The sequence below is a fragment of the Dreissena polymorpha genome, chromosome 16 (genome assembly GCF_020536995.1).
Source record: "Dreissena polymorpha isolate Duluth1 chromosome 16, UMN_Dpol_1.0, whole genome shotgun sequence".
NCBI classification, from domain to species: domain Eukaryota; kingdom Metazoa; phylum Mollusca; class Bivalvia; order Myida; family Dreissenidae; genus Dreissena; species Dreissena polymorpha.
The window spans coordinates 39,356,808-39,428,000 of record NC_068370.1 but is presented as its reverse complement, the minus strand read 5'-3'; the positions used below and the strand labels follow the sequence as shown (position 1 = coordinate 39,428,000).

General features: G+C 35.5%; 1 protein-coding gene and 2 long non-coding RNA genes across 4 annotated transcripts in view; 2 read left to right on the top strand and 1 right to left on the bottom strand.

The window, feature by feature from the left end:
- Positions 1-5,051, bottom strand: part of LOC127862368 (FAS-associated factor 1-like) — a 32,377-nt gene extending 27,326 nt beyond the window's left edge. The window contains exon 1 of the mRNA XM_052401458.1: positions 4,961-5,051. Coding sequence (XP_052257418.1) covers positions 4,961-4,996 — 36 coding nt within the window. The 5' untranslated portion in view covers positions 4,997-5,051. The remainder of the gene's footprint in view (positions 1-4,960) is intronic.
- A 20,787-nt stretch (positions 5,052-25,838) lies between these two features.
- Positions 25,839-44,870, top strand: LOC127862310 (uncharacterized). 2 transcript variants are annotated; one of them, XR_008040546.1, is made up of 2 exons: positions 25,839-26,422; positions 43,342-44,870. It is a non-coding gene; the product is annotated as an uncharacterized LOC127862310 (long non-coding RNA). The 2 variants fall into 2 exon arrangements; XR_008040545.1 differs by lacking the exon at positions 25,839-26,422 and adding an exon at positions 28,575-28,594.
- Positions 44,871-54,687: 9,817 nt separating this feature from the next.
- LOC127862309 (uncharacterized) lies at positions 54,688-63,931 on the top strand. Its single transcript, XR_008040544.1, has 2 exons — positions 54,688-54,966; positions 63,065-63,931. It is a non-coding gene; the product is annotated as an uncharacterized LOC127862309 (long non-coding RNA).
- The last annotated feature ends 7,262 nt before the right edge of the window (positions 63,932-71,193 follow it).

The window sequence follows — 71,193 nt, the reverse complement described above, 5'->3', positions numbered from 1 at the left end:
AACAATAAAATTATATAAAAGTATATTAATGAAATTAAACCCCTAAATTGCATTAAAGTGAAAGTAGCTGAGAAAAATAGTACCATGGTGCTCATGGGCAGCTACATATATTGTGACATACATGAAGCAGCTAAAATAACTTAAATTGTTCATTTTGTTTCTTGTATATTGTTTGTACAGGGTTCATGAATTGTTACTGTATATTACTTGACTTGCTTGTATTTTGTTACTTTGAATACATGTTGTGAAGGTTGCATTATACTTTTTAACTTTTAAAGTAGCGCCTGTTCTGTTATGTAAGGGCCTGATTTATGATAATGGACCTAGAGGCTTTGTAAGCATGTATTAAACAACACTTGTTTGATCTGAATAATTTGTTAAATAAATGTAACACAATTTGTAATCTGATGTTATATTTTGATGAATTGTGAACAAAATAATACATCGAAAAAACTAAGGCATTATGTTGATTTTTTGTTTTGTTTTAATCTTACCTTAAATTATGATTTATTTAAGCTGTGAGTATTGTATTCATTTAATACATGAATATTGTTTTTAGACCAGAAATTTCTTTTTCTATTCAGTGACCATGGTAAACGCTGGACAATTTTCCATGTTATACCAGGCATCCATGGAATATTAAACATGGAAAAACCCTGGAACATTTTCCAGGGTTTTCCAGCCAGCATGGAAAAAATACCGTCCGAATACTCCATGTAATCTGGAAAACCCTGGAAAAAAATCCATGGTTTTCCAGATTACATGGAGTATTCGGACGGTATTTATTCCATGCTGGCTGGAAAACCCTGGAAATTGTTCCATGGTAATTATTCCAGGGAGCCTGGAAACCATGGAAACTATTCCAGGCTATTTCCACATACCATGGACAATTTTCCACCCTTTTTTTTTTAAATATTGACGCTGGAAAAGGCTGGAAACTTAGTCCGAATACTCCAGCCTCATATTTTCCATGGATTTCCATGGAAAACCCTGGACAAAGTACACCCGGGCAATTTCATTTTGTCCCATATATTGTGACATTACAAAACAAGAGATTGTCAAGCAATATGGTCCCCTACCGGTGAAACTCCACCATTGTCAGTAAAAGAAAAATATTATTTTTTAGTTTTGTTGCCATAGCAACCAGAATTTTTGAAGTAGGAACAAAATGAAATGATGTGTATAATCTCCATATTGCCATCCACATGTATCCATATTTCAAGTTGCATGAAAAAAATATGAAGAACATTTTAAGTTATCGCAGGATCCAGAAAAGTGTGACAGACTGAGTGAAAACCATAAGTCCCCTCTGGTTTCACCGGTAGGGGACAATAAATAACATGCACTGTTTTTGTTTCACAATTTTGAGAATGGGGTTGGAGCCCTTTGGATTGGAGAAAACTTTGTTTTTATCATGAATATTCATTGGGAAATTGGTGTATTTCTATTTTTGCTAATTAATTATTTGACCATATTGTTTTTCTATTTGCTCGATAAGAAATTAAGTTAAATGTTGAAATATTTTTTGTAAACCTTCAGTAAGGTAATTTGTGTGCAGTCATTTGGGAAAAAATATAATTTAAAAAAAATACTTTCTGACATGTTAGTTACACAAAGATAATATAACACTTCCCTAGTATGGTCAAATTGATATGTTTATGTAAATCAAAAAGTTACAAAACTGTTTGTAAATCTGTGTAAATATACCATGAATGCTTTCAACAGACCTAAACGGTTTATTTATATTGTACAATAAATAGTATTTTTGTTCTCTTCCTGTATAGTAGAGCACCTGTCATGAATATATTTACATTAAATCACTTAAGATATTGAGTTTTTGTAGTATTTTTTTCTAGTAAATAAATAAATGTAGATGTACTACCTAGTGCTGCAACAATACGCTAAAACACGTATTGCAATATACAATGTATTGTCAGTTCAAAAAACCCGTATTGCAATATTTTGCTACATGTAACTTGTACCAGAATTATAACTCACCATGCAGCTTTGTATTGTATGTTTAGGTTCTTGTTATATCCAATTGGCAATTCTAGCCTTTTTTAAAAAAATCCTTTATAAACACAATTACCGGTAACTCTTTTTTGGCTTTACAAGGCATTTTTTTATGAAAGATTAGTATTGTCATTTTGTGTTGTTCATGTAACTTGCGTCATGATGCTACATTGTGTACTTCCGCATGTTTGTTTACCTTTTCCCTGAGATTTAGGGAGGAAAATTTTGTGGTGCTGCTCTAAGTAAAGAAGGTTTTCCAGCCATTTTGGGAAAAGGAGTCTGGTTAAATTGGGATTTGTTTAATCAATAAAAGTGGCAAATTTGCAAATTTGAGAATTTTGTATCGACACAAATGACAAAATTGGGACTTTTTTTATATGAACAAATATTGACACAACAGGTCTTTTAATGGCACTTTGGGAAAAAATCATATAAGTTATAGTTATATATTTTGTAGGTTGTTTAAAAAAAATTATTGAGATATCGAGTCTAATAATCATAAGTCATAAGACACATCTTGCTAAAAAAATTAAATAATAATTTTTTTTGGAAATTGGGATTTTGTTAATATAATTTTGGTTTGGGATCGGGTCCGTTTACTTTGTGATCGGGTCCGTTTTACGGCCTTTTTTACATACCGGTAGCAGAAAAACCCCTGAAGTGTGAGAACATATTAGAGGTTCGGCCACTACATTTGACACTATCCTTACAACGCTTACAATATCCTCCCCTTCCTCGATCTCATTCGTTTGTCTCTCCCTTTTAGACTAAAATATGCCCAAACAACACTTTTTCCCTTGGAATTGTCTATGAAGGCGGCGTTCGTTTCGTCTGCCATTTTTAGAACTATTATAAAAGGAGACTTTTTATCATAATTACTTCTGTTGATAATAAAATCAATTTACATTTTAATTATGTAATAAAAATTTTTTTTCTCCGTATTTTCACAAGCTTCATCTTAAATTTACCAGTATGACATGCAAAAGCAGATCTTGCGTACTCACATGTAACAACCCTACTCCGTATAATAGACATTTTAGAAGCTATTTTTACGTAACAATTAATTTTTTACTAAACACTGATTCGTTTTGTTTAACTTGATATCATTATTTCGGATGGCTTTTCTGGACGAAATGTGGATTATTATTTGTAGAATTTTCGTACCGGTATGATGAAAATCGTATCGCAATACAATATGCGGATTGCGATATACACCAATATATTGTTGCAGCACTAATTTTGGATGGCTTTTTTGGATGAAATGTGGATTAATTTTTTTTGAATTTTTGTACCAGCATGATGAAAATTGTATCGCAATACAATATGCGGATTGCATATTGCAATATCGGTATATTGTTGCAACACTACAAATTATGTAATTTAAATTTAGTATGTTGTGTTGACACTAATAAATTATATGTTAGGCACTAACCCAACATGTATACAGTTGAATCCGGTAATCTTGCGCGTCCGGTAATCAGCAGTTGTGAATTTTGCAGATGATGAATGGATTTCTTTAGTGATGAAAGATGGAATTTCACATTTTAAAGAATTAACGGATTTAAAAGGTACGTATTCCATGCAAAATAAAATTCGATCATAACATTTTAACACGGATTGCGTCATCCCTATAAATTGTACATGTGATAACGTAAACACTGACCTACTTATGATAAACTCGAAATGAATCACAAATTCCATGCAGTCTTTAATGATTTCATAGTTTAAATTAAGAATTCATAAATCCAACGTGTAATTTAGCATTCCATTTTACAATATCCAATCAGTTATGGTATTTTTTGGCCATTGAAAACATAGCGCATCAGACGACATGGTCATCATATCCCGCCATTCTGTCAAACCACATTGGTATTATATCCGCATGCTCAATGGCCTTGTTTTGATATTTTTCTGTAAACTATGTAAGCATTATCGTGGTAAAATTAAACCTGTTATGCATAAACATGTTTTAAACGCTAAAAATCAATCATTTTACATTTTAATTGTTTTGTTTGCTACAGTCAACAGAATGCCACCACCATCATCAAAGAAACCGAAAAATCCACATTAAATTTTAATGGTTTTACAGACTTATTTTTTTAATAATTTCCTGGAATGTTTTTTGTCCCAAATTGGACGCCATATGTCTACATTTTTGCCTAAATGAGGTCACTTCACCAAGTGCGCAAGATTACCGGACACTGTGATAGTTTGAAAATGAGGTGAGTCATGTTTGTTTTGAAATCAAATCGGACAGTTCTTCACTTAATTTATCAGATATTTTTGTGTTAATAAGCACATGAACTTCTTATTTTCATAATAAATTTAGATATTATGTTGTCAATTTATAAAATAACAGATTTTTAAACCAATTGACCCTTAACTGCGCAAGATTACTGGACAGCATTGTAAACAGTAATAGAATGTTAAATGATCTAAAAGTATGTTTACATTTACAAATCTGTTATCATGGTTTCAATTATAAGAAATCAATGAAAACAACACAGGTGTAGTTTTACATCACTTCATTGGTTGGAATTATTGATGGCCCTTTGAGTTGCTTAACAAAAATTATGTCAAAACAACTCAAGTTGTAATTAAATTTTAATCCAAAAATGAAAAATCAAAGATGTCTACACTTGTAAAGACGGAAATGCTCATTTTAGTTTGGGTATCATGAACATAACTGATAAACAATATTTAAAATACGAAAATCCAATAATGAAGGGTCATTTCTAAGACGTAGTAAGACAGTAAATGTGTCATGACAAGAACAGCTGATTCACTTGTTTGTGTAGTAAGACACCGCGTGCGAATCACGTAAATTTTATAAAAATACGAAAATAATCTTTGAGGCCGACTATACAAATGGGTTAATAGATAGTTCATAAGTTGGTATTTTAGTTGTTTTCACTTTTAATGAACCAGTACATTACTAAAACATTACCTGAAAATCAGCTAAAATTTGCTCTCTTTCTGCCATTGTTGACGTCTTTTCCGTATTCGGAACACTTCGAAATTAAAAAGGCTACACACCAATAAGTTAACTTTTGCTATTTTCGTTTTGAATCCCAACAAACTGCTTCATCACAAACTCCATTCAAGTGGGCAGTGAAAGTACTCGTGGTTTGAGTCACACCCTCATACCGTACACTTTGTTTGCAAGAAGATTTAACGTCATTGTAATCGGATAAGATTTTCGATTCTGAGGGTCGTCTCATTAACGTATAGATAAGTATAATGTGACCATACATTAATAAATCTGTATACATTAAATACCGCTATACACACATGTAGACCCTGTGGAAGTTCTAATAACATCAATCGAACGCATTTTGTCGGAAATTAAATTTCTTTATTGAAGGTCTTAATAATCAACTTGAATGTACGTTTGATACATTAGTTTTGTTTTGACAAGATTCTAATTAGTGAAACCACTTCAGATACGTATGAATATAACGGTACCGAGAGCAGCAAACGACATCTATGATACGATAGGCATTTTACTAATCAGACACATGTTTGGTATGTTCGTTAGCGGATATTTACAATTATACGATTTTATTGTTTTCAAATATTTGTGCTATTATAAATTCGAGCGACAAATGTCAATCACGGCTTTTTATTGATAACATTATGTACTCGTATTCGCACATAATTCGTTAGTACACAACTATCAAAATTAAGTTCATTTTAAGGGGCATTTTCACGTTTGGGCAAATTAAAAAAAGTTTTTTTCAGATTCGCAAATGTTCGTTTCAGTTATGATATTTGTGAGTAAACAGTTATACTGAACATTTACCATGCTCTAAAATAGCCATAAGATGCATCTTTTGACGATTTAAAAACCTGAAAATTTTAAAGCGTTGCAACGCGAAACGAATGAATAATTTGGAGAGTTCTGATGTTGTTGTTATATTTTGTGAAACTACGAGGATTGCTTATATAAAGTATAAAGTACATCTAACTTTGTAGCCGGAAGAATGGTCGAATAGTCTAAATAGTAGACTTTACTACAGGATTCCAGGGGTCAGTGGTTCGAGCCCTGCTGAGGGTTACCTTTTTTTATTTTTTAACTTTTATTCTTGATTTTTTATCTGTAGCTTTTAAGATCCATTGTTTAATTTTATCAATATAAAGAATTTAATGACAAACTTCAAAACATGCCAAAATCTGTGAAAAGGCCCCTTTAATAAAGTTCCAAACCAAAGTGCCTTTACGACCCCGGGTTAGTTAGTAAGATATATTTTTAATAGCGAGTAAATGATACATAATTTTCTTACTATCAAATAAATAAACACCAGCAAAGCTGGTATATGGCTCAAATCTGGGTTTTGCAAATGAGAATCATATAGACTTTTATGGGCAAGTGTTCTAGACGCGTTTTAGGATGACAATTGATTAGAGCCTCGATCTAACACAGGTGCGAAAAATAAATAGTTTTATACAAAATAAGTAAATTTCAATTCATTTTCCTTAAGATACTGCAATGTGGGATCCATAAGGGTGGTATCTGGGCACGCACATATGGGCTGGCCCATGTGCGTCAACTTTTTGCTAATCAATATTGGCATGCCCACGTACACCCCATATGCTATCAATAAGGGCTAGCACATACGAACTAGAGAATTTGTGGTCCATGTGCGAAAATATTTTCCGAGTAAGTCATTTTAAAATTTGTTATCGCCAACAATGTTCTTCAACTGTATAATGGTGTCCGCCATCACTTTTTTTATTAAACTAACTTGTTCTTCTTATTCTCTTTTACATTTGTCCTGAACAGAAATTGTATGTGGGTGACGTGGGTGATCTCTTTTCTGTTCAACTCCTGTTGAAATTAGTCACATAAGCTAAAACAGATCTTGAAAGTGAACATTATAACAATCTGATGATCCTTTTAACCTAATATAAGATGCAAAGTGGCTTGTGAATGTAGAAATTTATGATAATATGATGAATTTTAGCGAACGGAGATAGCGTGTTACTTGGGTTACGAAAAGCATCACATATGAGTAGCTGATAACTCTATTTTTATAAAGTAGCCAGATTTATATCTGACAAACTAACGTTTAAAATGACACGAAAATACACGCGATATCTTTACTACATATGTGAAAGAAGTGCGAGAATTATGATACGGAATTAATGAACATCCCTCTTACTTCGTTAATACGAAAAGCGGTCGACTACATAGGATGCTCAAATTATGTTATTGAAATAAAAACAAATTACTACGCCATTTTGTGTTACATTACTTTAGTCATGGACACAACCCATAATTGTATATGTGATTCTGTGATTGTACTTTGCATAGACAAAATCATTAACAAAAAAGAACATGTGTGTTGTAGGTTTATAGTTTATGCTTTTCTACAAAATGCTAAACCTATCGCTGCTTTAACCGACAATTAAATAGTGCAGGTGATAACTATTTTCTTTTGTTTATTAGTAAACGTCCTGCAGGTGATGCTCAAACAACACATACTATTCTCAATATATATATATATATATATATATATATATATATATATATATATATATATATATAAACATACATTCATGCTGTGTCTCTTACTAATTATAATACGTAACTATAGCATTTCTGTCTTATACTGCTTTATAGTGACTGAAAGATGTAATCTCCTAAAAAAACATATCTTTGAGCCAAATCAAAGGAATGTTACTCGATTTCGTGGATTAAATCAAGCCTGCTCTGTAGATAGCCTTCCTGTCAAGTTAATTGATCCATATATTTATCAGAAAAAGGATATATGTCGACTCTCGCGTTTTTAAAACTGTGTTACATTAATGTTTAACCATTTATTATCAATATGGCTGCCCTCGACACACTAATGCTTGATGCACATGCTTGGTGACGAAAAAATATCCCCTTTTTGTCTCCCCTGATTTTTTATAAAACGCGAGAGTCGACAGGCGATATCATTGTACACCGATGTTTGAACAGTACAAATATCGCGTGTCGCTTCGTGTATCGCGCAAAATATCGAGTATCGCTTCGTGTGTTAGGGTCTGAAATTAGACCGCGTTACACGAGATTAGGATAATATGGGCGATATTTGAATAATAAAATATCGTGTATCGCTTCGTGTGTCGCGCAAAAGTGTATCGCTTCGTGTTTCGTGTGTCACCCTTTGAACGCGAGACACGATATTTTACGCGATACTCAAAGCGACACACGATATATTGCGCGATACACGAAGCGACACACGATATTTTGCGCGATACACGAAGCGACACGCGATATTTAGGGCGATATTTCATCTTTTGGGCTACCTACACAAGGGCAATATTTCGTGGTACATTCTCCCGCGTCGCTTCGTGTAAAATAGCATGTGTCGATTCGTGTGTCGCGCAAAATATCGTGTATCGCTTCGTGTGTTGTGTGTCACCCTTGATGAAAGAAGTGCCTGAATATAGATGGCACTATCCAGATTCCATAGTTAAAACCGTATAAAATTATGTATTTCCGTGACTGATAGAAAAAGGTGGTTATTGAAAAACGGTAGTGGGGAATACATGTTTGTTACATCATATTCGTGTCGATCAGTCACTGAGTATGGTCCATAAAAGTGAAATTTCATTTTAAAATGCTCTATAACTTCAGTCTCTAAATACAGATAAAAAGTCACCAGTATGCAGGATTTTACGTGTCATTTTCATTTTTTTAGGGGTAGGACCTTTAGTCCCCACCCCCGATTTCAGGAGGGGGACAATCCCTCACGAAAATACCCCCTTCGCCACTTCGTTGCTCAATAACAAGCGTTGATGGGAAAATTCGCACCCCCTTTTGAAAACCGTAGCTACGGGCCTGCAGATGTCAAAATAACGTAGGGACCGTTGTCCTGGCTGTCAAAATAACGTAAGAACCATTGTCCGGTTGTCAAAATAATGTTGGAACAATTGTGCAAGCTGTTAAAATATTGTATGAACCATTGCCCTGGCTTTATACAAATAACGTATAAACAATTTTCCGGGATGTCAAAAATTTGATATACCATTGTCCTTGTTGTCAACATAACATAGTTATTAACAGGTCAACGTGGTGTAATAGATATGGTGTCCGCCTAGCGACCGGGAGGTCACGGGTTCGATCCCCACCGTGGGAGCGTTCTTTAGATCTCCCCCAAAGACACCAAGTACTGGTTCTAGGCCCAAGAAACGGACTCGAGAGCGTTAATATAAGCTTAAGGCTTTCGATGCAATCGAGCTAAAATAAATAGGTTTAAACTAACATAACATAGTGACAATTGTCCGGGTTGTAAAAGTAATGTAGAAGCAGTTGTCCGTAAGCACCGCTATCCCGATACCTGTATACAAAGAGCCCATAGTAATGAGTAAGCACATTAACTTAAAGATAACGTTTCGGTAACCAAAAAAAGTAAACATACAATAAAATAGTTTATTCCAATTGATAACAAATAACACTGTTGGTATCTATCTATCTATCTATCTATCTATCTATCTATCTATCTATCTATCTATCTATCTATCTATCTATCTATCTATCTATCTATCTATCTATCTATCTATCTATCTATCTATCTATCTATCTATCTATCTATCTATCTATCTATCTATCTATCTATCTATCTATCTATCTATCTATCTATCTATCTATCTATCTATCTATCTATCTATCTATCTATCTATCTATCTATCTATCTATCTATCTATCTATCTATCTATCTTATCTATCTATCTATCTATCTATCTATCTATCTATCTATCTATCTATCTATCTATCTATCTATCTATCTATCTATCTATCTATCTATCTATCTATCTATCTATCTATCTATCTAGCTATCTATCTAGCTATCTATCTAGCTATCTAGCTAGCTAGCTAGCTAGCTAGCTAGCTAGCTAGCTAGCTAGCTAGCTAGCTAGCTATTTAGCTAGCTAGTAATCTATCTATCTATCTATCTATCTATCTATCTATCTATCTATCTATCTATCTATCTATCTATCTATCTATCTATCTATCTATCTATCTATCTATCTATCTATCTATCTATCTATCTATCTATCTATCTATCTATCTATCTATCTATCTATCTATCTATCTATCTATCTATCTATCTATCTATCTATCTAACTCCCCTTGCGAATATTATTGACAGGTGCCCTATTTATGACGCTGATCTAAAACCGATTAATGAATTGAGACCATTTGAACTGAGGCCGTTACATGTATAAGTAGTGACCATTTCAGCTTGTCCTTTGTCATCACGTGATCATCTAACGCCCGACCTGCTCGAGCACTCTGGATCCAACCGGCTTTTTATTGCATAAGGAATCTACTCTTTACGGAGAATCCGGAGATGGACGAAGTGTTACGATTGCTGCTCGAGATGGTAAAACGCGGGAAAGAAAAACATGGCATTTAAAGATCAATGTAAACATTGTTCTTGTAACAGTAAGTAAAGCTTATCGGCATTACTTGATGGATTGTGATCACACCGGCGTTTTCCTCCAAATTTGGAAAATTATTATTATGCTGAAAACTTTATAAAACATGTAGATGTACAATTTAAAAGTTGCATATTAAAGGGATCTTTTCACGTTTTGGTAAATTGACCAAATTAAAAAAAAAGTTTTTTTTTCAGATTAGCATATTTTCGTTGTAGTTCTGATAAGCGTGAGGGAACAGTAATACATAACATTGACCATGCTATAAAATATTCATTATATGCATCTTTTTAGGACCTGACAATTATAAAGCATTGCAACACGAAACGATTAAATAATTTCTAAAAGAGTTGTTTGTGGTTAAATTTTGTGACATTGCATATAAAGTATAAAAAACATCATAGTATGAGTACAGCTAGATGGCCTATAGTGGTCAGCAATAGACTTTTAATCCAGGGGTTAGTGGTTCGAGCCCAGTTGAGGGTTACTTTTTTATATACTTTTTTCACTAGACTTAAGTTCCAATGTTTACATTTATCAATATAAAGCATTTGATGACAAACTTCAATACATGCCAAAATCTGTGTAAAGGCCTCTTAAACATCAAAGTGGTAAATGATTTCCTTCAAAACCCTGTTTCTATCAACATTAAACAATTAGTTTATTAAACCAATCACTCTAAAATTTAACTTACACTGTGCTTGAAAGTATGAACTGTCTTAATCAGGACTCTGAGCCTCATGTCCGGCAGGATAATCTGCCTCTAAATGAACCAGGTTTACGTTAGTAGACTCGACCGTCAATGAAACTTTGCTGTAATCAACATCTCACAACGATGCACAGAACTCAATATTTGATACACAATCCTCAATTAAAAAAATCAGAGTTTTATAAATGCGCAAATGATAGTCAGTACTGGTAATTTGTTTGGCTGTTTTCATTCTACACCTAAATTGTTTACATACTCAAGGTTGGCGCTAAGGAAAAAAATTAGTAGCCAAATTTCAGCGTTATGATGGCGACCCACATCATAACCTTATTTGCTCTACACATAAGTGTACCTGAAACTGTGAGTTTGAGACTAACAAAGAATGAAAATCATAATAGTTTTTAGCCTTAATGTATTAGTATCGACAAACATTGTTTTTAATTATCAATAAAACCACATTTAAATAAAATATTTTTCACATGACATTTAAATGCTTCATTTTATTTAGTTTTATTTAATATTTTTTCATTTTAAGGTATTTCCCTCTATTAACAAGAACTGTATATAATGCCAGAGCCTTACCCAAGATTGTTTTCAGACGCTCTGGTCTTTAACGGGCCAGTCTTGTGATGGGTAGCTCCTACCGCCCCCTCTCACCAATATTTGTTATTGTACTTGTCAAAACAACATAGTTTGATGCTTGAATTGGGTCTCATTATGGTAAAGAACTTCTCAAATTGGTCCAATAACTGACAAGCAATTAATTGAAAACAAAATGCTTTATTCATGACAGTACAGGCACACAATAATTGGTCAAACATCAAGGGCTGTTATATGTACAGAAGCCAAATGCTGGTCATTGTCATTGCATTTTCAGTGGCGTAGTTGGGTAGATTTTCAGTGTACGCAAACGGCATGGTAGGGGGGTCCGGAAATTTTTTATCTCTTCGTAGCCGTACGTGCATTCTAGAGAGTTTTCAGACAATATTATAGTAGAAAGATCCTACCACAGGCATACAGGTATATATTTTTAATAAAGGAAAATCACGTTTTAAAATCGAAGATAAATGGTTTTATATCCGAGTTTATCACAGCATATATTTTGAACTCGCATCGCTAGATTACTAGTTTTCCACTCTATAGCCATAGAAGCAATTGCGTAAGACGAAAAATTAAATCAATATATAATCAAATGCTTGATATAATTTCAAAAAAACAGCTTTTCCATATTTTGATTTAATGATTAAAATATAATAGACTAGTTTTAATTCAACATTGTAATAATTTTTTTTTATAATAGATCTACAATATAATAGACTAGTTTTAATTCAACATTGTAATAATTTTTTTTTATAATAGATCTACAATTACTTTTATGCTACAGTAAATTAAACATTCCATGGACAGGTGGATCTTGTGATAAAATTGGGGTTTAAGGCGTAAGTTTGGCAACAATTAATTGTTGCATTTACTTTTTCAGTTATTTAAAATAGAAATCTACCTTGTAGGAAATGTGAAATGTAGCACGTCAGTCCATTCTTTCGTCAAAAGACCTATCTTTATTAATTTTTCATTTATATGGAAATCTGCGAAAACATCACAATACGGCAGGCTATGTTTATGTTCATCCGCCATTTTGAAGACTGCCGTGTAGTGTTTAAGCCTAAATCATTAATATCAGCTAATAAGTAGTCAGTTCAAGCATTTAGCCTTAAACACTACATGCCACATGAAAAACTTTTTTTGGATACAAGGGGCGTAACTAAGATAGATCTACCAGCATCTAAAATAATTACATATTAATTAACACAGTTTGTGCCCCTTTAATCGCATACGATTACAGTAGGTTAGTGTTTGGGGTTTTTAAGTGAATGCAGCAAATCGTAAATAATGAATTAATACCTGATCTTTAAAACATGTGACTTTTGTCGAATATTACTGACTTTATTGAATGCCTTGGACCTGACCCTCTTAGGTTTATGTTTTTAACCAGGTTTTCCGAAGGAAAAAACTGGTTATTAGATTGGCGAATGCGGGCGGGCTGGCTGGCTGGCGGGCTGGCTGGCTGGCTGGCGGGCTGGCGGAATAAGCTTGTCCGGGCCATAACTATGTCGTTCATTGTCAGATTTTAAAATCATTTGGCACATTTGTTCACCATCATTGGACGGTGTGTCGCGCGAAATAATTATGTCGATATCTCCAAGGTCAAGGTCACACTTTGAGTTCAAAGGTCAAAAATGGCCATAAATGAGCTTGTCCGAGCCATAACTATGTCGTTCATCGTCAGATTTTAAAATCATTTGGCACATTTGTTCACCATCATTGGACGGTGTGTCGCGCGAAATAATTACGTCGATATCTCCAAGGTCAAGGTCACACTTTGAGTTCAAAGGTCAAAAATGGCCATAAATGAGCTTGTCCTGGCCATAACTATGTCATTCATTGTGAGATTATAAAATCATTTGGCACATTTGTTCACCATCATGGGACGGTGTGTCCCACGAAAGAATCACGTCAATATCTCCAATGTCAAGGTCGCCACGACTAAAAATAGATTTAAAAAAAAAAAAAACTTACAAAGGGGGTTAATTTTTTTTGGTCATTTCAAAAGTTCAGTTTGAGTTTTCTCCCTTTATCAGATTTTTTTTTCACAATGAAAACCTGGTTTTGTGACAATTTTGTCCCTTGTTATTGCATTTTTTGACCACTTTATTTTTCCATTTATGCCAAAGAATTGTACTCAAATGAGTACTTGAGTACGCCTGTCTATGCCGCTGATTTTGCACACATTCATGTAGTTAATTTTGTTAATTACATTTTCTGTACTTTGTTAGTAGTTTGGAAAGCAGTTGTAGATGAATTGATGCACTGTGTGACAATCTATATCAACTTTCATAAATATATTGGACCCACCCACTTATGTTAGTAGGTCACATTGGGTGCAAGGTTTGTGGAGCAAACTTCTTCCACATTTCTCAAGCCATGTTAATTGCAACATAAAATATGTCATTGACATGAAGTTTAAATGTCAAAGAGATCCTCAATGATCCGCACTCTTATCTAAGGGCATTTGAAGACAATGGTGACAAAGCAGAGCAGGAGATATTTATTAAATTGCATTTTTGACAAAACTCTGTTTGTCATGAGAATAAAGCTATCAATTTAACCCATTTATGCCTAGCGTCGAGGAAAAAGGCCTTTGCAAACAGCGTAGACCCAGATGAAACACTGCATGATGCGGCGTCTCATCTGGGTCTGCGCTGTTTGCTTAAAGGAATTTATGTAAAAAATATCTTAAATTATAGAAATAAATATAAACACTGTATTATGTGAATTGGGAGTAAGACATCAAACTGGGAATGGGCATCAATTTGGTGATTTTTTCAAACAAAACTATTCATTTCATGATCTAAATGTATTTTTGTACTATTTTATCTATACTTCAAGCTTAATAAGCAATTTTCTATGACTTTTTCATTAACAGTGCCCTTCTCGAAAAAGTGCACTAAATGCGCATTAAATGCACATTTAATGCGCATTAAATGCACATTTAATGCGCATTAAATGCACATTTAATGCGCATTAAATGCGCATGTTATTGGCACCGTATTTTTTGCTTAACAAGTGCATTTTATTCTGTTAAAAAAAACACTTGTTACTAGTGTGTTTATACATATAAGTGTATTTTTTCCACAAAATAATACACTCAAGTGCGTTTATTATGATAATAAGTGCGCTTAAGTTTATTTTTAAGCGCATTTATACACTTTAGTGTATTTTAAGACATACAAATAATACACTTCATGGTCAAAGTAAATTTTTTAATGCGCATTAATACACTCATAGAAATAATACACTTCATTGAGTATTCAAAGTGAATTCTTTAAGCGCATTAATACACTTGAGTGCATTTCCAGACATACAAATAAAACACTTCATTGAGTTTTCAAAGTGAATTTTTGTAAGGGCATTAATACACTTGAGTGCATTTCCACTGATACAAATAATACACATTACAAAATTGAAAGTGAATTTTTTTAAGCGCATTAATACACTTGAGTGCATACCCGGTCATACAAATAATACACCTTACAGTATTAAAAGTGAATTTTTAAGCGCATTAATACACTTGAGTGCATTTTCAGTCATACAAATGATACACTTAATGAAGTGTTGGAAGTGAATTTTTTATCACTTCAAATTAATATGCTTATAAATTTACCAAATTAAAAAAAATCCCAGCATTTTGAAGCCAGCATTCATTCTTTAAATGAAAGGTTTGTGTAAACACATACATAAAAAACAAAAAGTACAATTCAATAGATAAGTACACACTTTTATTAGAATGTAAAACCTAAAAAACTAAAACAAATGATACATATCTACATAAAAGAGAAGATTCAAACGGGCTATTGCCTATCTGGAATTAACAACTGAAAATATCAAGCTCATACCAGTGATTTTTCTCCCCTCTGATTACCGGTAACTGATCAACAGCCAAATACAGGTGGTTTCCGCTTCAAAAAATATTAAAGTTTTCCCCTCCTTAAGCTGAAATGTTTTCCCTATCATTTACTAGATTTTTATATATTACATTAATTCCAAATCCCTTTTTAATATGGACAAAAGCAGCACATTCAATTCAATCATATTCTGGATCCTAATATATGATAAATGAACCGTATTTATGAAATTTATACCTTATTTTTAAGATCTTCCTTTTTGTTAGCCGGATTTTTTTCGAAAAAATCTCGGCTTATAGATTGATGTTGTCGGGCGGGCGGGCGGGCGGGGTGGCGGGGTGGCGGGGTGGCGGCGTGCTCGAAAATGTTAAAGTTCTTATTTCATGGTATAACTTTGGTATGCTTGGACCTAGAGTCTTCAAACTTGACATGAAGGTTGGCCAGGATTAACAGATGACCACTGGTCATTTCAAGGTCATTCATTTGAAGGTCAAGGTCACTGTGACCTTCAATATAAAAAATGTTAAAGTTGTTATAACTTTGGTATGCTTGGACCTAGAGTCTTGAAACTTGACAAGAAGGTTGGCCATAACTAGTTAGTAACCACTGGTCATTTCAAGGTCATTCATTTGAAGGTCAAGGTCACTGTGACCTTGAATGTAAAAATGTTAAAGTTCTTATTTCATGGTATAACTTTGGTATGCTTGGACCTAGAGTCTTCAAACTTGACATGAAGGTTGGCCAGGATAAACAGATGACCACTGGTCATTTCAAGGTCATTCATTTGAAGGTGAAGGTCACTGTGACCTTCAATATAAAAATGTTAAAGTTGTTATAACTTTGGTATGCTTGGACCTAGAGTCTTGAAACTTGACATGAAGGTTGGCCAGAACTAGTAAGTAACCACTGGACATTTCAAGGTCATTCATTTGAAGGTCAAGGTCACTGTGACCTTGAATGTAAAAATGTTAAAGTTGTTATAACTTTGGTATGCTTGGACCTAGAGTCTTGAAACTTGACATGAAGGTTGGCCAGAACTAGTAAGTAACCACTGGACATTTCAAGGTCATTCATTTGAAGGTCAAGGTCACTGTGACCTTGAATGTAAAAATGTTAAAGTTCTTATTTCATGTTATAACTTTGGTATGCTTGTACCTAGAGTCTTCAAACTTGAAATAAAGATTGGCCAGTACTAGAAGATGACCACTGGTCATTTCAATGTCATTCATTTGAAGGTCAAGGTCACTGTGACCTTAAATGTTAAAATGTTAAAATTGTTATAACTTTGGTATGCTTGGACATAGAGTCTTAAAACTTGACATGAAGGTTTGCAAGCACACTTAGATGACCACTGGTCATTTCAAGGTCATTCATTCTAAGGTCAAGGTCACTGTGACCTTGAATGTAAAAATGTTAAAGTTCTTATAACTTTGGTAGGTAAAAATGTCAAAACATAACACAAGGTTTGCTCATGCCTTGAAAAGTACTTACATTTCATTTTGACCTTTGAACAATATTTCAGTAATTTAAGTATTGCATTGACAAAAACACGAAAGGTACTTTCCTGTCATTTAAATCAAAAATCCGGCTTCAATGCGGTCATCTCCGACCGCGGAACTCTTGTTCATTACTGCGCTAAAATATGCCCTTCTGAGAGCCAGTATATACAGGTTGTTTTGAATTTCCAAAGAAAATCACTGCATACATGCTGACAATATTTAGCAGCTTAGCCCCTGTCACCATATTTGTTGTTATACACTGTTCCTTACAAAGAATGCATTCATAAACCACTCTTTATAGAGCAGTTCACCAGCTGATCAGGTCTGAATACTACTGTCATGGTCTGCGAGGCGCTTCTCGTGCATGATCTCATTTGAGATAAGGTCCTGAAAGATATTTTATAATGTAAGTGTTAAATATTGCTGTTATGGTAATCTTGTTCAACTGTTGCTATAAATATCATAAATTTAAATCAAAACAAGTTTTTTGGCTTGTTTTTGTTTGTTTATTTTTGCAATTTTAATCTCGTGACCATATGTGACTAACCGCTTTTCATAAATAATTTAAAGAAATTAGTTTACGTTTGGTAGAAAATACTGTTTATAAATGTACTAATATATGTGGTCTCCTTTGGCTGTGTGAACTGGTCGGAAGTGTGACGTCTTTAAAATGCAAAAACCTTTATTATATAGTTTTACCTCTCAACAAATCCATCTTTTCTTGGTCAAGGACAAGCTAGAGGGCGCGGTTTCCCACTCCAGTGCCCCTCAAGTTGGCCTGCTTGTGCAGGGTAAAACCTGGTATAAATGTCCATACATCAGGTAGTCCCCCTTTTGCTCCCTTTTTTGGCAGGCGATGATGCACATTCTGTCCAATGGATCTTCCGATAAATGTAAATTTCACCTTGGGGTTTAACCTTCAAATATAAAATATATAAGTTCTTATTAAATATGGGGGAAAGAAATCTGTTCATTAATGACAAGAAATAGGTATAAATAAATTTTAAGATAACAATAACCATAAAATACAGCCATAATAATTCAAATGGTGTTTTTTTCCTTAAAATTGCATTACATTTACTTATCCATTTACATTTCCCAGTGACAATACATAAATATGATAATGATTATAATTAATTAAATTAAAAAGAGATGCAGAAATGAAAATACAAACCTGTTACAGCTGTTCTTCAGTATTCCAAAAAAACGGCAGTTGTTGAACTATGAGACCACATCTCTTTAACCACCCACTTTGAATCTTTTTTGCAACAAACTTATTGTTGAATTACACATTGTTTACAAAAAATAATTTCCTGTGCTCCAAATAACTTGCTGTGCTCCAACCAATCAAAAGTGGTTTGTTTTAAATAGATGGTTCCAGAACCAATCAAAAGTCTATAAACACCCCTTTGTTTGGGCTAGATGGAGCACTGATAGGGATTAGTGTTTATGATGCTAATGGATCTCTTATCTGATCCTGATCTTATCTGATATTTATTGAATAATACACAGCACACTTAGCACAATATATTTAATTGTGAATATTTCAATATAACATACTGAATGGTGTTAGCAAATAATAATAATATTATAAAAATTATTTAAATTGTCTTTTAAAATGTATGTTAATAGTCAATGTGGTAGACATTAATTGAATTGGGGTTAAATATCAGTGTAAGAAAGTTCAAATACTTATTGTTTATGTTGTGGAGATATAATTGATTCTGGCACGCCCACATAATATTTTTGACACTTTCAATATTTTTAATTAGTTACCCACAGCCTGATTTAGTTGTACTTTTCCCTTTAAAAGCTGCTCTACTGATTCACATATTTTATGAGCTGATAAATTGCAACAGTAAGACCATAAACATTATGTGAAGATAAAAAAGAATTCAGTACAATCCTCCTATTAAACACTATATCTCTGTCCTTAAACTTCAGTTAGTTGCTATAGTGTTGCTCTTTTTTATGAAGATGCACTAAAACTACACTTGTACAGAAAGATTTTTTTTTTTCAAATCAGAAGATACACTAATATGCACAAAAAATGCACTTCATTAAAAAAAATGTACTTATTGCATAAAAAGATGCACTTTGTCTACAGAAGATACACTAAAAGTACAGTAAAATACACTTAAAGATGATGAAAATACAGAAAAAATGCACTTTTGTGCACTTAATTATGAAAAAAATGCAGAAAAAAATACACTTTTCGGTAAAAATGCAGAAAAAATACACTTTTTAAAGCGTATTTTGTTAAAAAGTGTATTTTATTTTGAGAAGGGTGATTGTTTTTATGACCCCCACCACTATTGTGGGGGACATATTGTTTTTGCCCTGTCTGTTGCTTTGTTTGTTTGTTTGCTCCATCTTTAACATTTTGTAATAACTTTTGCAATATTGAAGATAGCAACTTCATACTTGGCATGCATGTGTATCTTATGGAGCTGCACATTTTGAATGGTGAAAGGTCAAGGTTTGGGTTATCATTCAAGGTCAAAGGTCAAATGTATGGGTCAAAATTGCTCATTTAATGTACACTTTTGCAATATTGAAGATAGCAACTTGATATTTGGCATGCATGTGTATCTCATGGAGCTGCACATTTTGAGTGGTGAAAGGTCAAGGTCAAGATCATCCTTCAAGGTCAAAGGTCCAATATATGGGGACATAGTGTTTCACAAACACATTTCTTGTTTTAAAATTTGAACTGTATTTTTTAACTGTGGTCATGCGCCACATGGACACAGTTTCATTTTATAAGGATTTAAAAAAAAAAAAAAAAAATCCAGTTTTGTAGTAAAATCAGTTAAAATGATGTTATCATATATGCAAGTTTATATTTTAATTATAATTTGTAAAACAAAATAAATACAACTGTTGAAAAAAACTCAATTTATTCCCAAATTGATGTCTTATTCCAACTTCACATAATACTGTGTTATATACTAGACATCCCTAATTTTGGAAATAAAATGATCAAATTTAGAAGGATGGGAGAGTCCACTTGGCGAAAATGGGTTAAGCAGGAAAAATACTAATTGACCTGCCTTATGCCTAGGATGTGGCTCAGAGAGTGGTGGTGCTGCTGATTATGGCAGCCAAATTCTGTTGCTGCAGTTGGTGCCTGGTGATGCTGCTGCTGATGATAACAGCCAAATGCTGCTGCAGTTTGTGCCTGGTGATGATGCTGCTGATGATGACATACACGCTGCTGCTGCAGTTGGAGCCTGGTGGTGGTGCTGATGATGATGACAGTCAAATTCTGCTGCTGCAGTTGGTGCCTGGTGATGCTGCTGCTGATGATAACAGCCAAATGCTGCTGCAGTTTGTGCCTGGTGATGATGTTGCTGATGGTGACATACACGCTGCTGCTGCAGTTGGTGTCAGGTGGTGATGCTGCTGATGATGACAGTCAAATTCTGCTGCTGCAGTTGATGCATGATGATGGTGCTGTATTATACATGTTCATACCTGATGGTGCTGTATTATACATGTTCATACCTACTCAAATGCAAACTTCATATTTGACCATAAAATAACTTGAATTGGAGTATCATTCAATGTCTGATAAATAATGCAAGAAAGATTTTTAGACTTTAAACATTTCTTTAGACTTTAATTCTGTTATTTAATAGGAAATTGTTTAATTTTGTTCACGATACATAGGCAATTGCCATAACAGTCTGAGTGTTGAAAAGAATTGCAGTAAAAGAATTGTTGACATTTGTAATGTTGTTTAAGAGACTTTAAATGATTAGTTTAAACATATTTATTTTAGCTCGATTGCATTGAAAGCCTCAGGCTTATTGAAAGGCTCTAAGAGTCCGTTTCCTGGGCCTAGAACCAGTACTTGGTGTCTTGGGGGAGATCTAAAGAATGCACCCACAGTGGGGATTGAACCCATGACCTCCCGGTCGCTAGGAGGACACTATATCTATTACACCACGGCGACTGCTTTATTTGCTGTTTTAGGGACATAATGTTTGACCTATTATTTTAGGTGTCGTTTTGTCATATCCATGTTCACATGTTCACATGTTTGATTCAGAAATGCAGCTGACAAGTTGGATTGATTGAACATGATCCTGTCTCACCAAGACTGAGCTGCGCCTGATCATCTTGTGCACGTTCTCATGAAGAAAGAAAGCTACCACAAGATTGCTGATTCGGATTATTTGAGATAATTCATTAGGATTGAAGCTCTCTTTGATGTCATGGGAGTCATGTTTGTGTTTTGCTCATCTGAGCAGAAAGTGCTCATGTTGAGCTATTGTGGCTTCTCGGATTCTACTACACACATCTACTACTACATACAACTGACTACTAAATACAATTGACTACTGCATGTTAAGTTCTCTCAATGATGGCGTCTTAATTTCTCTCAATGATGGCGTCTTATTTTCTCTCAGTAATCGCCTATAAGTTCTCTCTGTTCTCTCAGTGTTAAGTTCTCTCAGTGGTCGCGTCTTTAATTCTCTCAATGATCGCGTTTTAAGTTCTAACAGTGATCGTGTATAAGTTCTCTCAGTGTTAAGTTCTCTCAATGATGGCGTCTTAATTTCTCTCAGTGATTGCGTCTTAATTTCTCTCAGTGATCGCGTCTTATTTTCTATCAGTGATCGCGTATAAGTTCTCTATGTTCTCTTGCTGTTAAGTTCTCTAAGTGATTGCATGTCAAGTTCTCCCAATAATCGCGTCTTAAGTTCTCTCAGTAATCGCGTACAAGTTCTTTAAGTTCTATCAGTGTTAAGTTCTCTCATTGACCGCGTGTTAATTTCTCTCTGTGATCGAGTGTCTCTCAATGATCGCATCTTAATTTGTCTCAGTAATCGCGCATAAGTTCTCTATGTTATCTCATTAGTACGGTCTCTCAGTGATCGTGTCTAAATTTCATTTAGTGATTAGTTCTCTTTATTCTCACATTTTTAAGTTCTCTCAATGATCGCGTCTTATTTTCTATCAGTGATCGCGTATAAGTTCTCTATGTTCTCTTGCTGTTAAGGTCTCTCAGTGATCGCATCTTAATTTGTCTCAGTAATGGCGCATAAGTTCTCTATGTTATCTCATTGTTACGTTCTCTCAGTGATCGTGTCTAAATTTCATTTAGTGATTATGTTTAAGTTCTCTTTATTCTCACATTATTAAGTTCTCTCAATGATCGTGTCTGAAGTTCTCTCAGTGATCGTGTATAAGTTCTCTATGTTCTCTCATTGTTAAGTTCTCTCAGTGATCGCGTCTTAAGTTCTCTCAGTGATCGCGTATAAGTTCTCTATGTTCTCTCATTGTTAAGTTCTCTCAGTGATCGCGTCTCAATTTTCTCACTGATTGTGTATATGTTCTCTTTGTTCTCTCAGTATTAAGTTCTCTCAGTGATTGCATATAAGTTCTCTAAGTACTCTCAGTGTTAAGTTCTCTCAATGATTGCGTCTTAAGTTCTCTCAGTTATCGCGTATAAGTGCTATAAGTTCTAACAGTGTTAAGTTCTCTTAATGATAAAATCTTTATTTCTCTCAGTGATCATGTCTTATTTTATCTCAGTAATGGCGTATAAGTTCTCTATGTTCTCTCAGTGTCAAGTTCTCTCAGTGATCACGTGTTAAGTTCTCTCAATGATCGCGTAAGTTCTCTCATTGACCGCATGTTAATTTCTCTCTGTGATCGCGTCTTAATTTCTCTCGGTAATCGCGTATAAGTTTTCTAGGTTCTCTCATTGTTAAGTTCTGTCAGTGATCGCGTCTAAGTTTCTCTCAGTGACCGCGTTTAAGTTCTCTTTGTTCTCTCAGTGTTAAGTTCTCTCAGTGACTGCGTCTTTAGTTCTCTCAGTGGTCGCTTCATATTTTCTCTCAGTAATCGCGTATAAGTTCTCTATGTTCTCTCAGTGTTAAGTTCTCTCTGTCATCACGTCTTATTTTCTCTCAGTGTTAAGTTCTCTCATTGACCACATGTTAATTTCTCTCTGTGATTGCGTGTTAAGTTCTCTCAGTGATGGCGTCTTAATTTCTCTCAGTAATCGTGTATAGGTTTTCTATGTTCTCTCATTGTTAAGTTTTCTCAGTGATCGCGTCTAAATTTCTCTCAGTGACCGCGTATAAGTTCCTTTTGTTCTCTCAGTGATAAGTTCTCTCAATGATCGGGTCTTTAGTTCTCTCAGTGTTCGCGTCTTATTTTCTCTCAGAAATCGCGTATAAGTTCTCTATGTTCTCTCAGTGTAAGTTCTCGCAGTGATCGCGTCTTAAGTTCTCTCGGTTATCAGGTATAAGTGCTCTTATGTTCTCTCATTGTAAAGTTCTCTCACTGATCGCATCTTATTTTCTCTTAGTGATCTCGTCTTATTTTCTCTCAGTAATTGCCTATAAGTTCTCTATGTTCTCTCAGTATTAAATTCTCTCAGTGATCGCGTGTTAAAATCTCTCAATGATCGCGTCTTAAGTTCTCTCAGTGATCGTTTATAAGTTTTTAAGTTCTCGCAGTGTTAAGTTCTCTAATTGACCGTATGTTAATTTCTCTTTGTGATCGCGTCTTAATTTCTCAGTAATCGCGTATAGAATCTCTATGTTCTCTCATTGTTAAGTTCTCTCAGTGATCGCGTCTAAATTTCTCTCAGTGACTGATTATGAGTTCTCTGTGTTCTCTCAGTGTTAAGTTCTCTCAATGATTGTGTCTTTAGTTCTCTCAGTGGTCGCGTATTATTTTCTCTCAGAAATTGCATATAAGTTCTCTATGTTCTCTCAGTGTTAAGTTCTCTCAATGATCGCGTCTTTAGTTCTCTCAGTTATCGCATTTTAAGTGCTCTTATGTTCTCTCATTGTTCAGTTCTCTCAGTGGTTGCGTTTTATTTTTTCTCAGTGATCGCATCTTAAGTTCTCTGATTTTTGTTCTCTCAGTGTTAAGTTCTCTCAGTGATAGTTTATAAGTTCTCTAAGTTTTCTCAGTGTTTAGTTCTCTGAAAGATTGCGTCTTAAGTTCTCTCAGTTATCCCGTATAAGTGCGCTAAGTTCTCTCTTTGACTGCGTGTTAACTTGTCTTTCTGATTGCGTGTTCAGTTCTAACCTAATTTCTCTCAATAATCGCGTATAAGTTCTCTATGTTCTCTCATTTTTTGCGTATTTGTGTTCTCTCATTGTTCATTTCTCTCAGTGGTTGCGTAAAAGTTTTCTTTGTTCTCTCAGTGACCGCGTATAAGTTCTCTAAGTTCTCTCAGTGTTTAGTTCTCTCAATGATCCCGTCTTAAGTTCTCTCAGTTATCGCGTATAAGTGCGCTAAGTTCTCTCAGTGTTAAGTTCTCTCATTGACCGCGTGTTAATTTGTCTCTGTGATTGCGTGTTAAATTCTAACTAAGTTGTAACCTAATTTCTCTCAATAATCGCGTTTAAGTTCATTATGTTCTCTCATGGTCATCAGTTATCTCAGTGGTCGCGTATAAGTTTTCTTTGTTCTCTCAGTGTAAAGTTCTCTCAGTGATCGCGTATAAGTTCTCTAAGTTCTCTCAGGGTTTAGTTCTCTCAATGATCGCATCTTAAGTTCTCTCAGTTATCACGTATAAGTAAGCTAAGTTCTCTCAGTGTTAGGTTTTCTCATTGACTGCGTGTTAATTTTTTCTTTGTGATCGCGTGTTAAGTTCTAACTAAGTTGTAACCTAATTTTTCTCAATTATCGCGTATAAGTTGTCTATGTTCTCTCATTGTTAAGCTCTCTCAGTGGTCGCCTATAAGTTTTCTTTGTTCTCTCAGTGTTAAGTTCTCTCATTGACCGCATGTTAATTTGTCTCTGTTATTTCGTGTTAAGTTGTAACTAAGTTTTAACCTAATTTCTCTCAATAATTGCGTATAAGTTCATTATGTTCTCTCATTGTTCAGTTCTCTCAGTGGTCGCGTATAAGTTTTCTTTGTTCTCTCAGTGTTAAGTTCCCTCAGTGTTTAGTTCTCTCAATGATCGCGTCTTAGGTTCTCTCAGTTATCGCGTATAAGTAAGCTTAGTTCTCTCAGTGTTAAGTTCTCTCATTGACTGCGTGTTAATTTGTCTCTGTGATTGCGTGTTAAATTCTAACTAAGTTGTAACCTAATTTCTCTCAATAATCGCCAATAAGTTCATTATGCTGTCTCATTGTTCAGTTCTCTCAGTGGTCGCGTATAAGTTTTCTTTGTTCTCTCAGTGATTAGTTCTCTCAATGATCGCGTATAAGTTCTCTAAGTTCTCTCAATGTTTAGTTCTCTCAATTGCGTCTTAAGTTCTCTCAATTATTGCATATAAGTAAGCTAAGTTCTCTCAGTGTTAATTTCTGTTATTGACCGCGTGTTTATTTGTCTCTGTGATCGCGTGTTAAGTTCTAACTAAGTTGTAGCCTAATTTCTCTCAATAATCGCGTACAAGTTCATTATGTTCTCTCATTGTTCAGTTCTCTCAGTGGTCGTGTTTAAGTTTTCTTTGTTCTGTCACTGTTAAGTTCTCTCAATGATCGCGTATAAGTTCTCTAAGTTCTCTCAGTGTTTAGTTCTCTCAATGATCGCGTCTTAAGTTCTCTCAGTTATTGCGTATAAGTAAGTTAAGTTCTCTCAGTGTTAGGTCTTTCATTGACCGTGTGTTAATTTGCCTCTGTGATCGCGTGTTAAATTCTAACTAAGTTGTAACCTAATTTCTCTCGATAATCGCGTATAAGTTCATTATGTTCTCTCATTGTTCAGTTCTCTCAGTGATCGTGTATAAGTTCTCGAAGTTCTCTCAGTGTTAAGTTCTCTCATTGACCGCGTGTTAATTTGTCTCTGTGATCGCGTGTTAAGTTCTAATTAAGTTGTAACCTTATTTCTCTCTATAATCGCGTATAAGTTCATTATGTTCTCTTATTGTTCAGTTCTCTCAGTGGTGGCGTATAAGTTTTCTTTATTCTCTCAGTGTTAAGTTCTCTCAGTGATCGCGTATAAGTTCTCTAAGTTCTCTCAGTGTTTAGTTCTCTCAATGATCGCGTCTTAAGTTCTCTCAGTTATCGCGTATGAGTAAGCTAAGTTCTCTCAGTGTTAAGTTCTGTCATTGACCGCGTGTTAATTTGTCTCTGTGATCGCGTGTTAAGTTCTAACTATGTTGTAACCTAATTTCTCTCAATAATCGCGTATAAGTTCATTATGTTCTCTCATTGTTCAGTTCTCTCAGTGGTCGTGTATAAGGTTTCTTTGTTCTCTCAGTGTTAAGTTCTCTCAGTGATCGCGTATAAGTTCTCTAAGTTCTCTCAGTGTTTAATTCTCTCAATGATCGCGTCTTAAGTTCTCTCAGTTATTCCGTATAAGTAAGTTAAGTTCTCTCAGTGTTAGGTTTTTCATTGATGGCGTGTTAATTTTTCTTTGTGATCGTGTGTCAAGTTCTAACTAAGTTGTTACCTAATTTCTCTCAATAATTGCGTATAAGTTCATTATGTTCTCTCATTGTTCAGTTCTCTCAGTGGTCGCGTGTAAGTTTTCTTTGTTCTCTCAGTGTTAAGTTCTCTCAGTGATCGCGTATAAGTTCTCAAAGTTCTCTCAGTGTTAAGTTCTCTCAATGATCGCGTCTTAAGTTCTCTCAGTTATTGCGTATAAGTAAGCTAAGTTCTCTTAGTGTTAAGTTCTCTCCTTGACCGCGTGTTAATTTGTTTCTGTGATCGCATGTTAAGTTCTAACTAAGTTGTAACCTAATTTCTCTCAATAATCTTGTATAAGTTCATTATGTTTTCTTATTGTTCAGTTCTCTCAGTGGTCGCGTATAAGTTTTCTTTATTCTCTCAGTGTTAAGTTCTCTCAGTGATTGCGTATAAGTTCTCTAAGTTCTTTCTCTCAGTGTTAAGTTCTGTCATTGACCGCGTGTTAATTTGTCTGTGTGATCGTGTGTTAAGTTCTAACTAAGTTGTAACCTAATTTCATTCAATAATCGCGTATAAGTTCATTATGTTCTCTTATTGTTCAGTTCTCTCAATGGTCGCGTTTAAGTTTTCTTTGTTCTCTCAGTGTTAAGTTCTCTCAGTGATGGTGTATAAGTTCTCTAAGTTCTCTCAGTGTTTAATTCTCTCAATGATCGCGCCTTAAGATCTCTCAGTTATGGCGTATAAGTAAGCTAAGTTCTCTCGGTGTTAAGTTCTCTCATTGACCGCGTGTTAATTTGTCTCTGTGATTGCTTGTTAAATTCTAACTAAGTTGTTACCTAATTTCTCTCCATAATCGCGTATAAGTTCATTATGTTCTTTAATTGTTCAGTTCTCTCAGTGGTCGCATATAACTTTTCTTTGTTCTCTCAGTGTTAAGTTCTCTCAATGATCGCGTATATGTTCTCAAAAATCTCTCAGTGTTTAGTTCTCTAAATGATCGCGTCTTAAGTTCTCTCAGTTATCGCATATAAGTAAGTTAAGTTCTCTCAGTATTAGGTTTTTCATTGACCGCCTGTTAATTTGTCTCTTTGATCGCGTGTTAAATTCTAACTAAGTTGTAACCTAATTTCTCTTAATAATCGCGTATAAGTTCATTATGTTCCCTCATTGTTCAGTTCTCTCAGTGGTCACGTATAAGTTTTCTTTGTTCTCTCGGTGTTAAGTTCTCTCAGTGATCGCGTATAAGTTCTCTAAGTTCTCTCAGTGTTTAGTTCTCTCAATGATCGCGTCTTAAGTTCTTTCAGTTATCGCGTATAAGTAAGCTAAGTTCTCTCAGTGTTAAATTCTCTCATTGACCCCGTGTTAATTTGTCTCTGTGATCGCGTGTTAAATTCTAACTAAGTTGTAACCTTATTTCTCTCAATAATCGGGTATAAGTTCATTATGTTCTCTAATTGTTCAGTTCTCTCAGTGGTCGCATATAAGTTTTCTTTGTTCTCTCAGTGTTAAGTTCTCTCAATGATCACGTATAAGTTGTCTAAAATCTCTTAGTGTTTAGTTCTCTCAATTATCGCGTCTTAAGTTCTCTCAGTTATCGCGTATAAGTAAGTTAAGTTCTCTTAGTGTTAGGTTTTTCATTGAATGCTTGTTAATTTTTCTTTATGATCACGTATTAAGTTCTAAGTTGTAACCTAATTTGTCTCAATAATCGCGTATAAGTTCATTATGTTCTCTCATTGTTCAGTTCTCTCAGTGGTCGTGTATAAGTTTTCTTTGTTCTCTCGTTGTTAAGTTCTTTCAGGGATCGCGTAGAAGTTCTCTAAGTTCTCTCCGTGTTTTGTTCTCTCAATGATCGCGTCTTAAGTTCTCTCAGTTATTGCATATAAGTAAGCTAAGTTCTCTCAATGTTAAGTTCTCTTATTGACCGCGTTTTAATTTGTCTTGTGATCACGTGTTAAATTCTAACTAAGTTGTAACCTAATTTCTCTCGATAATCGCGTATAAGTTCATTATGTTCTCTCATTGTTCAGTTCTCTCAGTGATCGCGTATAAGTTCTCTAAGTTCTCTCAGTGTTTAATTCTCTCAATGATCGCGTCTTAAGTTCTCTCAGTTATTGCGTATAAGTAAGTTAAGTTCTCTCAGTGTTAGGTTTTTCATTGATGGCGTGTTAATTTTTCTTTGTGATCGCGTGTTAAGTTCTAACTAAGTTGTTACCTAATTTCTCTCAATAATTGCGTATAAGTTCATAATGTTCTCTCATTGTTTAGTTCTCTCAGTGGTCGCGTGTAAGTTTTCTTTGTTCTCTCAGTGTTAAGTTCTCTCAGTGATCGCGTATAAGTTCTCAAAGTTCTCTCAGTGTTAAGTTCTCTCAATGATCGCGTCTTAAGTTCTCTCAGTTATTGCGTATAAGTAAGCTAAGTTCTCTTAGTGTTAAGTTCTCTCCTTGACCGCGTGTTAATTTGTCTCTGTGATTGCTTGTTTAATTCTAACTAAGTTGTAACCTAATTTCTCTTAATAATCGCGTATAAGTTCATTATGTTCCCTCATTGTTCAGTTCTCTCAGTGGTCACGTATAAGTTTTCTTTGTTCTCTCTGTGTTAAGTTGTCTCAGTGATCGCGTATAAGTTCTCCAAGTTCTCTCAGTGTTTAGTTCTCTCAATGATCGCGTCTTAAGTTCTTTCAGTTATCGCGTATAAGTAAGCTAAGTTCTCTCAGTGTTAAATTCTCTCATTGACCGCGTGTTAATTTGTCTCTGTGATCGCGTGTTAAATTCTAACTAAGTTGTAACCTAATTTCTCTCAATAATCGGGTATAACTTCATTATGTTCTCTAATTGTTCAGTTATCTCAGTGGTTGCATATAATATTTTCTTTGTTCTCTCAGTGTTAAGTTCTCTCAATGATCGCGTATAAGTTCTCTAAAATCTCTCAGTGTGTAGTTCTCTCAATGATCGCGTCTTAAGTTCTCTCAGTTATCGCGTATAAGTAAGTTAAGTTCTCTTAGTGTTAGGTTTTTCATTGACTGCTTGTTAATTTTTCTTTATGATCGCGTATTAAGTTCTAACTAAGTTGTAACCTAATTTGTCTCAATAATCGCGTATAAGTTCATTATGTTCTCTCATTGTTCAGTTCTCTCAGTGGTCGCGTATAAGTTTTCTTTGTTCTCTCATTGTTAAGTTCTTTCAGGGATCGCGTAGAAGTTCTCTCAGTTCTCTCCGTGTTTTGTTCTCTCAATGATCGCGTCTTAAGTTCTCTCAATAATCGCGTATAAGTAAGCTAATTTCTCTAAGTGTTAAGTTCTCTTATTGACCGCGTGTTAACTTGTCTCTGTGATCGCGTGTTAAATTCTAACTAAGTTGTAACCTAATTTCTCTCAATAATCGCGTAGAAGTTCATTATGTTCTCTCATTGTTCAGTTCTCTCAGTGGTCGTGTATAAGGTTTCTTTGTTCTCTCAGTGTTTAGTTCTCTCAGTGATCGCGTATAAGTTCTCTAAGTTCTCTCAGTGTTTAATTCTCTCAATGATCGTGTCTTAAGTTCTCTCGGTTATCGCGTATAAGTAAGTTAAGTTCTCTCAGTGTTAAGTTCTCTCATTGACCGCGTGTTAATTTGTCTCTGTGATCGCGTGTTAAGTTCTAACTAAGTTGTAACCTCATTTCTCTCAATAATAGTGTATAAGTTCATTATGTTCTCTTATTGTTCAGTTCTCTCAGTGGTCGCGTATAAGTTTTCTTTGTTCTCTCAGTGTTAAGTTCTCTCAGTGATCGCGTATAAGTTCTCTAAGTTCTCTCAGTGTTTAATTCTCTCATTGATCACTTCTTAAGTTCTCTCAGTTATTGCGTATAAGTTTTCTTTGTTCTCTCAGTGTTAAGTTCTCTCAGTTATCGCGTATAAGTTCTCAAAGTTTTCTCAGTGTTAAGTTCTGTCAATGATCGCGTCTTAAGTTTTCTCAGTTATCGCGTATAAGTAAGCTAAGTTCTCTCAGTGTTAAGTTCTCTCATTGACTGCGTGTTATTTTGTCTCTGTGATCGCGTGTTAAATTCTAACTAAGTTGTAACCTAATTTCTCTCAATAATCACGTGTAAGTTCATTATGTTCTCTTATTGTTCAGTTCTCTCAGTGGTCGCGTATAAGTTTTCTTTATTCTCTCAGTGTTAAGTTCTCTCAGTGATCGCGTATAAGTTCTCTAAGTTCTCTCAGTGTTTAGTTCTCTCAATGATCGCGTCTTAAGTTCTCTCAGTAATCGCGTATAAGTAAGCTAAGTTCTCTCAGTGTTAAGTTCTCTTATTGACCGCGTGTTAATTTGTCTCTGTGATCGCGTGTTAAATTCTAACTAAGTTGTAACCTAATTTCTCTCAATAATGGCGTATAAGTTCATTATATTCTCTCATTGTTGAGTTTTCTCAGTGGTCGCGTATAAGTTTTCTTTGTTCTCTCAGTGTTTAGTTCTCTCAGTGATCGCGTATAAGTTCTCTAAGTTCTCTCAGTGTTTAATTCTCTCAATGATCGCGTCTTAAGTTCTCTCAGTTATCGCGTATAAGTTTTCTTTGTTCTCTCAGTGTTAAGTTCTCTCAGTTATCGCGCATAAGTTCTCAAAGTTCTCTCAGTGTTAAGTTCTGTCAATGATCGCGTCTTAAGTTCTCTCAGTTATCGCGTATAAGTAAGCTAAGTTCACTCAGTGTTAAGTTCTCTCATTGACCGCGTGTTAATTTGTCTCTGTGATCGCGTGTTAAATTCTAACTAAGTTGTAACCTAATTTCTCTCAATAATCGCGTATAAGTTCATTATGTTCTCTCATTGTTCAGTTCTCTCAGTGGTTGCGTATAAGTTTTCTTTGTTTCTCAGTGTTTAGTTCTCTCAGTGATCGCGTATAAGTTATCTAAGTTCTCTTAAGTTCTCTCAGTGTTTAGTTCTCTCAATGATCGCGTCTTAAGTTCTCTCAGTTATCGCGTATAAGTAAGCTTAGTTCTCTCAGTGTTAAGTTCTCTCATTGACCGCGTGTTAATTTGTCTCTGTGATCGCGTGTTAAATTCTAACTAAGTTGTAACCTAATTTCTCTCAATAATCGCGTATAAAGTCATTATGTTCTCTAATTGTTCAGTTCTTTTAGTGGTCGCGTAAAAGTTTTCTTTGTTCTCTCAGTGTTTAGTTCTCTCAGTGATCGCGTATAAGTTCTCTAAGTTCTCTCAGTGTTGAATTCTCTCAATGATCGCGTCTTAAGTTCTCTCAGTTATCGCGTATAAGTTTTCTTTGTTCTCTCAGTGTTAAGTTCTGTCAGTTATCGCGTATAAGTTCTCAAAGTTCTCTCAGTGTTAAGTTCTGTCAATGATCGCGTCTTAAGTTCTCTCAGTTATCGCGTATAAGTAAGCTAACTTCTCTCAGTGTTAAGTTCTCTCATTTACTGCATGTTAATTTGTCTCTGTGATCGCGTGTTAAATTCTAAGTTGTAACCTAATTTCTCTCAATTATCACTTGTAAGTTTATTATGTTCTCTTATTGTTCAGTTCTCTCAGTGGTCGCGTATAAGTTTTCTTTATTCTCTCAGTGTTAAGTTCTCTCAGTGATCGCGTATAAGTTCATGAAGTTCTCTCAGTGTTTAGTTCTCTCAATGATCGCGTCTTAAGTTCTCTCAGTAATCGCGTATAAGTAAGCTAAGTTCTCTCAGTGTTAAGTTCTCTTATTGACCGCGTGTTAATTTGTCTCTGTGATCGCGTGTTAAATTCTAACTAAGTTGTAACCTAATTTCTCTCAATAATCGCGTATAAGTTCATTATGTTCTCTCATTGTTCAGTTCTCTCAGTGGTCGCATATAAGTTTTCTTTGTTCTTTCAGTGTTTAGTTCTCTCAGTGATCGCGTATAAGTTCTCTAAGTTCTCTCAGTGTTTAATTCTCTCAATGATCGTGTCTTAAGTTCTCTCAGTTATCGCGTATAAGTAAGCTAAGTTCTCTCAGTGTTAAGTTCTCTCATTGACCACGTGTTAATTTGTCTCTGTGATCGCGTGTTAAATTCTAACTAAGTTGTAACCTAATTTCTCTCAATAATCGCGTATAAGTTCATTATGTTCTCTCATTGTTCAGTTCTCTCAGTGGTCGCGTATAAGTTTTCTTTGTTCTCTCAGTTTTAAGTTCTCTCAGTGATCGCGTATAAGTTCTCTAAGTTCTCTCAGTGTTTAAATCTCTCACTGATCGCGTCTTAAGTTCTCTCAGTTATCGTGTATAAGTTTTCTTTGTTCTCTCAGTGTTAAGTTCTCTCAGTTATCGCGTATAAGTTCTCAAAGTTCTCTCAGTGTTAAGTTCTGTCAATGATCGCGTCTTAAGTTCTCTCAATAATCACGTATAAGTAAGCTAAGTTCTCTCAGTGTTAAGTTCTCTCATTGACCGCGTGTTAATTTGTCTCTGTGATCGCGTGTTAAATTCTAACTAAGTTGTAACCTAATTTCTTTCAATAATCACGTGTAAGTTCATTATGTTCTCTTATTGTTCAGTTCTCTCAGTGGTCGCGTATAAGTTTTCTTTGTTCTCTCAGTGTTAAGTTTTCTCAGTGATCGCGTATAAGTTCTCTAAGTTCTCTCAGTGTTTAGTTCTCTCAATGATCGCGACTTAAGTTCTCTCAGTAATCGCGTATAAGTAAGCTAAGTTCTCTCAGTGTTAAGTTCTCTTATTGACCGCGTGTTAATTTGTCTCTGTGATCGCGTGTTAAATTCTAACTAAGTTGTAACCTAATTTCTCTCAATAATCGCGTATAAGTTCATTATGTTCTCTGATTGTTCAGTTCTCTCATTGGTCGCGTATAAGTTTTCTTTGTTCTCTTAGTGTTAAGTTCTCTCAGTGATCGCGTATAAGTTCTCTAAGTTCTCTCAGTGTTTTATTCTCTCAATGATCGCGTCTTAAGTTCTCTCAGTTATCGTGTATAAGTAAGCTAAGTTCTCTCAATGTTAAGTTCTCTCATTGACCGCGTGTTAATTTGTCTCTGTGATTGCGTGTTAAGTTCCAACTAAGTTGTAACCTAATTTCTCTCAATAATCGTGTATAAGTTCATTATGTTCTCTTATTGTTCTGTTCTCTCAGTGGTCGCGTATAAGTTTTCTTTATTCTCTCAGTGTTAAGTTCTCTCAGTGATGGCGTATAAGTTCTCTAAGTTCTTTCAGTGTTTAGTTCTCTCAATGATCGCGTCATAAGTTCCCCCATTATCGCGTATAAGTAAGTTAAGTTCTTTTAGTGTTAGGTTTTTCATTGACCGCGTGTTAATTTTTCTTTGTGATCGCGTGTTAAGTTCTAACTAAGTTGTTACCTAATTTCTCTCAATAATCGTGTATTAGTTCATTATGTTCTCTCATTGTTCAGTTCTCTCGGTGGTTGCGTATAAGTTTTCTTTGTTTCTCAGTGTTAAGTTCTCTCAGTGATCGCGTATAAGTTATCTAAGTTCTCTCAGTGTTTAGTTCTCTCAATGATCGCTTCTTAAGTTCTCTCAGTTATCGCGTATATGTAAGCTAAGTTCACTCAGTGTTAAGTTCTCTCATTGACCGCGTGTTAATTCGTCTCTGTGATCGCATGTTAAATTCTAACTAAGTTGTAACCTAATTTCTCTCAATAATCACGTGTAAGTTCATTATGTTCTCTTATTGTTCAGTTCTCTCAGTGGTCGCGTATAAGTTTTCTTTATTCTCTCAGTGTTAAGTTCTCTCAGTGATCGCGTATAAGTTCTCTAAGTTCTCTCAGTGTTTAATTCTCTCAATGATTGCGTCTTAAGTTCTCTCAGTTATCGCGTATAAGTTTTCTTTGTTCTCTCAGTGTTAAGTTCTCTCAGTTATCGCGTATAAGTTCTCAAAGTTCTCTCAGTGTTAAGTTCTGTCACTGATCGCGTCTTAAGTTCTCTCAGTTATCGCGTATAAGTAAGCTAAGTTCTCTCAGTGTTAAGTTCTCTCATTGACCACGTGTTAATTTGTCTCTGTGATTGCGTGTTAAGTTCTAACTAAGTTGTAACTTAATTTCTCTCAATAATCGTGTATAAGTTCATTATGTTCTCTTATTGTTCTGTTCTCTCCGTGGTCACGTATAAGTTTTCTTTATTCTCTCAGTGTTAAGTTCTCTCAGTGATCGCGTATAAGTTCTCTAAGTTCTTTCAGTGTTTAGTTCTCTCAATGATCGCGTCATAAGTTCCTCCATTATCGCGTATAAGTTAGTTAAGTTCTCTAAGTGTTAGGTTTTTCATTGACCGCGTGTTAATTTTTCTTTGTGATCGCGTGTTAAGTTCTAACTAAGTTGTTACCTAATTTCTCTCTATAATTGCGTATAAGTTCATTATGTTCTCTCATTGTTCAGTTTTCTCAGTGGTTGCGTATAAGTTTTCTTTGTTTCTCAGTGTTAAGTTCTCTCAGTGATCGCGTATAAGATCTAAGTTCTCTCAGTGTTTAGTTCTCTCAATGATCGCGTCTTAAGTTCTCTCAGTTATCGCGTATAAGTAAGCTTAGTTCTCTCAGTGTTAAGTTCTCTCATTGACCGCGTGTTAATTTGTCTCTGTGATCGCGTGTTAAGTTCTAACTAAGTTGTAACCTCATTTCTCTCAATAATCGTGTATAAGTTCATTATGTTCGCTTATTGTTCAGTTCTCTCAGTGGTCGCGTATAAGTTTTCTTTGTTCTCTCAGTGTTAAGTTCTCTCAGTGATCGCGTATAAGTTCTCTAAGTTCGCTCAGTGTTTAATTCTCTCAATGATCGCGTCTTAAGTTCTCTCAGTTATCGCGTATAAGTTTTCTTTGTTCTCTCAGTGTTAAGTTCTCTCAGTTATCGCGTATAAGTTCTCAAAGTTCTCTCAGTGTTAAGTTCTGTCAATGATCGCGTCTTAAGTTCTCTCAGTTATCGCGTATAAGTAAGCTAAGTTCTCTCAGTGTTAAGTTCTCTTATTGACCGCGTGTTAATTTGTCTCTGTGATCGCGTGTTAAATTCTAACTAAGTTGTAACCTAATTTCTCTCAATAATCACGTGTAAGTTTATTATGTTCTCTCAATGTTTAGTTCTCTCAATGATCATGTCATAAGTTCTCTCAGATATCGCGTATAAGTGCTCTATGTTCTCTCAGTGTTAAGTTCTCTCAGTGTTTGTGTCTTAATTTCTCTTAGTGATCGCGTATATGTTTTTTTTTCTCTCAGTGTTAAGTGCGCAACATGATTTACCCCCAAACACCCAAAAAAATCTGAAATGCACCCAAATACACCCAAATTCGCTCAAAATACCCAAATACTTATAATTTTGGCAGGTTAGGGTTAGGTTAGGGTTAGGTTAGAGTATTATGGGTATTTTGGGTCTTTTTGGGGGTATTTGGGGGGTCTTAGGTTCTCCCAGTTATCGCGTATAAGTGCTCTAAGTTCTCTGAGTGTTAAGTTCTCTCAATAATAGCGTTTTAATTTTTCTCACTGATCGCGTCTTATTTTCTCTCAGTAATCGCGTATAAGTTCTTTCTGTTCTGTCAGTGTTAAGTTCTGTCAATGATGGCATTTTAATTTTCTCTCAGTGATCGCGTATAAGTTCTCTATGTTCTCTCAGTGTTTGTTTTCGCAGTGATTGTTTGTTATTTTCTCTCAATGATCGCGTCTTAATTTCTCTCAGTTATCGCGTATAAGTTCTTTAATTTCTCTCAGTGTTAAGTTCTCTAATTGACAGCGTGTTAATTTCTCTCTGCGATTGCGTGTTAAGTTCTCTCAATGATCGTGTCTTAATTTCTCTCAGTAATTACGTACAAGTTCTCTAATTTCTCTCAGTGTTAAGTTCTCTCAATGATCGCGTCTTAAGTTCTCTCAGTTATCACGTATAAGTGCGCTAAGTTCTCTCAGTGTTAAGTTCTCTCATTGACCGCGTGTTAATTTGTCTCTGTGATCGCGTGTTAAATTCTAATTAAGTTATTACCTAATTTTTCTCAATTATCGCATATAAGTTCTCTATGTTCTCTCATTGTTAAGCTCTCTCAGTGGTCGCGTATAAGTTTTCTTTGTTCTCTCAGTGTTAAGTTCTCTCATTGACCGCGTTTTAATTTGTCTCTGTGATTGCGTGTTAAGTTCTAACTAAGTTGTAACCTAATTTCTCTCAATAATCGCGTATAAGCTCATTATGTTTTCTCATTGTTCAGTTCTCTCAGTGGTCGCGTATAAGTTTTCTTTATTCTCTCAGTGTTAAGTTCTCTCAGTGATCGCGTATAAGTTCTCTCAGTGTTTAGTTCTCTCAATGATCGCGTCTTAAGTTCTCTCAGTTATCGCGTATAAGTAAGCTAAGTTCTCTCAGTTATAAGTTCTCTCATTGACCGCGTGTTAATTTGTCTCTGTGATCGCGTGTTAAGTTCTAACTAAGTTGTAACCTAATTTCTCTCAATAATCAGCGTATAAGTTCATTATGTTTCTCTTATTGTTCAGTTCTCTCAGTGGTCGGGTATAAGTTTTCTTTATTCTCTCAGTGTTAAGTTCTCTCAGTGATCGCGTATAAGTTCTCTAAGTTCTCTCAGTGTTTAGTTCTCTCAATGATCGCGTCTTAAGTTCTCTCAGTAATCGCTGTATAAGTAAGCTAAGTTCTCTCAGTGTTAAGTTCTCTTATTGACCGCGTGTTAATTTGTCTCTGTGATCGCGTGTTAAATTCTAACTAAGTTGTAACATAATTTCTCTCAATAATCGCGTATAAGTTCATTATGTTCTCTCATTGTTCAGTTCTCTCAGTGGTCGCGTATAAGTTTTCTTTGTTCTCTCAGTGTTAAGTTCTCTCAGTGATCGCGTATAAGTTCTCTAAGTTCTCTCAGTGTTTAGTTCTCTCAATGATCGTGTCTTAAGTTCTCTCAGTTATCGCGTATAAGTAAGCTAAGTTCTCTCAATGTTAAGTTCTCTCATTGACCGCGTGTTAATTTGTCTCTGTGATCACGTGTTAAGTTCTAACTAAGTTGTAACCTAATTTCTCTCAATAATCGTGTATAAGTTCATTATGTTCTCTTATTGTTTAGTTCTCTCAGTGGTCGCGTATAAGTTTTCTTTGTTCTCTCAGTGTTAAGTTCTCTCAGTGATCGCGTATAAGTTCTCTAAGTTCTCTCAGTGTTTAATTCTCTCAATGATCGCGTCTTAAGTTCTCTCAGTTATCGCGTATAAGTTTTCTTTGTTCTCTCAGTGTTAAGTTCTCTCAGTTATCGCGCATAAGTTCTCAAAGTTCTCTCAGTGTTAAGTTCTGTCAATGATCGCGTCTTAAGTTCTCTCAGTTATCGCGTATACGTAAGCTAAGTTCACTCAGTGTTAAGTTCTCTCATTGACTGCGTGTTTATTTGTCTCTGTAATCGCGTGTTAAATTCTAACTAAGTTGTAACCTAATTTCTCTCAATAATCACGTGTAAATTCATTATGTTCTCTTATTGTTCAGTTCTCTCAGTGGTTGCGTATAAGTTTTCTTTATTCTCTCAGTGTTAAGTTCTCTCAGTGATCGCGTATAAGCTCTCTAAGTTCTCTCAGTGTTTAGTTCTCTCAATGATCGCGTCTTAAGTTCTCTCAGTAATCGCGTATAAGTAAGCTAAGTTCTCTCAGTGTTAAGTTCTCTTATTGACCGCGTGTTAATTTGTCTCTGTGATTGCGTGTTAAGTTCTAACTAAGTTGTAACCTAATTTCTCTCAATAATCGCGTATAAGTTCATTATGTTCTCTCATTGTTCAGTTCTCTCAGTGGTCGCCTATAAGTTTTCTTTGTTCTCTCAGTGTTAAGTTCTCTCAGTGATAGCGTATAAGTTCTCTAAGTTCTCTCAGTGTTAAGTTCTCTCAATGATCACGTCTTAAGTTCTCTCAGTTATCGCGTATAAGTAAGCTTAGTTCTCTCAATGTTAAGTTCTCTCATTGACCGCGTGTTAATTTGTCTCTGTGATCGCGTGTTAAGTTCTAACTAAGCTGTAACCTAATTTCTCTCAATAATCGTGTATAAGTTCATTATGTTCTCTTATTGTTCTGTTCTCTCAGTGGTCGCGTATAAGTTTTCTTTATTCTCTCAGTGTTAAGTTCTCTCAGTGATCACGTATAAGTTGTCTAAGTTCTTTCAGTGTTTAGTTCTCTCAATGATCGCGTCATAAGTTTCCCCATTATCGCGTATAAGTAAGTTAAGTTCTCTTAGTGTTAGGTTTTTCATTGACCGCGTTTTAATTTTTCTTTGTGATCGCGTGATAAGTTCTAACTAAGTTGTAACCTCATTTCTCTCAATAATCGTGTATAAGTTCATTATGTTCTCTTATTGTTCAGTTCTCTCAGTGGTCGCGTATAAGTTTTCTTTGTTCTCTCAATGTTCAGTTCTCTCAGTGATCGCATATAAGTTCTCTAAGTTCTCTCAGTGTTTAATTCTCTCAATGATCGCGTCTTAAGTTCTCTCAGTTATCGCGTATAAGTTTTCTTTGTTCTCTCAGTGTTAAGTTCTCTCAGTTATCGCGTATAAGTTCTCAAAGTTCTCTCAGTGTTAAGTTCTGTCAATGATCGCGTCTTAAGTTCCCTCAGTTATTGCGTATAAGTAAGCTTAGTTCTCTCAGTGTTAAGTTCTCTCATTGACCGTGTGTTAATTTGTCTCTGTGATCGCGTGTTAAATTCTAACTAAGTTGTAACCTAATTTCTCTCAATAATCGCGTATAAGTTCATTATGTTCTCTCATTGTTCAGTTCTCTCAGTGGTCGCGTATAAGTTTTCTTTGTTCTCTCAGTGTTTAGTTCTCTCAGTGATCGCGTATAAGTTCTCTAAGTTCTCTCAGTGTTTAATTCTCTCAATGATCGCGTCTTAAGTTCTCTCAGTTATCGCGTATAAGTTTTCTTTGTTCTCTCAGTGTTAAGTTCTCTCAGTTATCGCGTATAAGTTCTCAAAGTTCTCTCAGTGTTAAGTTCTGTCAATGATCGCGTCTTAAGTTCTCTCAGTTATCGCGTATAAGTAAGCTAAGTTCTCTCAGTTATAAGTTCTCTCATTGACCGCGTGTTAATTTGTCTCTGTGATTGCGTGTTAAGTTCTAACTAAGTTGTAACCTAATTTCTCTCAATAATCGCGTATAAGCTCATTATGTTTTCTCATTGTTCAGTTCTCTCAGTGGTCGCGTATAAGTTTTCTTTATTCTCTCAGTGTTAAGTTCTCTCAGTGATCGCGTATAAGTTCTCTCAGTGTTTAGTTCTCTCAATGATCGCGTCTTAAGTTCTCTCAGTAATCGTGTATAAGTAAGCTAAGTTCTCTCAGTGTTAAGTTCTCTTATTGACCGCGTGTTAATTTGTCTCTGTGATCGCGTGTTAAATTCTAACTAAGTTGTAACCTAATTTCTCTCAATAATCGCGTATAAGTTCATTATGTTCTCTCATTGTTCAGTTCTCTCAGTGGTCGCGTATAAGTTTTCTTTGTTCTCTCAGTGTTAAGTTCTCTCAGTGATAGCGTATAAGTTCTCTAAGTTCTCTCAGTGTTAAGTTCTCTCAATGACCGCGTCTTAAGTTCTCTCAGTTATCGCGTATAAGTAAGCTAAGTTCTCTCAATGTTAAGTTCTCTCATTGACCGCGTGTTATTTTGTCTCTGTGATCACGTGTTAAGATCTAACTAAGTTGTAACCTAATTTCTCTCAATAATCGTGTATAAGTTCATTATGTTCTCTTATTGTTTAGTTCTCTCAGTGGTCGCGTATAAGTTTTCTTTGTTCTCTCAGTGTTAAGTTCTCTCAGTTATCGCGCATAAGTTCTCAAAGTTCTCTCAGTGTTAAGTTCTGTCAATGATCGCGTCTTAAGTTCTCTCAGTTATCGCGTATAAGTAAGCTAAGTTCACTCAGTGTTAAGTTCTCTCATTGACCGCGTGTTTATTTGTCTCTGTAATCGCGTGTTAAATTCTAACTAAGTTGTAACCTAATTTCTCTCAATAATCACGTGTAAGTTCATTATGTTCTCTTATTGTTCAGTTCTCTCAGTGGTTGCGTATAAGTTTTCTTTATTCTCTCAGTGTTAAGTTCTCTCAGTGATCGCGTATAAGCTCTCTAAGTTCTCTCAGTGTTTAGTTCTCTCAATGATCGCGTCTTAAGTTCTCTCAGTAATCGCGTATAAGTAAGCTAAGTTCTCTCAGTGTTAAGTTCTCTTATTGACCGCGTGTTAATTTGTGTCTGTGATCGCGTGTTAAATTCTAACTAAGTTGTAACCTAATTTCTCTCAATAATCACGTATAAAGTCATTATGTTCTCTCATTGTTCAGTTCTCTCAGTGGTCGCGTATAAATTTCTTTGTTCTCTCAGTGTTTAGTTCTCTCAGTGATCGCGTATAAGTTCTCTAAGTTCTTTCAGTGTTTAATTCTCTCAATGATCGTGTCTTAAGTTCTCTCAGTGATCGCGTATAAGTAAGCTAAGTTCTCTCTATGTTAAGTTCTCTCATTGACCGCGTGTTAATTTGTCTCTGTGATCGCGTGTTAAGTTCTAACTAAGTTGTAACCTAATTTCTCTCAATAATCGTGTATAAGTTCATTATGTTTTCTCATTGTTCAGTTCTCTCAGTGGTCGCGTATAAGTTTTCTTTATTCTCTCAGTGTTAAGTTCTCTCAGTGATCGCGTATAAGTTCTCTCAGTGTTTAGTTCTCTCAATGATCGCGTCTTAAGTTCTCTCAGTTATCGCGTATAAGTAAGCTTAGTTCTCTCAGTGTTAAGTTCTCTTATTGACCGCGTGTTAATTTGTCTCTGTGATCGCGTGTTAAGTTCTAACTAAGTTGTAACCTAATTTCTCTCAATAATTGCGTATAAGTTCATTATGTTCTCTTATTGTTCAGTTCTCTCAGTGGTCGCGTATAAGTTTTCTTTGTTCTCTCAGTGTTAAGTTCTCTCAGTGATAGCGTATAAGTTCTCTAAGTTCTCTCAGTGTTAAGTTCTCTCAATGATCGCGTCTTAAGTTCTCTCAGTTATCGCGTATAAGTAAGCTAAGTTCTCTCAATGTTAAGTTCTCTCATTGACCGCGTGTTAATTTGTCTCTGTGATCGCGTGTTAAGTTCTAACTAAGTTGTAACCTAATTTCTCTCAATAATCGTGTATAAGTTCATTATGTTTTCTCATTGTTCAGTTCTCTCAGTGGTCGCCTATAAGTTTTCTTTGTTCTCTCAGTGTTAAGTTCTCTCAGTGATCGCGTATAAGTTCTCTAAGTTCTCTCAGTGTTTAATTATCTCAATGATCGTGTCTTAAGTTCTCTCAGTTATCGCTTATAAGTAAGCTAAGTTCCCTCAGTGTTAAGTTCTCTCATTGACTGCGTGTTAATTTGTCTCTGTGATCGCGTGTTAAATTCTAACTAAGTTGTATCCTAATTTCTCTCAATAATCGCGTATAAGTTCATTATGTTCTCTCAATGTTTAGTTCTCTCAATGATCATGTCATAAGTTCTCTCAGATATCGCGTATAAGTGCTCTATGTTCTCTCAGTGTTAAGTTCTCTCAGTGTTCGTGTCTTAATTTCTCCTAGAGATCGCGTATATGTTCTTTTTTTTCTCTCAGTGTTAAGTGCGCAACATGATTTACCCCAAAACACCCAAAAAAATCTGAAATGCACCCAAATACACCCAAATTCGCTCAAAATACCCAAATACTCATATTTTTGGCAGATTAGGGTTAGGTTAGGGTTAGGTTAGAGTATTATGGGTATTTTGGGTCTTTTTGGGGGTATTTGGGGGGTCTTAGGTTCTCCCAGTTATTGCGTATAAGTGCTCTAAGTTCTCTCAGTGTTAAGTTCTCTCAATAATAGCGTTTTAATTTTTCTCACTGATCGCGTCTTATTTTCTCTCAGTAATTGCGTATAAGTTCTTTCTGTTCTGTCAGTGTTAAGTTCTGTCAATGATGGCATTTTAATTTTTCTCAGTGATCGCGTATAAGTTCTCTTTGTTCTCTCAGTGTTTGTTTTTGCAGTGATTGTTTGTTATTTTCTCTCAATGATCGCGTCTTAATTTCTCTCAGTTATCGCGTATAAGTTCTTTAATTTCTCTCAATGTTAAGTTCTCTAATTGACAGCGTGTTAATTTCTCTCTGCGATTGCGTGTTAAGTTCTCTCAATGATCGTGTCTTAATTTCTCTCAGTAATTACGTACAAGTTCTCTAATTTCTCTCAGTGTTAAGTTCTCTCAATGATCGCATCTTAAGTTCTCTCAGTTATCACGTATAAGTGCGCTAAGTTCTCTCAGTGTTAAGTTCTCTCATTGACCGCGTGTTAATTTGTCTCTGTGATCGCGTGTTAAATTCTTATTAAGTTATTACCTAATTTTTCTCAATTATCGCATATAAGTTCTCTATGTTCTCTCATTGTTAAGCTCTCTCAGTGGTCGTGTATAAGTTTTGTTTGTTCTCTCAGTGTTAAGTTCTCTCATTGACCGCGTGTTAATTTGTCTCTGTGATTGCGTGTTAAGTTCTAACTAAGTTGTAACCTAATTTCTCTCAATAATCGCGTATAAGTTCATTATGTTCTCTCATTGTTCAGTTCTCTCAGTGGTCGCGTATAAGTTTTCTTTGTTCTCTCAGTGTTAAGTTCTCTCAGTGATAGCGTATAAGTTCTCTAAGTTCTCTCAATGTTAAGTTCTCTCAATGATCGCGTCTTAAGTTCTCTCAGTTATCGCGTATAAGTAAGCTAAGTTCTCTCAATGTTAAGTTCTCTCATTGACCGCGTGTTAATTTGTCTCTGTGATCGCGTGTTAAGTTCTAACTAAGCTTTAACCTAATTTCTCTCAATAATCGTGTATAAGTTCATTATGTTCTCTTATTGTTCTGTTCTCTCAGTGGTCACGTATAAGTTTTCTTTATTCTCTCAGCGTTAAGTTCTCTCAGTGATCGCGTATAAGTTCTCTAAGTTCTTTCAGTGTTTAGTTCTCTCAAAGATCGCGTCATAAGTTCCCCCATTATCGCGTATAAGTAAGTTAAGTTCTCTTAGTGTTAGGTTTTTCATTGACCGCGTGTTAATTTTTCTTTGTGATCGCGTGTTAAGTTCTAACTAAGTTGTAACCTCATTTCTCTCAATAATCGTGTATAAGTTCATTATGTTCTCTTATTGTTCAGTTCTCTCAGTGGTTGCGTATAAGTTTTCTTTGTTCTCTCAGTGTTAAGTTCTCTCAGTGATCGCGTATAAGTTCTCTAAGTTCTCTCAGTGTTTAAATCTCTCAATAATCGCGTCTTAAGTTCTCTCAGTTATCGCGTATAAGTTTTCTTTGTTCTCTCAGTGTTAAGTTCTCTCAGTTATCGCGTATAAGTTCTCAAAGTTCTCTCAGTGTTAAGTTCTGTCAATGATCGCGTAGTAAGTTCTCTCAGTTATCGCGTATAAGTAAGCTAAGTTCTCTCAGTGTTAAGTTCTCTTATTGACCGCGTGTTAATTTGTCTCTGTGATTGCGTGTTAAATTCTAACTAAGTTGTAACATAATTTCTCTCAATAATCGCGTATAAGTTCATTATGTTCTCTCATTGTTCAGTTCTCTCAGTGGTCGCGTATAAGTTTTCTTTGTTCTCTCAGTGTTTAGTTCTCTCAGTGATCGCGTATAAGTTCTCTAAGTTCTCTCAGTGTTTAATTCTCTCAATGATCATGTCTTAAGTTCTCTCAGTTATCGCGTATAAGTAAGCTAAGTTCTCTCAGTGTTAAGTTCTCTCATTGACCGCGTGTTAATTTGTCTCTGTGATCGCGTGTTAAATTCTAACTAAGTTGTAACCTAATTTCTCTCAATAATTGCGTATAAGTTCATTATGTTCTCTCATTGTTCAGTTCTCTCAGTGGTTGCGTATAAGTTTTCTTTGTTTCTCAGTGTTAAGTTCTCTCAGTGATCGCGTATAAGTTCTCTAAGTTCTCTCAGTGTTTAATTCTCTCAATGATCGTGTCTTAAGTTCTCTCAGTTATTGCGTATAAGTTTTCTTTGTTCTCTCAGTGTTAAGTTCTCTCAGTTATCGCGTATAAGTTCTCAAAGTTCTCTCAGTGTTAAGTTCTGTCAATGATCGCGTCTTAAGTTCTCTCAGTTATCGCGTATAAGTAAGCTAAGTTCTCTCATTGTTAAGTTCTCTCATTGACCGCGTGTTAATTTGTCTCTGTGATTGCGTGTTAAATTCTAACTAAGTTGTAACCTAATTTCTCTCAATAATCACGTGTAAGTTCATTATGTTCTCTTATTGTTCAATTCTCTCAGTGGTCGCGTATAAGTTTTCTTTATTCTCTCAGTGTTAAGTTCTCTCAGTGATCGCGTATAAGTTCTCTAAGTTCTCTCAGTGTTTAGTTCTCTCAATGATCGCGTCTTAAGTTCTCTCAGTAATCGCGTATAAGTAAGCTAAGTTCTCTCAGTGTTAAGTTCTCTTATTGACCGCGTGTTAATTTGTCTCTGTGATCGCGTGTTAAATTCTAACTAAGTTGTAACCTAATTTCTCTCAATAATCGCGTATAAGTTCATTATGTTCTCTCATTGTTCAGTTCTCTCAGTGGTCGCGTATAAGTTTTCTTTGTTCTCTCAGTGTTTAGTTCTCTCAGTGATCGGGTATAAGTTCTCTAAGTTCTCTCAGTGTTTAATTCTCTCAATGATCGTGTCTTAAGTTCTCTCAGTTATCGCTTATAAGTATGCTAAGTTCCCTCAGTGTTAAGTTCTCTCATTGACTGCGTGTTAATTTGTCTCTGTGATCGCGTGTTAAATTCTAACTAAGTTGTAACCTAATTTCTTTCAATAATCGCGTATAAGTTCATTATGTTCTCTCAATGTTTAGTTCTCTCAATGATCATGTCATAAGTTCTCTCAGATATCGCGTATAAGTGCTCTATGTTCTCTCAGTGTTAAGTTCTCTCAGTGTTCGTGTCTTAATTTCTCCTAGTGATCGCGTATATGTTCTTTTTTTTCTCTCAGTGTTAAGTGCGCAACATGATTTACCCCAAAACACCCAAAAAAATCTGAAATGCACCCAAATACACCCAAATTCGCTCAAAATACCCAAATACTCATATTTTTGGCAGATTAGGGTTAGGTTAGGGTTAGGTTAGAGTATTATGGGTATTTTGGGTGTTTTTGGGGGTATTTGGGGGGTCTTAGGTTCTCCCAGTTATTGCGTATAAGTGCTCTAAGTTCTCTCAGTGTTAAGTTCTCTCAATAATAGCGTTTTAATTTTTCTCACTGATCGCGTCTTATTTTCTCTCAGTAATCGCATATAAGTTCTTTCTGTTTTGTCAGTGTTAAGTTCTGTCAATGATGGCATTTTAATTTTTCTCAGTGATCGCGTATAAGTTCTCTATGTTCTCTCAGTGTTTGTTTTTGCAGTGATTGTTTGTTATTTTCTCTCAATGATCGCGTCTTAATTTCTCTCAGTTATCGCGTATAAGTTCTTTAATTTCTCTCAGTGTTAAGTTCTCTAATTGACAGCGTGTTAATTTCTCTCTGCGATTGCGTGTTAAGTTCTCTCAATGATCGTGTTTTAATTTCTCTCTGTAATTACGTACAAGTTCTCTAATTTCTCTCAGTGTTAAGTTCTCTCAATGATCGCGTCTTAAGTTCTCTCAGTTATCACGTATAAGTGCGCTAAGTTCTCTCAGTGTTAAGTTCTCTCATTGACCGCGTGTTAATTTGTCTCTGTGATCGCGTGTTAAATTCTAATTAAGTTATTACCTAATTTTTCTCAATTATCGCATATAAGTTCTCTCATTGTTAAGCTCTCTCAGTGGTCGCGTATAAGTTTTCTTTGTTCTCTCAGTGTTAAGTTCTCTCATTGACCGCGTGTTAATTTGTCTCTGTGATTGCGTGTTAAGTTCTAACTAAGTTGTAACCTAATTTCTCTTAATAATCGCGTATAAGTTCATTATGTTCTCTCATTGTTCAGTTCTCTCAGTGGTCGCGTATAAGTTTTCTTTGTTCTCTCAGTGTTAAGTTCTCTCAGTGATAGCGTATAAGTTCTCTAAGTTCTCTCAGTGTTAAGTTCTCTCAATGATCGCGTCTTAAGTTCTCTCAGTTATCGCGTATAAGTAAGCTAAGTTCTCTCAATGTTAAGTTCTCTCATTGACCGCGTGTTAATTTGTCTCTGTGATCGCGTGTTAAGTTCTAACTAAGCTGTAACCTAATTTCTCTCAATAATCGTGTATAAGTTCATTATGTTCTCTTATTATTCTGTTCTCTCAGTGGTTGCGTATAAGTTTTCTTTATTCTCTCAGTGTTAAGTTCTCTCAGTGATCGCGTATAAGTTCTCTAAGTTCTTTCAGTGTTTAGTTCTCTCAATGATCGCGTCATAAGTTCCCCCATTATCGCGTATAAGTAAGTTAAGTTCTCTTAGTGTTAGGTTTTTCATTGACCGCGTTTTAATTTTTCTTTGTGATCGCGTGTTAAGTTCTAACTAAGTTGTAACCTCATTTCTCTCAATAATCGTGTATAAGTTCATTATGTTCTCTTATTGTTCAGTTCTCTCAGTGGTCGCGTATAAGTTTTCTTTGTTCTCTCAATGTTAAGTTCTCTCAGTGATCGCATATAAGTTCTCTAAGTTCTCTCAGTGTTTAATTCTCTCAATGATCGCGTCTTAAGTTCTCTCAGTTATCGCGTATAAGTTCTCAAAGTTCTCTCAGTGTTAAGTTCTGTCAATGATCGCGTCTTAAGTTCTCTCAGTTATTGCGTATAAGTAAGCTTAGTTCGCTCAGTGTTAAGTTCTCTCATTGACCGTGTGTTAATTTGTCTCTGTGATCGCGTGTTAAATTCTAACTAAGTTGTAACCTAATTTCTCTCAATAATCGCGTATAAGTTCATTATGTTCTCTCATTGTTCAGTTCTCTCAGTGGTCGCGTATAAGTTTTCTTTGTTCTCTCAGTGTTTAGATCTCTCAGTGATCGCGTATAAGTTCTCTAAGTTCTCTCAGTGTTTAATTCTCTCAATGATCGCGTCTTAAGTTCTCTCAGTTATCGCGTATAAGTTTTCTTTGTTCTCTCAGTGTTAAGTTCTCTCAGTTATCGCGTATAAGTTCTCAAAGTTCTCTCAGTGTTAAGTTCTTTCAATGATCGCGTCTTAAGTTCTCTCAGTTATCGCGTATAAGTAAGCTAAGTTCTCTCAGTGTTAAGTTCTCTCATTGACCGCGTGTTAATTTGTCTCTGTGATTGCGTGTTAAGTTCTAACTAAGTTGTAACCTCATTTCTCTCAATAATCGTGTATAAGTTCATTATGTTCTCTTATTGTTCAGTTCTCTCAGTGGTCGCGTATAAGTTTTCTTTGTTCTCTCAATGTTAAGTTCTCTCAGTGATCGCATATAAGTTCTCTAAGTTCTCTCAGTGTTTAATTCTCTCAATGATCGCGTCTTAAGTTCTCTCAGTTATCGCGTATAAGTTTTCTTTGTTCTCTCAGTGTTAAGTTCTCTCAGTTATCGCGCATAAGTTCTCAAAGTTCTCTCAGTGTTAAATTCTGTCAATGATCGTGTCTTAAGTTCTCTCAGTTATCACGTATAAGTAAGCTAAGTTCACTCAGTGTTAAGTTCTCTCATTGACCGCGTGTTTATTTGTCTCTGTGATCGCGTGTTAAATTCTAACTAAGTTGTAACCTAATTTCTCTCAATAATCACGTGTAAGTTCATTATGTTCTCTTATTGTTCAGTTCTCTCAGTGGTTGCGGATAAGTTTTCTTTATTCTCTCAGTGTTAAGTTCTCTCAGTGATCGCGTATAAGCTCTCTAAGTTCTCTCAGTGTTTAGTTCTCTCAATGATCGCGTCTTAAGTTCTCTCAGTAATCGCGTATAAGTAAGCTAAGTTCTCTCAGTGTTAAGTTCTCTTATTGACCGTGTGTTAATTTGTCTCTGTGATCGCGTGTTAAATTCTAACTAAGTTGAAACCTAATTTCTCTCAATAATCGCGTATAAGTTCATTATGTTCTCTCATTGTTCAGTTCTCTCAGTGGTCGCGTATAAGTTTTCTTTGTTCTCTCAGTGTTTAGTTCTCTCAGTGATCGCGTATAAGTGCTCTAAGTTCTCTCAGTGTTTAATTCTCTCAATGATTGTGTCTTAAGTTCTCTCAGTTATCGCGTATAAGTAAGCTAAGTTCTCTCAATGTTAAGTTCTCTCATTGACCGCGTGTTAATTTGTCTCTGTGATCGCGTGTTAAGTTCTAACTAAGTTGTAACTTAATTTCTCTCAATAATCATGTATAAGTTCATTATGTTCTCTTATTGTTCTGTTCTCTCCGTGGTCACGTATAAGTTTTCTTTATTCTCTCAGTGTTAAGTTCTCTCAGTGATCGCGTATAAGTTCTCTAAGTTCTTTCAGTGTTTAGTTCTCTCAATGATCGCGTCATAAGTTCCTCCATTATCGCGTATAAGTTAGTTAAGTTCTCTAAGTGTTAGGTTTTTCATTGACCGCGTGTTAATTTTTCTTTGTGATCGCGTGTTAAGTTCTAACTAAGTTGTTACCTAATTTCTCTCTATAATTGCGTATAAGTTCATTATGTTCTCTCATTGTTCAGTTCTCTCAGTGGTTGCGTATAAGTTTTCTTTGTTTCTCAGTGTTAAGTTCTCTCAGTGATCGCGTATAAGATCTAAGTTCTCTCAGTGTTTAGTTCTCTCAATGATCGCGTCTTAAGTTCTCTCAGTTATCGCGTATAAGTAAGCTTAGTTCTCTCAGTGTTAAGTTCTCTCATTGACCGCGTGTTAATTTGTCTCTGTGATCGCGTGTTAAGTTCTAACTAAGTTGTAACCTCATTTCTCTCAATAATCGTGTATAAGTTCATTATGTTCGCTTATTGTTCAGTTCTCTCAGTGGTCGCGTATAAGTTTTCTTTGTTCTCTCAGTGTTAAGTTCTCTCAGTGATCGCGTATAAGTTCTCTAAGTTCTCTCAGTGTTTAATTCTCTCAATGATCGCGTCTTAAGTTCTCTCAGTTATCGCGTATTAGTTTTCTTTGTTCTCTCAGTGTTAAGTTCTCTCAGTTATCGCGTATAAGTTCTCTATGTTCTCTCAGTGTTTGTTTTCGCAGTGATTGTTTGTTATTTTCTCTCAATGATCGCGTCTTAATTTCTCTCAGTTATCGCGTATAAGTTCTTTAATTTCTCTCAGTGTTAAGTTCTCTAATTGACAGCGTGTTAATTTCTCTCTGCGATTGCGTGTTAAATTCTCTCAATGATCGTGTCTTAATTTCTCTCAGTAATTACGTACAAGTTCTCTAATTTCTCTCAGTGTTAAGTTCTCTCAATGATCGCGTCTTAAGTTCTCTCAGTTATCACGTATAAGTGCGCTAAGTTCTCTCAGTGTTAAGTTCTCTCATTGACCGCGTGTTAATTTGTCTCTGTGATCGCGTGTTAAATTCTAATTAAGTTATTACCTAATTTTTCTCAATTATCGCATATAAGTTCTCTATGTTCTCTCATTGTTAAGCTCTCTCAGTGGTCGCGTATAAGTTTTCTTTGTTCTCTCAGTGTTAAGTTCTCTCATTGACCGTGTGTTAATTTGTCTCTGTGATTGCGTGTTAAGTTCTAACTAAGTTGTAACCTAATTTCTCTCAATAATCGCGTATAAGTTCATTATGTTCTCTCAGTGTTTAGTTCTCTCAGTGATCGCGTATAAGTTCTCTAAGTTCTCTCAGTGTTGAATTCTCTCAATGATCGCGTCTTAAGTTATCTCAGTTATCGCGTATAAGTTTTCTTTGTTCTCTCAGTGTTAAGTTCTCTCAGTTATCGCCTATAAGTTCTCAAAGTTCTCTCAGTGTTAAGTTCTGTCAATGATCGCGTCTTAAGTTCTCTCAGTTACTGCGTATAAGTAAGCTAAGTTCTCTCAGTGTTAAGTTCTCTCATTGACGGCGTGTTAATTTGTCTCTGTGATCGCGGGTTAAATTCTAACTATGTTGTAACCTAATTTCTCTCAATAATCACGTGTAAGTTCATTATGTTCTCTTATTGTTCAATTCTCTCAGTGGTCGGGTATAAGTTTTCTTTATTCTCTCAGTGTTAAGTTCTCTCAGTGATCGCGTATAAGTTTTCTAAGTTCTCTCAGTGTTTAGTTCTCTCAATGATCGCGTCTTAAGTTCTCTCAGTAATCGCGTATAAGTAAGCTAAGTTCTCTCAGTGTTAAGTTCTCTTATTGACCGCGTGTTAATTTGTCTCTGTGATCACGTGTTAAATTCTAACTAAGTTGTAACCTAATTTCTCTCAATAATCGTGTATAAGTTCATTATGTTGTCTCATTGTTCAGTTCTCTCAGTGGTCGCGTATAAGTTTTCTTTGTTCTCTCAGTGTTTAGTTCTCTCAGTGATCGCGTATAAGTTCTCTTAGTTCTCTCAGTGTTTAATTCTCTCAATCATCGTGTCTTAAGTTCTCTCAGTTATCGCGTATAAGTAAGCTAAGTTCCCTCAGTGTTAAGTCCTCTCATTGACTGCGTGTTAATTTGTCTCTGTGATCGCGTGTTAAATTCTAACTAAGTTGTAACCTAATTTCTCTCAATAATCACGTATAAGTTCATTATGTTCTCTTATTGTTCAGTTCTCTCAATGATCATGTCGTAAGTTCTCTCAGATATCGCGTATAAGTGCTCTATGTTCTCTCAGTGTTAAGTTCTCTCAGTGTTAGTGTCTTTATTTCTCTTAGTGATTGCGTATATGTTCTTTTTTTTCTCTCAGTGTTAAGTGCGCAATATGATTAACCCCAAAACACCAAAAAAAATCTGAAATGCACCTAAAAACACCCAAATTCGCTTAAAATACCCAAATACTCATAATTTTGGCAGGTTAGGGTTAGGTTAGGGTTAGGTTAGAGTATTATGGATATTTTGGGTCTTTTTGGGGGTATTTGGGGGGTCTTAGGTTCTCCCAGTTATCGCGTATAAGTGCTCTAAGTTCTCTCAGTGTTAAGTTCTCTCAATAATAGCGTTTTAATTTTTCTCACTGATCGCGTCTTATTTTCTCTCAGTAATCGCGTATAAGTTCTTTCTGTTCTGTCAGTGTTAAGTTCTGTCAATGATGGCATTTTAATTTTCTCTCAGTGATCGCGTATAAGTTCTCTATGTTCTCTCAGTGTTTGTTTTCGCAGTGATTGTTTGTTATTTTCTCTCAATGATCGCGTCTTAATTTCTCTCAGTTATCGCGTATAAGTTCTTTAATTTCTCTCAGTGTTAAGTTCTCTAATTGACAGCGTGTTAATTTCTCTCTGTGATTGCGTGTTAAGTTCTCTCAATGATCGTGTCTTAATTTCTCTCAGTAATTACGTACAAGTTCTCTAATTTCTCTCAGTGTTAAGTTCTCTCAATGATCGCGTCTTAAGTTCTCTCAGTTATCACGTATAAGTGCGCTATGTTCTCTCAGTGTTAAGTTCTCTCATTGACCGCGTGTTAATTTGTCTCTGTGATCGCGTGTTAAATTCTAATTAAGTTATTACCTAATTTTTCTCAATTATCGCATATAAGTTCTCTATGTTCTCTCATTGTTAAGCTCTCTCAGTGGTCGCGTATAAGTTTTCTTTGTTCTCTCAGTGTTAAGTTCTCTCATTGACCGCGTGTTAATTTGTCTCTGTGATTGCGTGTTAAGTTCTAACTAAGTTGTAACCTAATTTCTCTCAATAATCGCGTATAAGTTCATTATGTTCTCTCATTGTTCAGTTCTCTCAGTGGTCGCGTATAAGTTTTCTTTGTTCTCTCAGTGTTAAGTTCTCTCAGTGATAGCGTATAAGTTCTCTAAGTTCTCTCAGTGTTAAGTTCTCTCATTGACCGCGTGTTAATTTGTCTCTGTGATCGCGTGTTAAGTTCCAACTAAGTTGTAACCTAATTTCTCTCAATAATCGTGTATAAGTTCATTATGTTCTCTTATTGTTCTGTTCTCTCAGTGGTCGCATATAAGTTTTCTTTATTCTCTCAGTGTTAAGTTCTCTCAGTGATCGCGTATAAGTTCTCTAAGTTCTTTCAGGGTTTAGTTCTCTCAATGATCGCGTCATAAGTTCCCCCATTATCGCGTATAAGTAAGTTAAGTTCTCTTAGTATTAGGTTTTTCATTGACCGCGTGTTAATTTTTCTTTGTGATCGCGTGTTAAGTTCTAACTAAGTTGTAACCTAATTTCTCTCAATAATCGTGTATAAGTTCATTATGTTCTCTCATTGTTCAGTTCTCTCAGTGGTTGCGTATAAGTTTTCTTTGTTTCTCAGTGTTAAGTTCTCTCAGTGATCGCGTATAAGTTATCTAAGTTCTCTCAGTGTTTAGTTCTCTCAATGATCGCGTCATAAGTTTTCTCAGTTATCGCGTATAAGTAAGCTTAGTTCTCTCAGTGTTAAGTTCTCTCATTGACCGCGTGTTAATTTGTCTCTGTGATCGCGTGTTAAGTTCTAACTAAGTTGTAACCTCATTTCTCTCAATAATCATGTATAAGTTCATTATGTTCTCTTATTGTTTAGTTCTCTCAGTGGTCGCGTGTAAGTTTTCTTTGTTCTCTCAGTGTTAAGTTCTCTCAGTGATCGCGTATAAGTTCTCTAAGTTCTCTCAGTGTTTAATTCTCTCAATAATCGCGTCTTAAGTTCTCTCAGTTATCGCGTATAAGTTTTCTTTGTTCTCTCAGTGTTAAGTTCTCTCAGTTATCGCACATAAGTTCTCAAAGTTCTCTCAGTGTTAAGTTCTGTCAATGATCGCGTCTTAAGTTCTCTCAGTTATCGCTTATAAGTAAGCTAAGTTCACTCAGTGTTAAGTTCTCCCATTGACCGCGTGTTTTTTTGTCTCTGTGATCGCGTGTTAAATTCTAACTAAGTTGTAACCTAATTTCTCTCAATAATCACGTGTAAATTCATTATGTTCTCTTATTGTTCAGTTCTCTCAGTGGTTGCGTATAAGTTTTTTTTATTCTCTCAGTGTTAAGTTCTCTCAGTGATCGCGTATAAGTTCTCTAAGTTCTCTTAGTGTTTAGTTCTCTCAATGATCGCGTCTTAAGTTCTCTCAGTAATTGCGTAAAAGTAAGCTAAGTTCTCTCAGTGTTAAGTTCTCTTATTGACCGCGTGTTAATTTGTCTCTGTGATCGAGTGTTAAATTCTAACTAAGTTGTAACCTAATTTCTCTCAATAATCGCGTATAAAGTCATTATGTTCTCTCATTGTTCAGTTCTCTTAGTGGTCGCGTATAAGTTTTCTTTGTTCTCTCAGTGTTTAGTTCTCTCAGTGATTGCGTATAAGTTCTCTAAGTTCTCTCAGTGTTGAATTTTCTCAATGATCGCGTCTTAAGTTCTCTCAGTTATCGCGTATAAGTTTTCTTTGTTCTCTCAGTGTTAAGTTCTCTCAGTGATCGCGTATAAGTTCTCAAAGTTCTCTCAGTGTTAAGTTCTGTCAATGATCGCGTCTTAAGTTCTCTCAGTTATCGCGTATAAGTAAGCTAACTTCTCTCAGTGTTAAGTTCTCTCATTGACCGCGTGTTAATTTGTCTCTGTGATCGCGTGTTAAATTCTAAGTTGTAACCTAATTTCTCTCAATAATCACATGTAAGTTCATTATGTTCTCTTATTGTTCAGTTCTCTCAGTGGTCGCGTATAAGTTTTCTTTATTCTCTCAGTGTTAAGTTCTCTCAGTGATCGCGTATAAGTTCTTGAAGTTCTCTCAGTGTTTAGTTTTCTCAATGATCGCGTCTTAAGTTCTCTCAGTAATCGCGTATAAGTAAGCTAAGTTCTCTCAGTGTTAAGTTCTCTTATTGACCGCGTGTTAATTTGTCTCTGTGATCGCGTGTTAAATTCTAACTAAGTTGTAACCTAATTTCTCTCAATAATCGCGTATAAGTTCATTATGTTCTCTCATTGTTCAGTTCTCTCAGTGGTCGCATATAAGTTTTCTTTGTTCTCTCAGTGTTTAGTTCTCTCAGTGATCGCGTATAAGTTCTTGAAGTTCTCTCAGTGTTTAGTTCTCGCAATGATCGCGTCTTAAGTTCTCTCAGTAATCGCGTATAAGTAAGCTTAGTTCTCTCAGTGTTAAGTTCTCTCATTGACCGCGTGTTAATTTGTCTCTGTGATCGCGTGTTAAATTCTAACTAAGTTGTAACCTAATTTCTCTTAATAATCGCGTATAAGTTCATTATGTTCTCTCATTGTTCAGTTCTCTCAGTGGTCGCGTATAAGTTTTCTTTGTTCTCTCAGTGTTTAGTTCTCTCAGTGATAGCGTATAAGTTCTCTAAGTTCTCTCAGTGTTTAATTCTCTCAATGATCGTGTCTTAAGTTCTCTCAGTTATCGCGTATAAGTAAGCTAAGTTCCCTCAGTGTTAAGTTCTCTCATTGACTGCGTGTTAATTTGTCTCTGTGATGGCGTGTTAAATTCTAACTAAGTAGAAACCTAATTTCTCTCAATAATCGCGTATATGTTCATTATGTTCTCTCAATGTTTAGTTCTCTCAATGATCATGTCATAAGTTCTCTCAGATATCGCGTATAAGTGCTCTATGTTCTCTCAGTGTTAAGTTCTCTCAGTGTTCGTGTCTTAATTTCTCTTAGTGATCGCGTATATGTTCTTTTTTTTCTCTCAATGTTAAGTGCGCAATATGATTTACCCCAAAACACCCAAAAAAATCTGAAATGCACCCAAATACACCCAAATTCGCTTAAAATACCCAAATACTCATAATTTTGGCAGGTTAGGGTTAGGTTAGGGTTAGGTTAGAGTATTATGGGTATTTTGGGTCTTTTTGGGGGTATTTGGGGGGTCTTGGGTTCTCCCAGTTATCGCGTATAAGTGCTCTAAGTTCTCTCAGTGTTAAGTTCTCTCAATAATAGCGTTTTAATTTTTCTCACTGATCGCGTCTTATTTTCTCTCAGTAATCGCGTATAAGTTCTTTCTGTTCTGTCAGTGTTAAGTTCTGTCAATGATGGCATTTTAATTTTTCTCAGTGATCGCGTATAAGTTCTCTATGTTCTCTCAGTGTTTGTTTTCGCAGTGATTGTTTGTTATTTTCTCTCAATGATCGCGTCTTAATTTCTCTCAGTTATCGCGTATAAGTTCTTTAATTTCTCTCAGTGTTAAGTTCTCTTATTGACAGCGTGTTAATTTCTCTCTGCGATTGCGTGTTAAGTTCTCTCAATGATCGTGTTTTAATTTCTCTCAATAATTACGTACAAGTTCTCTAATTTCTCTCAGTGTTAAGTTCTCTCAATGATCGCGTCTTAAGTTCTCTCAGTTATCACGTATAAGTGCGCTAAGTTCTCTCAGTGTTAAGTTCTCTCATTGACCGCGTGTTAATTTGTCTCTGTGATCGCGTGTTAAATTCTAATTAAGTTATTACCTAATTTTTCTCAATTATCGCATATAAGTTCTCTATGTTCTCTCATTGTTAAGCTCTCTCAGTGGTCGCGTATAAATTTTCTTTGTTCTCTCAGTGTTAAGTTCTCTCATTGACCGCATGTTAATTTGTCTCTGTGATTGCGTGTTAAGTTCTAACTAAGTTGTAACCTAATTTCTCTCAATAATCGCGTATAAGTTCATTATGTTCTCTCATTGTTCAGTTCTCTCAGTGGTCGCCTATAAGTTTTCTTTGTTCTCTCAGTGTTAAGTTCTCTCAGTGATAGCGTATAAGTTCTCTAAGTTCTCTCAGTGTTAAGTTCTCTCAATGATCGCGTCTTAAGTTCTCTCAGTTATCGCTTATAAGTAAGCTTAGTTCTCTCAATGTTAAGTTCTCTCATTGACCGCGTGTTAATTTGTCTCTGTGATCGCGTGTTAAGTTCTAACTAAGCTGTAACCTAATTTCTCTCAATAATCGTGTATAAGTTCATTATGTTCTCTTATTGTTCTGTTCTCTCAGTGGTCGCGTATAAGTTTTCTTTATTCTCTCAGTGTTAAGTTCTCTCAGTGATCACGTATAAGTTCTCTAAGTTCTTTCAGTGTTTAGTTCTCTCAATGATCGCGTCATAAGTTTCCCCATTATCGCGTATAAGTAAGTTAAGTTCTCTTAGTGTTAGGTTTTTCATTGACCGCGTTTTAATTTTTCTTTGTGATCGCGTGTTAAGTTCTAACTAAGTTGTAACCTCATTTCTCTCAATAATCGTGTATAAGTTCATTATGTTCTCTTATTGTTCAGTTCTCTCAGTGGTCGCGTATAAGTTTTCTTTGTTCTCTCAATGTTCAGTTCTCTCAGTGATCGCATATAAGTTCTCTAAGTTCTCTCAGTGTTTAATTCTCTCAATGATCGCGTCTTAAGTTCTCTCAGTTAACGCGTATAAGTTTTCTTTGTTCTCTCAGTGTTAAGTTCTCTCAGTTATCGCGTATAAGTTCTCAAAGTTCTCTCAGTGTTAAGTTCTGTCAATGATCGCGTCTTAAGTTCCTCAGTTATTGCGTATAAGTAAGCTTAGTTCTCTCAGTGTTAAGTTCTCTCATTGACCGTGTGTTAATTTGTCTCTGTGATCGCGTGTTAAATTCTAACTAAGTTGTAACCTAATTTCTCTCAATAATCGCGTATAAGTTCATTATGTTCTCTCATTGTTCAGTTCTCTCAGTGGTCGCGTATAAGTTTTCTTTGTTCTCTCAGTGTTTAGTTCTCTCAGTGATCGCGTATAAGTTCTCTAAGTTCTCTCAGTGTTTAATTCTCTCAATGATCGCGTCTTAAGTTCTCTCAGTTATCGCGTATAAGTTTTCTTTGTTCTCTCAGTGTTAAGTTCTCTCAGTTATCGCGTATAAGTTCTCAAAGTTCTCTCAGTGTTAAGTTCTGTCAATGATCGCGTCTTAAGTTCTCTCAGTTATCGCGTATAAGTAAGCTAAGTTCTCTCAGTTATAAGTTCTCTCATTGACCGCGTGTTAATTTGTCTCTGTGATTGCGTGTTAAGTTCTAACTAAGTTGTAACCTAATTTCTCTCAATAATCGCGTATAAGCTCATTATGTTTTCTCATTGTTCAGTTCTCTCAGTGGTCGCGTATAAGTTTTCTTTATTCTCTCAGTGTTAAGTTCTCTCAGTGATCGCGTATAAGTTCTCTCAGTGTTTAGTTCTCTCAATGATCGCGTCTTAAGTTCTCTCAGTAATCGTGTATAAGTAAGCTAAGTTCTCTCAGTGTTAAGTTCTCTTATTGACCGCGTGTTAATTTGTCTCTGTGATCGCGTGTTAAATTCTAACTAAGTTGTAACCTAATTTCTCTCAATAATCGCGTATAAGTTCATTATGTTCTCTCATTGTTCAGTTCTCTCAGTGGTCGCGTATAAGTTTTCTTTGTTCTCTCAGTGTTAAGTTCTCTCAGTGATAGCGTATAAGTTCTCTAAGTTCTCTCAGTGTTTAATTCTCTCAATGATCGCGTCTTAAGTTCTCTCAGTTATCGCGTATAAGTTTTCTTTGTTCTCTCAGTGTTAAGTTCTCTCAGTTATCGCGTATAAGTTCTCAAAGTTCTCTCAGTGTTAAGTTCTGTCAATGATCGCGTCTTAAGTTCTCTCAGTTATCGCGTATAAGTAAGCTAAGTTCTCTCAGTTATAAGTTCTCTCATTGACCGCGTGTTAATTTGTCTCTGTGATTGCGTGTTAAGTTCTAACTAAGTTGTAACCTAATTTCTCTCAATAATCGCGTATAAGCTCATTATGTTTTCTCATTGTTCAGTTCTCTCAGTGGTCGCGTATAAGTTTTCTTTATTCTCTCAGTGTTAAGTTCTCTCAGTGATCGCGTATAAGTTCTCTCAGTGTTTAGTTCTCTCAATGATCGCGTCTTAAGTTCTCTCAGTAATCGTGTATAAGTAAGCTAAGTTCTCTCAGTGTTAAGTTCTCTTATTGACCGCGTGTTAATTTGTCTCTGTGATCGCGTGTTAAATTCTAAGTTGTAACCTAATTTCTCTCAATTATCACTTGTAAGTTTATTATGTTCTCTTATTTTTCAGTTCTCTCAGTGGTCGCGTATAAGTTTTCTTTATTCTCTCAGTGTTAAGTTCTCTCAGTGATCGCGTATAAGTTCTTGAAGTTCTCTCAGTGTTTAGTTCTCTCAATGATCGCGTCTTAAGTTCTCTCAGTAATCGCGTATAAGTAAGCTAAGTTCTCTCAGTGTTAAGTTCTCTTATTGACCGCGTGTTAATTTGTCTCTGTGATCGCGTGTTAAATTCTAACTAAGTTGTAACCTAATTTCTCTCAATAATCGCGTATAAGTTCATTATGTTCTCTCATTGTTCAGTTCTCTCAGTGGTCGCATATAAGTTTTCTTTGTTCTTTCAGTGTTTAGTTCTCTCAGTGATCGCGTATAAGTTCTCTAAGTTCTCTCAGTGTTTAATTCTCTCAATGATCGTGTCTTAAGTTCTCTCAGTTATCGCGTATAAGTAAGCTAAGTTCTCTCAGTGTTAAGTTCTCTCATTGACCGCGTGTTAATTTGTCTCTGTGATCGCGTGTTAAATTCTAACTAAGTTGTAACCTAATTTCTCTCAATAATCGCGTATAAGTTCATTATGTTCTCTCGTTGTTCAGTTCTCTCAGTGGTCGCGTATAAGTTTTCTTTGTTCTCTCAGTTTTAAGTTCTCTCAGTGATCGCGTATAAGTTCTCTCAGTGTTTAAATCTCTCACTGATCACGTCTTAAGTTCTCTCAGTTATCGCGTATAAGTTTTCTTTGTTCTCTCAGTGTTAAGTTCTCTCAGTTATCGCGTATAAGTTCTCAAAGTTCTCTCAGTGTTAAGTTCTGTCAATGATCGCGTCTTAAGTTCTCTCAATAATCGCGTATAAGTAAGCTAAGTTCTCTCAGTGTTAAGTTCTCTCATTGACCGCGTGTTAATTTGTCTCTGTGATCGCGTGTTAAATTCTAACTAAGTTGTAACCTAATTTCTCTCAATAATCACGTGTAAGTTCATTATGTTCTCTTATTGTTCAGTTCTCTCAGTGGTCGCGTATAAGTTTTCTTTGTTCTCTCAGTGTTAAGTTTTCTCAGTGATCGCGTATAAGTTCTCTAAGTTCTCTCAGTGTTTAGTTCTCTCAATGATCGCGACTTAAGTTCTCTCAGTAATCGCGTATAAGTAAGCTAAGTTCTCTCAGTGTTAAGTTCTCTTATTGACCGCGTGTTAATTTGTCTCTGTGATCGCGTGTTAAATTCTAACTAAGTTGTAACCTAATTTCTCTCAATAATCGCGTATAAGTTCATTATGTTCTCTGATTGTTCAGTTCTCTCATTGGTCGCGTATAAGTTTTCTTTGTTCTCTTAGTGTTAAGTTCTCTCAGTGATCGCGTATAAGTTCTCTAAGTTCTCTCAGTGTTTAATTCTCTCAATGATCGTGTCTTAAGTTCTCTCAGTTATCGTGTATAAGTAAGCTAAGTTCTCTCAATGTTAAGTTCTCTCATTGACCGCGTGTTAATTTGTCTCTGTGATTGCGTGTTAAGTTCCAACTAAGTTGTAACCTAATTTCTCTCAATAATCGTGTATAAGTTCATTATGTTCTCTTATTGTTCTGTTCTCTCAGTGGTCGCGTATAAGTTTTCTTTATTCTCTCAGTGTTAAGTTCTCTCAGTGATGGCGTATAAGTTCTCTAAGTTCTTTCAGTGTTTAGTTCTCTCAATGATCGCGTCATAAGTTCCCCCATTAATCGCGTATAAGTAAGTTAAGTTCTTTCAGTGTTAGGTTTTTCATTGACCGCGTGTTAATTTTTCTTCTGTGATCGCGTGTTAAGTTCTAACTAAGTTGTTACCTAATTTCTCTCAATAATCGTGTATAAGTTCATTATGTTCTCTCATTGTTCAGTTCTCTCGGTGGTTGCGTATAAGTTTTCTTTGTTTCTCAGTGTTAAGTTCTCTCAGTGATCGCGTATAAGTTATCTAAGTTCTCTCAGTGTTTAGTTCTCTCAATGATCGCTTCTTAAGTTCTCTCAGTTATCGCGTATAAGTAAGCTAAGTTCACTCAGTGTTAAGTTCTCTCATTGACCACGTGTTAATTTGTCTCTGTGATCGCATGTTAAATTCTAACTAAGTTGTAACCTAATTTCTCTCAATAATCACGTGTAAGTTCATTATGTTCTCTTATTGTTCAGTTCTCTCAGTGGTCGCGTATAAGTTTTCTTTATTCTCTCAGTGTTATGTTCTCTCAGTGATCGCGTATAAGTTCTCTAAGTTCTCTCAGTGTTTAATTCTCTCAATGATTGCGTCTTAAGTTCTCTCAGTTATCGCGTATAAGTTTTCTTTGTTCTCTCAGTGTTAAGTTCTCTCAGTTATCGCGTATAAGTTCTCAAAGTTCTCTCAGTGTTAAGTTCTGTCAATGATCGCGTCTTAAGTTCTCTCAGTTATCGTGTATAAGTAAGCTAAGTTCTCTCAGTGTTAAGTTCTCTCATTGACCGCGTGTTAATTTGTCTCTGTGATTGCGTGTTAAATTCTAACTAAGTTGTAACCTAATTTCTCTCAATAATCACGTGTAAGTTCATTATGTTCTCTTATTGTTCAGTTCTCTCAGTGGTCGCGTATAAGTTTTCTTTGTTCTCTCAGTGTTAAGTTTTCTCAGTGATCGCGTATAAGTTCTCTAAGTTCTCTCAGTGTTTAGTTCTCTCAATGATCGCGACTTAAGTTCTCTCAGTAATCGCGTATAAGTAAGCTAAGTTCTCTCAGTGTTAAGTTCTCTTATTGACCGCGTGTTAATTTGTCTCTGTGATCGCGTGTTAAATTCTAACTAAGTTGTAACCTAATTTCTCTCAATAATCGCGTATAAGTTCATTATGTTCTCTGATTGTTCAGTTCTCTCATTGGTCGCGTATAAGTTTTCTTTGTTCTCTTAGTGTTAAGTTCTCTCAGTGATCGCGTATAAGTTCTCTAAGTTCTCTCAGTGTTTAATTCTCTCAATGATCGTGTCTTAAGTTCTCTCAGTTATTGTGTATAAGTAAGCTAAGTTCTCTCAATGTTAAGTTCTCTCATTGACCGCGTGTTAATTTGTCTCTGTGATTGCGTGTTAAGTTCCAACTAAGTTGTAACCTAATTTCTCTCAATAATCGTGTATAAGTTCATTATGTTCTCTTATTGTTCTGTTCTCTCAGTGGTCGCGTATAAGTTTTCTTTATTCTCTCAGTGTTAAGTTCTCTCAGTGATGGCGTATAAGTTCTCTAAGTTCTTTCAGTGTTTAGTTCTCTCAATGATCGCGTCATAAGTTCCCCCATTAATCGCGTATAAGTAAGTTAAGTTCTTTTAGTGTTAGGTTTTTCATTGACCGCGTGTTAATTTTTCTTTGTGATCGCGTGTTAAGTTCTAACTAAGTTGTTACCTAATTTCTCTCAATAATCGTGTATAAGTTCATTATGTTCTCTCATTGTTCAGTTCTCTCGGTGGTTGCGTATAAGTTTTCTTTGTTTCTCAGTGTTAAGTTCTCTCAGTGATCGCGTATAAGTTATCTAAGTTCTCTCAGTGTTTAGTTCTCTCAATGATCGCTTCTTAAGTTCTCTCAGTTATCGCGTATAAGTAAGCTAAGTTCACTCAGTGTTAAGTTCTCTCATTGACCACGTGTTAATTTGTCTCTGTGATCGCATGTTAAATTCTAACTAAGTTGTAACCTAATTTCTCTCAATAATCACGTGTAAGTTCATTATGTTCTCTTATTGTTCAGTTCTCTCAGTGGTCGCGTATAAGTTTTCTTTATTCTCTCAGTGTTATGTTCTCTCAGTGATCGCGTATAAGTTCTCTAAGTTCTCTCAGTGTTTAATTCTCTCAATGATTGCGTCTTAAGTTCTCTCAGTTATCGCGTATAAGTTTTCTTTGTTCTCTCAGTGTTAAGTTCTCTCAGTTATCGCGTATAAGTTCTCAAAGTTCTCTCAGTGTTAAGTTCTGTCAATGATCGGGTCTTAAGTTCTCTCAGTTATCGCGTATAAGTAAGCTAAGTTCTCTCAGTGTTAAGTTCTCTCATTGACCGCGTGTTAATTTGTCTCTGTGATTGCGTGTTAAGTTCTAACTAAGTTGTAACCTAATTTCTCTCAATAATCGCGTATAAGTTCATTATGTTTTCTCATTGTTCAGTTCTCTCAGTGGTCGCGTATAAGTTTTCTTTGTTCTCTCAGTGTTAAGTTCTCTCAGTGATCGCGTATAAGTTCTCTCAGTGTTTAGTTCTCTCAATGATCGCGTCTTAAGTTCTCTCAGTTATCGCGTATAAGTAAGCTTAGTTCTCTCAGTGTTAAGTTCTCTTATTGACCGCGTGTTAATTTTTCTCTGTGATCGCGTGTTAAATTCTAACTAAGTTGTAACCTAATTTCTCTCAATAATCGCGTATAAGTTCATTATGTTCTCTCATTGTTCAGTTCTCTCAGTGGTCGCCTATAAGTTTTCTTTGTTCTCTCAGTGTTTAGTTCTCTCAGTGATCGCGTATAAGTTCTCTAAGTTCTCTCAGTGTTTAATTCTCTCAATGATCGTGTCTTAAGTTCTCTCAGTTATCGCTTATAAGTAAGCTAAGTTCCCTCAGTGTTAAGTTCTCTCATTGACTGCGTGTTAATTTGTCTCTGTGATCGCGTGTTAAATTCTAACTAAGTTGTAACCTAATTTCTCTCAATAATCGCGTATAAGTTCATTATGTTCTCTCAATGTTTAGTTCTCTCAATGATCATGTCATAAGTTCTCTCAGATATCGCGTATAAGTGCTCTATGTTCTCTCAGTGTTAAGTTCTCTCAGTGTTCGTGTCTTAATTTCTCCTAGAGATCGCGTATATGTTCTTTTTTTTCTCTCAGTGTTAAGTGCACAACATGATTTACCCCAAAACACCCAAAAAAATCTGAAATTCACCCAAATACACCCAAATTCGCTCAAAATACCCAAATACTCATATTTTTGGCAGATTAGGGTTAGGTTAGGGTTAGGTTAGAGTATTATGGGTATTTTGGGTCTTTTTGGGGGTATTTGGGGGGTCTTAGGTTCTCCCAGTTATTGCGTATAAGTGCTCTAAGTTCTCTCAGTGTTAAGTTCTCTCAATAATAGCGTTTTAATTTTTCTCACTGATCGCGTCTTATTTTCTCTCAGTAATTGCGTATAAGTTCTTTCTGTTCTGTCAGTGTTAAGTTCTGTCAATGATGGCATTTTAATTTTTCTCAGTGATCGCGTATAAGTTCTCTTTGTTCTCTCAGTGTTTGTTTTTGCAGTGATTGTTTGTTATTTTCTCTCAATGATCGCGTCTTAATTTCTCTCAGTTATCGCGTATAAGTTCTTTAATTTCCCTCAATGTTAAGTTCTCTAATTGACAGCGTGTTAATTTCTCTCTGCGATTGCGTGTTAAGTTCTCTCAATGATCGTGTCTTAATTTCTCTCAGTAATTACGTACAAGTTCTCTAATTTCTCTCAGTGTTAAGTTCTCTCAATGATCGCATCTTAAGTTCTCTCAGTTATCACGTATAAGTGTGCTAAGTTCTCTCAGTGTTAAGTTCTCTCATTGACCGCGTGTTAATTTGTCTCTGTGATCGCGTGTTAAATTCTAATTAAGTTATTACCTAATTTTTCTCAATTATCGCATATAAGTTCTCTATGTTCTCTCATTGTTAAGCTCTCTCAGTGGTCACGTATAAGTTTTCTTTGTTCTCTCAGTGTTAAGTTCTCTCATTGACCGCGTGTTAATTTGTCTCTGTGATTGCGTGTTAAGTTCTAACTAAGTTGTAACCTAATTTCTCTCAATAATCGCGTATAAGTTCATTATGTTCTCTCATTGTTCAGTTCTCTCAGTGGTCGCGTATAAGTTTTCTTTGTTCTCTCAGTGTTAAGTTCTCAAAGTGATAGCGTATAAGTTCTCTAAGTTCTCTCAGTGTTAAGTTCTGTCAATGATCGCGTCTTAAGTTCTCTCAGTTATTGCGTATAAGTAAGCTTAGTTCTCTCAGTGTTAAGTTCTCTCATTGACCGCGTGTTAATTTGTCTCTGTGATTGCGTGTTAAGTTCTAACTAAGTTGTAACCTAATTTCTCTCAATAATCGCGTATAAGTTCATTATGTTCTCTCATTGTTCAGTTCTCTCAGTGGTCGCGTATAAGTTTTCTTTATTCTCTCAGTGTTAAGTTCTCTCAGTGATCGCGTATAAGTTCTCTCAGTGTTTAGTTCTCTCAATGATCGCGTCTTAAGTTCTCTCAGTTATCGCTTATAAGTAAGCTTAGTTCTCTCAGTGTTAAGTTCTCTTATTGACCGCGTGTTAATTTGTCTCTGTGATCACGTGTTAAGTTCTAACTAAGTTGTAACCTAATTTCTCTCAATAATTGCGTATAAGTTCATTATGTTCTCTTATTGTTCAGTTCTCTCAGTGGTCGCGTATAAGTTTTCTTTGTTCTCTCAGTGTTAAGTTCTCTCAGTGATAGCGTATAAGTTCTCTAAGTTCTCTCAGTGTTAAGTTCTCTCAATGATCGCGTCTTAAGTTCTCTCAGTTATCGCGTATAAGTAAGCTAAGTTCTCTCAATGTTAAGTTCTCTCATTGACCGCGTGTTAATTTGTCTCTGTGATCGCGTGTTAAGTTCTAACTAAGTTGTAACCTAATTTCTCTCAATAATCGTGTATAAGTTCATTATGTTCTCTTATTGTTTAGTTCTCTCAGTGGTCGCGTATAAGTTTTCTTTGTTCTCTCAGTGTTAAGTTCTCTCAGTGATCGCGTATAAGTTCTCAGTTCTCTCAGTGTTTAATTCTCTCAATGATCGCGTCTTAAGTTCTCTCAGTTATCGCGTATAAGTTTTCTTTGTTCTCTCAGTGTTAAGTTCTCTCAGTTATCGCGCATAAGTTCTCAAAGTTCTCTCAGTGTTAAGTTCTGTCAATGATCGCGTCTTAAGTTCTCTCAGTTATCGCGTATAAGTAAGCTAAGTTCACTCAGTGTTAAGTTCTCTCATTGACCGTGTGTTTATTTGTCTCTGTGATCGCGTGTTAAATTCTAACTAAGTTGTAACCTAATTTCTCTCAATAATCACGTATAAGTTCATTATGTTCTCTTATTGTTCAGTTCTCTCAGTGGTTGCGTATAAGTTTTCTTTATTCTCTCAGTGTTAAGTTCTCTCAGTGATCGCGTATAAGCTCTCTAAGTTCTCTCAGTGTTTAGTTCTCTCAATGATCGCGTCTTAAGTTCTCTCAGTAATCGCGTATAAGTAAGCTAAGTTCTCTCAGTGTTAAGTTCTCTTATTGACCGCGTGTTAATTTGTCTCTGTGATCGCGTGTTAAATTCTAACTAAGTTGTAACCTAATTTCTCTCAATAATCACGTATAAAGTCATTATGTTCTCTCATTGTTCAGTTCTCTCAGTGGTCGCGTATAAATTTCTTTATTCTTTCAGTGTTTAGTTCTCTCAGTGATCGCGTATAAGTTCTCTAAGTTCTTTCAGTGTTTAATTCTCTCAATGATCGTGTTTTAAGTTCTCTCAGTGATCTCGTATAAGTAAGCTAAGTTCTCTCTATGTTAAGTTCTCTCATTGACCGCGTGTTAATTTGTCTCTGTGATCGCGTGTTAAGTTCCAACTAAGTTGTAACCTTATTTCTCTCAATAATCGTGTATAAGTTCATTATGTTCTCTTATTGTTCTGTTCTCTCAGTGGTCGCGTATAAGTTTTCTTTATTCTCTCAGTGTTAAGTTCTCTCAGTGATCGCGTATAAGTTCTCTAAGTTCTTTCAGTGTTTAGTTCTCTCAATGATCGTGTCATAAGTTCCCCCATTATCGCGTATAAGTAAGTTAAGTTCTCTTAGTGTTAGGTTTTTCATTGACCGCGTTTTAATTTTTCTTTGTGATCGCGTGTTATGTTCTAACTAAGTTGTAACCTCATTTCTCGCAATAATCGTGTATAAGTTCATTATGTTCTCTTATTGTTCAGTTCTCTCAGTGGTCGCGTATAAGTTTTTTTTGTTCTCTCAGTGTTTAGTTCTCTCAGTGATCGCGTATAAGTTCTCTAAGTTCTCTCAGTGTTTAATTCTCTCAATGATCGCGTCTTAAGTTCTCTCAGTTATCGCGTATTAGTTTTCTTTGTTCTCTCAGTGTTAAGTTCTCTCAGTTATCGCGTATAAGTTCTCAAAGTTCTCTCAGTGTTAAGTTCTGTCAATGATCGCGTCTTAAGTTCTCTCAGTTATCGCGTATAAGTAAGCTAAGTTCTCTCAGTGTTAAGTTCTCTCATTGACCGCGTGTTAATTTGTCTCTGTGATTGCGTGTTAAGTTCTAACTAAGTTGTAACCTAATTTCTCTCAATAATCGCGTATAAGTTCATTATGTTCTCTAATTGTTCAGTTCTCTCAGTGGTCGCGTATAAGTTTTCTTTGTTCTCTCAGTGTTAAGTTCTCTCAGTGATCGCGTATAAGTTCTCTCAGTGTTTAGTTCTCTCAATAATCGCGTCTTAAGTTCTCTCAGTTATCGCGTATAAGTAAGCTTAGTTCTCTCAGTGTTAAGTTCTCTTATTGACCGCGTGTTAATTTGTCTCTGTGATCGCGTGTTAAGTTCTAACTAAGTTGTAACCTAATTTCTCTCAATAATTGCGTATAAGTTCATTATGTTCTCTTATTGTTCAGTTCTCTCAGTGGTCGCGTATAAGTTTTCTTTGTTCTCTCAGTGTTAAGTTCTCTCAGTGATAGCGTATAAGTTCTCTAAGTTCTCTCAGTGTTAAGTTTTCTCAATGATCGCGTCTTAAGTTCTTTCAGTTATCGCGTATAAGTAAGCTAAGTTCTCTCAATGTTAAGTTCTCTCATTGACCGCGTGTTAATTTGTCTCTGTGATCGCGTGTTAAGTTCTAACTAAGTTGTAACCTAATTTCTCTCAATAATCGTGTATAAGTTCATTATGTTCTCTTATTGTTTAGTTCTCTCAGTGGTCGCGTATAAGTTTTCTTTGTTCTCTCAGTGTTAAGTTCTCTCAGTGATCGCGTATAAGTTCTCTAAGTTCTCTCAGTGTTTAATTCTCTCAATGATCGCGTCTTAAGTTCTCTCAGTTATCGCGTATAAGTTTTCTTTGTTCTCTCAGTGTTAAGTTCTCTCAGTTATCGCGCATAAGTTCTCAAAGTTCTCTCAGTGTTAAGTTCTGTCAATGATCGCGTCTTAAGTTCTCTCAGTTATCGCGTATAAGTAAGCTAAGTTCACTCAGTGTTAAGTTCTCTCATTGACCGCGTGTTTATTTGTCTCTGTGATCGCGTGTTAAATTCTAACTAAGTTGTAACCTAATTTCTCTCAATAATCACGTGAAAGTTCATTATGTTCTCTTATTGTTCAGTTCTCTCAGTGGTTGCGTATAAGTTTTCTTTATTCTCTCAGTGTTAAGTTCTCTCAGTGATCGCGTATAAGCTCTCTAAGTTCTCTCAGTGTTTAGTTCTCTCAATGATCGCGTCTTAAGTTCTCTCAGTAATAGCGTATAAGTAAGCTAAGTTCTCTCAGTGTTAAGTTCTCTTATTGACCGCGTGTTAATTTGTCTCTGTGATCGCGTGTTAAATTCTAACTAAGTTGTAACCTAATTTCTCTCAATAATCACGTATAAAGTCATTATGTTCTCTCATTGTTCAGTTCTCTCAGTGGTCGCGTATAAATTTCTTTGTTCTCTCAGTGTTTAGTTCTCTCAGTGATCGCGTATAAGTTCTCTAAGTTCTTTCAGTATTTAATTCTCTCAATGATCGTGTCTTAAGTTCTCTCAGTGATCGCGTATAAGTAAGCTAAGTTCTCTCTATGTTAAGTTCTCTCATTGACCGCGTGTTAATTTGTCTCTGTGATCGCGTGTTAAGTTCCAACTAAGTTGTAACCTAATTTCTCTCAATAATCGCGTATAAGTTCATTATGTTCTCTTATTGTTCTGTTCTCTCAGTGGTCGCGTATAAGTTTTCTTTATTCTCTCAGTGTTAAGTTCTCTCAGTGATCGCGTATAAGTTCTCTAAGTTCTTTCAGTGTTTAGTTCTCTCAATGATCGCGTCATAAGTTCCCCCATTATCGCGTATAAGTAAGTTAAGTTCTCTTAGTGTTAGGTTTTTCATTGACCGCGTGTTAATTTGTCTCTGTGATCGCGTGTTAAGTTCTAACTAAGTTGTAACCTAATTTCTCTCAATAATCGTGTATAAGTTCATTATGTTCTCTCATTGTTCAGTTCTCTCAGTGGTTGCGTATAAGTTTTCTTTGTTTCTCAGTGTTAAGTTCTCTCAGTGATCGCGTATAAGTTATCTAAGTTCCCTCAGTGTTTAGTTCTCTCAATGATCGCGTCTTAAGTTCTCTCAGTGGTCGCGTATAAGTTTTCTTTGTTCTCTCAGTGTTAAGTTCTCTCATTGACCGCGTGTTAATTTGTCTCTGTGATTGCGTGTTAAGTTCTAACTAAGTTGTAACCTAATTTCTCTCAATAATCGCGTATAAGTTCATTATGTTCTCTCATTGTTCAGTTCTCTCAGTGGTCGCGTATAAGTTTTCTATGTTCTCTCAGTGTTAAGTTCTCTCAGTGATCGCGTATAAGTTCTCTAAGTTCTCTCAGTGTTTAATTCTCTCAATGATGGCGTCTTAAGTTCTCTCAGTTATCGCGTATAAGTTTTCTTTGTTCTCTCAGTGTTAAGTTCTCTCAGTTATCGCGTATAAGTTCTCAAAGTTTTCTCAGTGTTAAGTTCTATCAATGATCGCGTCTTAAGTTCTCTCAGTTATCGCGTATAAGTAAGCTAAGTTTTCTCAGTGTTAAGTTCTCTTATTGACCGCGTGTTAATTTGTCTCTGTGATCGCGTGTTAAATTCTAACTAAGTTGTAACCTAATTTCTCTCAATAATCGCGTATAAGTTCATTATGTTCTCTCATTGTTCAGTTCTCTCAGTGGTCGCGTATAAGTTTTCTATGTTCTCTCAGTGTTTAGTTCTGTCAGTGATCGCGTATAAGTTCTCTAAGTTCTTTCAGTGTTTAATTCTCTCAATGATCGCGTCTTAAGTTCTCTCAGTTATCGCGTTATAGTTTTCTTTGTCTCTCAGTGTTAAGTTCTCTCAGTTTATCGCGCATAAGTTCTCAAAGTTCTCTCAGTGTTAAGTTCTGTCAATGATCGCGTCTTAAGTTCTCTCAGTTATCGCGTATAAGTAAGCTAAGTTCACTCAGTGTTAAGTTCTCTCATTGACCGGTGTTAATTTTGTCTCTGTGATCGCGTTGTTAAATTCTAACTAAGTTTGTAACCTAATTTCTCTCAATAATCACGTGTAAGTCATTATGTTCTCTTATTGTTCAGTTCTCTCAGTGGTCGCGTATAAGTTTTCTTTATTCTCTCAGTGTTAAGTTCTCTCAGTGATCGCGTATAAGTTCTCTAAGTTCTCTCAGTGTTTAGTTCTCTCAATGATCGCGTCTTAAGTTTTCTCAGTAATCGCATATAAGTAAGCTAAGTTCTCTCAGTGTTAAGTTCTCTTATTGACCGCGTGTTAATTTGTCTCTGTGATTGCGTGTTAAGTTTAACTAAGTTGTAACCTAATTCTCTCACTAATAGCGTATAAGTTCATTATGTTCTCTCATTGTTCAATTCTCTCAGTGTTCGCGTATAAGTTTTCTTTGTTCTCTCAGTATAAAGTTCTCTCAGTGATAGTGTATAAGTTCTCTAAGTTCTCTCAGTGTTAAGTTCTCTCAATGATCGCATCTTAAGTTCTCTCAGTTATCGCGTATAAGTAAGCTAAGTTCTCTCAATGTTAAGTTCTCTCATTGACAGCGTGTTAATTGTCTCTGTGATCGCGTGTTAAGTTCTAACTAAGTTTGTAACCTAATTTCTCTCAATAATCGTGTTATAAGTTCATTATGTTCTCTTATTGTTCTGTTCTCTCAGTGGTCGCGTATAAGTTTTCTTTCTTCTCTCAGTGTTAAGTTCTCTCAGTGATCGCGTATAAGTTCTCTAAGTTCTTTCAGTGTTTAGTTCTCTAAATGATCGCGTCATAAGTTCCCCCATTATCGCGTATAAGTAAGTTAAGTCTCTTAGTGTTAGGTTTTTTTATTGACCGCGTTTTAATTTTTCTTTGTGATCGCGTGTTGTTAAGTTCTAACTAAGTGTAACCTCATTTCTCTCAATAATCGTTGTATAAGTTCATTATGTTCTCTTATTGTTCAGTTCTCTCAGTGGTCGCGTATAAGTTTTCTTTGTTCTCTCAATGTTAAGTTTTATCAGTGATCGCGTATAAGTTCTCTAAGTTCTCTCAGTGTTTTTAATTCTCTCAATGATCGCGTCTTAAGTTCTCTCAGTATCGAGTATAAGTTTTCTTTGTTCTCTCAGTTGTTAAGTTCTCTTCAGTTATCGCGTTATAAGTTCTCAAAGTTCTCTCAGTGTTAAGTTCTGTCAATGATCGCGTCTTAAGTTCTCTCAGTTATTGCGTATAAGTAAGCTAAGTTCTCTCAGTGTTAAGTTCTCTCATTGGACCGCGTGTTAATTTGTCTCTGTGATCGCGTGTTAAATTCTAAGTTGAACCTAATTTCTTCAATAATCAGTGAGTCAGTTCATTAGGTTCTCTATTGTTCAATTCTCTCAGTGGTGTCGCGTATAAGTTTTTTCTTTATTCTCTATGTGTTAAGTTCTCTCAGTGATCGCGTATAAGTTCTCTAAGTTCTCTCAGTGTTTAGTTCTCTCAATGATCGGTCTTAAGTTCTTCCTCAGTAATTAAGTTTACAAGTCTCTAATTCTCTCAGTGTTAAGTTCTCTCAATGACGCGTCTTAAGTTCTCTCAGTTATCACGTATAATGGCTAAGTTCTTCAGTGTTAAGTTTCTCATTGAGCGTTTAATTGCTCTGTGATCGCGTGTTAAATTCTAATTAAGTTGTTACCTAATTTTTCTCAATTATAGCATATAAGTTCTCTCTAAGTTCTCTCATTGTTTAAGCTCTCTCAGTGGTCGCGTATAAGTTTCTTTGTTCTCTCAGTGTTAAGTTCTCTCATTGACGCGTGTGTTAATTTGTCTCTGTGATGCGTGTTAAATTCTAACTAAGTGTAACCTAATTTCTCTCAATAATCGCGTATAAGTTCAGTATGTTCTCTGATTGTTCAGTTCTCTCAGTGGTCGCGTATAAGTTTTCTTTGTTTCTCAGTGC